General features: G+C 43.1%; 2 protein-coding genes across 3 annotated transcripts; one reads left to right on the top strand and one right to left on the bottom strand.

Annotated features, from left to right (window-relative positions):
* Positions 1-15,184: 15,184 nt before the first annotated feature.
* Positions 15,185-29,824, top strand: napbb (N-ethylmaleimide-sensitive factor attachment protein, beta b). Of its 2 annotated transcripts, XM_060917756.1 has the most exons (11): positions 15,185-15,366; positions 20,694-20,773; positions 20,937-21,053; positions 22,551-22,597; positions 22,798-22,875; positions 26,267-26,322; positions 26,433-26,517; positions 26,590-26,694; positions 26,789-26,857; positions 26,945-26,995; positions 28,837-29,824. In XM_060917756.1, exons 1-11 carry the CDS (start codon positions 15,212-15,214, stop codon positions 28,936-28,938), a joined length of 945 nt encoding a protein of 314 aa, XP_060773739.1. In that variant the 5' UTR covers positions 15,185-15,211; the 3' UTR covers positions 28,939-29,824. The 2 variants fall into 2 exon arrangements, with proteins under 2 accessions (XP_060773739.1, XP_060773740.1); XM_060917757.1 differs by lacking the exons at positions 15,185-15,366; positions 22,551-22,597.
* Positions 29,825-31,671: 1,847 nt separating this feature from the next.
* On the bottom strand, positions 31,672-51,859 carry gzf1 (GDNF-inducible zinc finger protein 1). Its single transcript, XM_060917755.1, has 6 exons — positions 51,771-51,859; positions 49,441-50,733; positions 49,259-49,353; positions 49,009-49,176; positions 42,884-43,041; positions 31,672-32,715 (listed from the first exon to the last, which is right to left on the bottom strand). The coding sequence occupies exons 2-6, from the start codon at positions 50,712-50,714 to the stop codon at positions 32,071-32,073; spliced, it is 2,340 nt and encodes a 779-aa protein (XP_060773738.1). The 5' UTR covers positions 50,715-50,733; positions 51,771-51,859; the 3' UTR covers positions 31,672-32,070.
* Between the last annotated feature and the right edge of the window lie 17,101 nt (positions 51,860-68,960).

Raw genomic sequence — 68,960 nt, 5'->3', positions numbered from 1 at the left:
GCACCAGTATTGTAGTCGAGTCACTAAACCTCGAGTCCGAATCCAGTTTCAAGTCCCCAGTGCTCAAGTCTGAGTCAAGTCCAAGTCATTTAAAAAAAATTGAGTCGAGTCCGAGAACAAGACTCCAACCGCACCATTTAACAGTGGCTGTTTCAGAACCATTAACATTAGTTTATTTCTGAACATGACGTATGAACAGGTGAATGTGCATTCTCTTAATCAGGGAGTGTGAAGTATTCTGTCAGAGATGGTTGGGAGACAGATGTAAGTGCAGAAAATGTGTTCATTAATACAAGTGAAGATGGTAAACAATCCAGAACGGCAGGTAAAATGGTGAAACAGGCAATAGGTCGAGCGAGGCACAAGCAGGCTATCGTAGACTCAGCAGAATCAAAGACAAGAAACAGGAAATCAGGGATCAGGAAATGAAATAAGGCACAGTAATGTGTCAACAACGCAACTCAATACTTCGCAAAGTGAGTGTGTTTTCACAGTTTTTATATAGGTGTGGTGATTGTGCCTTAATCCCGTGCAGGTGCGAGTTGTTTAGGGCATGCATGTCAGAGAGTCCGCTTAGCGTGCACACTGTTTGGAGCACACACAAGAATCTGATGCACACGCCAAGGCATGCAGGTGTGACACCCTTGCATGAAATTAGTACAAAATTGATGTAGATATAAATATCTTATGCCATATTATGATGGCCCCCTCCTTGAACTGCCACCTTATTGTGGTGGAGGGGTTTGTGTGCTTGAATGATCCTAGGAGATACAGTGGTGCTTGAAAGTTTGTGAACCCTTTAGAATTTTCTATATTTCTGCATAAATATGACCGAAAACATCAGATTTTCACACAAGTCCTAAAAGTAGATAAAGAGAACCCAGTTAAAAAATGAGACAAAAATATTATACTTGGTCATTTATTTATTGAGGAAAATGATCCAATATTACATATCTGTGAGTGGCAAAAGTATGTGAACCTCTAGGATTAGCAGTTAATTTGGGGGGGGGCACCAGATACTGAAAGCAAAGGTTCACATACTTTTGCCACTCACAGATATGTAATATTGGATTATTTTCCTCAATAAATAAATGACCAAGTATAATAATTGTCTCATTTGTTTAACTGGGTTCTCTTTATCTACTTTTAGGATTTGTGTGGAAACCTGATGATGTTTTAGGTCATATTTATGCAGAAATATAGAAAATTCTAAAGGGTTCACAAACTTTCAAGCACCACTGTATGTTGTCAGGGGCATTATGCCCCTGTTAGGGTTTCCCAAGGCAGACAGGTCCTAGGTGACAGGCCAGACCAAGAGCAGTTCACCAAACCCCCTTATGGAAATGAAAATATCAAGGACCGTGACATTGCCCAGTATGGCGCAGCCAGGGCCCTACCCTGGAGCCAGGCCCAGGGTTGGGGCTCGTATGCGAGCGCCTGGTGGCCGGGCCTTTGCCCACGGGGCCCAGCCGGGCTCAGCCCAAAGTGGTGACGTGGGCCCGACCTCCTGTGGGTTCACCACCCACAGAGGAAGCCGTAGGGGGCCGGTGCAGTGTGGACTGGGCAGCAGTCGAAGACAGGGGCCTCAATGACCTGATCCCCGAACACAGCAGCTAGCTATTGGGACATGGAATGTCACTTCGCTGGGGGGGAAAGAGCCTGAGCTTGTGTGGGAGGTTGAGAGGTACCGGCTAGAGATAGTTGGGCTCACCTCCACGCACAGCTTGGGCTCCGGAACCCAGCTCCTCGAGAGGGGCTGGACTCTCCACTTCTCTGGAGTCACCCACGGTGAGTGGTGGCGGGCTGGTGTGGGCTTGCTTATAGCTCCCCAGCTCAGCCGCCATGTGTTGGAGTTTACCCCAGTGAATGGGAGGCTCGCCTCTCTGTGCCTTCGGGTCGGGGAGAGGGCTCTTGCTGTTGTTTGTGCCTATGAGCCGAATAGCAGTAGAGTATCCAGCCTTCTTGGAGTCCCTGGGAGAGGTACTGAGAGGTGCTCAGACTGGGGACTCCATTGTTCTACTGGGGGACTTTAATGCTCATGTGGGCGACAACAGTGACACCTGGAGGGGCGTGATTGGGAGGAACGGCCTTCCCGATCTGAACCCGAGTGGTGCTTTGTTATTGGACTTCTGTGCTAGTCAGGGTTTGTCCATAACAAACACCATGTTCGAGCATAGGGGTGTCCATGAGTGCACGTGGCACCAGGACACCTTAGGTCGGAAGTCGATGATCGACTTTGTTGTCATTTCATCTGATCTCTGGCCCCATGTCTTGGACACTCGGGTGAAGAGAGGGGCTGAGCTGTCAACTGATCACCACCTGGTGGTGTGTTGGATCCGCTGGCAGAGGAGGAAGCCGGACAGACTTAGCAGGCCCAAACGTATGGCAAGGGTCTGCAGGGAACGTCTGGCCAAGCACTCTGTCGGGGAGGTCTTTAACTCCCACCTCCAGGACAGCTTCTCCCAGCTTCCGAGGGAGGCGGGGGACATTGAGTCTAAGTGGACCATGTTCTCTGCCTCCATTGTCGACGCGGCTGTTCGGAGCTGTGGCCGCAAGATCTCCAGTGCCTGTCGTGGCAGCAATCCCTGAACCCTGTGGTGGACACCGGAAGTAAGGGATGCCATCAAGCTGAAGAAGGAGTCCTATCGGGCCATGTTGGCCTCCGGGACTCCTGAGGCAGCTGACGGGTATCGGCAGGCCAGGCGTGCCGCAGCTCGGGCAGTTGCGGAGGCAAAAACTCGGAACTGGGAGGAGTTCGGTGAGGCCATGGAGGAGGACTATCGGTCGGCCTCGAGGAAATTCTGGCAAACCGTCCAGCGCCTCAGGAGGGGGAAGCAGTACTCTGCCAACACTGTTTACAGTGCGGGTGGGGAGCTGTTGACCTTGACTGGGGCTATTGTCAGGCAGTGGAAGGAATACTTTGAGGATCTCCTCAATCCTACCATCACGTCTTCCATTGAGGAAGCGGAGGCTGATGACTCAGAGGTGGACTCATCCATTACACAAGCCGAAGTCACTGCGGTGGTTTGCAAGCTCCTCAGTGGCAAGGCACCGGGGGTGGATGAGATCCGCCCTGAGTATTTCAAGTCTCTGGATGTTGTGGGGCTGTCTTGGCTGACATGCCTCTGCAACATCGTGTGGCGGTTGGGGACGGTGCCTCTGGAGTGGCAGACCGGGGTGGTGGTCCCTCTTTTTAAGAAAAGGGACCGGAGAGTGTGCTCCAATTATAGGGGAAATCACACTTCTCAGCCTCCCCGGGAAAGTTTACTCCAGGGTACTGGAGAGGAGAATTTGGCCGATACTCAAACCTCGGATCCAGGAGGAACAATGCGGTTTTCGTCCTGGTCGTGGAACACTGGACCAGCTCTATACCCTTCATAGGGTGCTTGAGGGGTTCATGGGTTTGCCCAACCAGTCCGCATGTGCTTTGTGGATCTGGAGAAGGCATTTGACCGTATCCTGTGGGGGGTGCTTCGGGAGTATGGGGTTCGGGGCTCTTTGCTAAGGGCTGTCCGGTCCCTGTACGAACGGAGCAGGAGTCTGGTTTGCATTGCTGGCAGTAAGTCAGACCTGTTCCCAGTGCATGTTGGACTCTGGCAGGGCTGCCCTTTGTCACCGGTTCTGTTCATAATTTTTATGGACAGAATTTCTAGGTGCAGCCAGGGGCCGGAGGGAATCCTGTTTGGGAACCACAGGATTTCATCTCTGCTTTTTGTGGATGATGATGTCCTGTTGGCTTCTTCAAACCAGGACCTTCAGCATGCACTGGGGCGGTTTGCAGTCGAGTGTGAAGCGGCTGGGATGAGAATCAGCACCTCCAAGTCCGAGGCCATGGTTCTAGACTGGAAAAGGGTGATTTGCCCTCTTCAGGTTGGTGGAGAAGTCCTGCCTCAAGTGGAGGAGTTTAAGTATCTCGGGATCTTGTTCACGAGTGAGGGAAGGATGGAGTGTGAGATTGACAGGCGGATCGGTGCAGCCTCCGCAGTGATGCGGTCACTTTACCGGTCCATCGTGGTGAAGAAGGAGCTGAGCCAAAAGGCGAAGCTCTCGATTTACCGGTCGATCTATGTTCCGACTCTCACCTATGGTCATGAGCTTTGGGTAATGACCGAAAGAACAAGATCGCGGATACAAGCGGCTGAAATGAGTTTCCTTTGCAGGGTGGCTGGGTGCTCCCTTAGAGATAGGGTGAGAAGCACAGTCACTCGGGAGGAGCTCAGAGTAGAGCCGCTGCTCCTTTATATTGAAAGGAATCAGCTGAGGTGGCTCGGGCATCTCTTTCGGATGCCTCCTGGACGCCTCCCTGGGGAGGTGTTCCAGGCATGCCCCCCCGGGAGGAGGCCCCGGGGAAGACCCAGGACACGCTGGAGGGACTATGTCTCTCGGCTGGCCTGGGAACACCTCGGTGTTCTTCCCGAGGAGCTGGCTGAGGTGTCTGGGGAGAGGGAAGTTTGGGCTTCCATGCTCAGACTGCTGCCTCCGCGACCCGACCCCAGATAAGCAGAAGAAAATGAGATGAGATGAGACATATGATGGCATGTTACAAAAAATAAAGAAAAAATCAGAGTCCTCATCTCCAATTTATGAGTCCTAATGTAGTTAATCCACAAGTCCGAGTCCAAGTCTGAGTCAAGTCCCGAGTCCTTAAAATTAGGGCACGAGTCGGACTCGAGTTAGAGTCCTGGACTCAAGTACTACAAGCCTGATCTGCACACAGGAGAGACTCCAAAGTGGATGACAACTGGAAGAGCAGCACTGCTCATGAAGGATTCTACAAAAGGAAACCAACCTGGAAACTACAGACCAATCACGTGCCTACCACTCATGGAAGATGCTGACTGGTGTTGTATCCAGCAAGCTCTGTGATCACTTGGAGAACCAGGAGATCATTGGAGATGAGCAGAAGGGCTGTCAAAGGAGAACAAGGGGAACCAAAGACCATCTCATGCTGGATAGGACCATACTAAAAAACTAAGACAAGGAAGACAAATTTAGCGATTGGGATAGGTTGATTATCAGAAAAATAGAGACTATGGAATGGCCAACAATGTAGTGAGACTGATGAGCAACAGTATGGGAGCTTGGAACACTAGACTTGAATACTTGGGGGATCATTTGGCAGATGTTGACATTAAAGGAAGTATATTTCAGGGTGATTCCTTGTCCCTGCTCCTCTTCATTACCACAGGAAGCTCTAATTCCAGTGTCAGTAATCCTCAGGGACACGGTCCAGGGTTACAAGTTCCAGCAAGTTCAACCATCTCCTGTTGATTAGATTAGATAAAACTTTATTGATCCCTTTGGGAGGGATCCCTCAGGGAAATTAAGATTCCAGTAGCATCATTACAGATAAACAGAGCAAAGAAATAGAGAAAAAATTCTAGATAAATTAAAATAAATATTTACATATACAAATATAAAATAATAAGATATGGGGAAGAGAGGAAGGGGGGAGAAGTGGGGTTAGGGTAAGTGTGGGGGGGGAGAGCAGGAAAGGTATTGCTTATTTTGTTAGGCTAGGCTACTGCTCCTTCCCATCCTCTGTCCTCCTGTTACCCCTCCTCCCCCCCAAAGAGTCTGTTCATCCTGCACTTGGGAAGGAGTATTCAGTCACTGAACAGGCTCCTCTGGTTGCTGATGACGGTGTGCAGAGGGTGACTGGCCTCATCCATGATGTTCAATAGTTTGTCCATAGACCTCTTCTCTGCCACTATCACCAGAGAGTCCAGCTTCATGCCAACCACAGAGCTGGCCCGCCGGATCAGTTTGTCCAGCCTGGATGTGTCCTCCTTGGATGTGCTGTCCCCCAGCACACCATGGTGTAAAACAGGACACTGGCAACCACAGACTGATAGAACATCCACAGGAGTTTCCTGCAGATGTTAAAGGACCGTAGCCTCCTAAGGAAGTATAGCCTGCTCTGTCCCTTCCTGTATAAGTGATTGGTGTTGCAAGTCCAGTCCAGCTTGCTGTCCAGCCACAGCCCGAGGTACTTGTAGGAATCCACAGCCTCCACCTCGACCAGAACTGGTCGTGACCTTGGTCTGGACTTCCCAAAGTCAATGACCAGCTCCTTGGTCTTCGAGGTGTTGAGCTGCAGATGGTTCCTGTTGCACCACACAGCAAAGTCCCTCACCAGGCTCCTATACTCCTCCTCTCTGTCATCACTGATACACCCAATGATGGCTGTGTCATCGGCAAACTTCTGAATGTGACACAGCTCCGAGTTGTAGCAGAAGTCCGCGGTGTACAGGGTGAAGAGAAGAGGGGCCAGCACCGTGCCCTGGGGTGCTCCGGTGCTGCTAATTACAGTGTCAGACATGATGTCCTTCAGCCTGACGTATTGTGGCCTGTCAGTGAGGTAGCTGGAGATCCAGGTGACCAGGCAGGGGTCCACTCGCATCCTGTTCGGTTTGTCCTGAAGCAATAGGGGCTGGATGGTGTTGAAGGCACTTGAAAAGTCCAAGAAGAGGATCCTCACTGTGCCATTTCCCTTATCCAGATGCAAGTGGGCTCGGTGTAGCAGGTAGAGGATGGTGTCTTCCACACCAACACTTGCCTGGTACGCAAACTGCAGACAGTCCTGGGCATGTTGTACCTGGGGTCTGAGGAGGCTGAGGAAGAGCCGCTCCAACGTCTTCATCAGATGTGAAGTGAGTGCCACCGGTCGGAAGTCGTTCAGCTCGCTGGGCTGATTCTTTTTGGGAACTGGAACGATACATGATGTCTTCCAGAGGGTTGGCACTCTTTCCAGCTGCAGGCTGAGGTTGAAGATGCATTGGAGTGGTTCACCCAGTTCAGCAGTGCAGGTCTTCAGTAGTCGTGGACACGCCTTGTCCGGGCCTGCTGCTTTCCTGGGGTGAAGCTTCCTCAGTTGACCTCTGACCTGGTCTGCAGTAACGCATAGAGGAGTCTGTGGGGAGGAGGGGGCTGCTGTGATGACTGGGGGGAGGTGTGTTGAAGGAAGAAGGAAAGATGGCTGCAGTGAGGGAGAGGGTGGGGGGACGTGGGCTGATTGAACCGATTGAAGAAGTCATTCAACTCGTTTGCCCTCTCCACTGTCCCCTCAATGACTCTGGTCTTTGTATTGTGGCCTGTGATGGTTTTCACACCTTCCCAGACCTCCCTCATACTGTTCTCCTTCAGCTTCTGCTCCACCTTTCTCCTGTAGCTGTCCTTAGCTTCCCTCACGCAGCATTTCACCTCCTGCTGTGCTTTCATTGCCTCCCTATCCCTGCTCCTGAAAGCGGCCTTCTTCCTGTTGAGGACAACTTTGACTTCCTGTGTTACCCATGGCTTGTTATTAGGGTAACACCATACAGTCTTAGCGGGGGAGACCACATCTGCACAGAAGTTGAGGTAATCTGTCAGACAATGTGTCAGCCCCTCTATGTCCTCACAGTGTGGGCTAAGCAGCACATCCCAGTCCGTGATGTCATAGCAGTCTCTGAGGGCATCTTCCATTTCAGGGGACCACCTCCTGATGGAGCTAGTTGTTGCAGGCTGCCTTTGAACCAGGGGGGTGTACTTCGGCTGTAGAAGAACCAAGTTGTGGTCAGACTTCCCTAGTGGGGGGAGGGGTGTGACTCTGTATGCATCCCTCACGTTAGCATACAGCAAGTCAGTTGTCCTGTTGTTCCTTGTTGGACAATCCACAGCCTGGTAAAAAGCAGCCAAAGTAGAGTCCAAAGTAGCGTGATTAAAGTCCCCAGAAATGATGATAAATGCCTCAGGGTGCTGTGTCTGCAGCCTTGCTGTGACAGGGTGAATCCTCTCACATGCAGCAGCTGCGTCTGCCCTCGGAGGGATGTAAACACAGATGGTGATCACGTGACTGAACTCCCTCGGCAGATAATATGGCCGCAGGCTAATGGCTAGCAGCTCCAAGTCCAGGCAACATAAAACTGTCTTTACGGAGATATGTCCCGGTGTTCTGTAAAGTTATCCTGCCTCTTGGATTTGTCCTACCAAGCCTGCTGCGCATGCGCAGAACACATGACGTCATATCTTGGAATTTGGACCGAGTTTTGTCCTACCGATCAGCTGGGCTGATTTCACGCATTTGCCGATTTTTATGTTTTGTGCGTATTGGCCGAGTCTTTGGCTGAGTCAAATAATTTGTAATGACTTGTTTTGAATAATAAAACGGTCTGTATGAGAACTTGCTAATTCTGTGACGCAGTGGGCACTGTGCAGTCAAAGTTATGACGGGGCATCATTTCGTTTGTTTATAAATACTGTATTTTATACGTTTCTGAACTGCAAATATGCCTACATTGTAATTATTGAATATAGCTTATTTCTTGAGGTAGGATTTTCCTGACAAGCAGCACGGCTCAGCAGACGAGTCTGTTGAATTTTCCTACCCTCCTGGATTTTGCGCATGCGCAGTAGGCTTGGTAGGACAAATCCAAGAGGTAGGATAACTTTACAGAACACCGGGTTAAACCAGCGGTTGTTAACATAAATGATGAGTCCCCCACCTTTGCTTTTCCCGCATGTTAGTGTCTCTGTTGGCTCTCACAGCAGATGATCTGAAGCTTTATGGAAAGAAAAAAGCTGATTTAGAAGCACTGGTAAACACTGTCAGGATATTTAGTGATGAATTATGGATGGATTAAAATGGATTACAAAAGTATGCAATATTGGTAATGAAACATGGGAAGAAAGTAGAGGACGAAAGAATCAGGATGCCAGATGGGCAAATAATAGAACATCTAGAAAATGAAGCCTACAAATACAGTGGTGCTTGAAAGTTTGTGAACCCTTTAGAATTTTCTATATTTCTGCATAAATATGGCCTGAAACATCATCAGATTTTCACACAACTCCTAAAAGTAGATATAGAGAACCCAGTTAAACAAATGAGACAAAAATATTTTACTTGGTCATTTATTTATTGAGGTAAATGATCCAATATTACATATCTGTGAGTGGCAAAAGTATGTGAACCTTTGCTTTCAGTATCTGGCGTGACCCTTTGTGCAGCAATAACTGCAACTAAATGTTTCCGGTAACTGTTGATCAGTCCTGCACACTGGCTTGGAGGAATTTTAGCCCATTCCTCCGAACAGAACAGCTTCAACTCTGGGATGTTGGTGGGTTTCCTCACATGAACTGCTCGCTTCAGGTCCTTCCACAACATTTCGATTGGATTAAGGTCAGGACTTTGACTTGGCCATTCCAAAACATTTAACTTTTATTCTTCTTTAACCATTCTTTGGTAGAATGACTTGTGTGCTTAGAGTTGTTGTCTTGCTGCATGACCCACCTTCTCTTGAGATTCAGTTCATGGACAGATGTCCTGACATTTTCCTTTAGAATTCGCTGGTATAATTCAGTATTCATTGTTCCATCAATGATGGCAAGCCGTCCTGGCCCAGATGCAGTGAAACAGGCCCAAACCATGATACTACCACCACGTTTCACAGATGGGATAAGGTTCTTATGCTGGAATGCAGTGTTTTCCTTTCCTCGAACATAACACTTCTCATTTAAACCGAAAAGTTCTATTTTGGTCTCATCCATCCACAAAACATTTTTCCAATAGCCTTCTGGCTTGTCCACGTGATCTTTAGTGAACTGCAGATGAGCAGCCCTTCTTTTTGGAGAGCAGTGGCTTTCTCCTTGCAACCCTGCCATGCACACCATTGTTGTTCAGTGTTCTCCTGATGGTGGACTCATGAACATTTAGCCAATGTGAGAGAGGCCTTCAGTTGCTTAGAAGTTACCCTGGGGGGGGCGTCGTGGCTCGGGTGGATGGGGCGCCATGCCGTGGGTCCGGGGACCCGGGTTCGATTCCGGCCCGGGGTCATTTCCCGGTCCCTCCCCGTCTCTCTCTCTCTCCCGCTCGTTTCCTGTCTCTACACTGTCCTATCCAATAAAGGTGCAAAAAGCCCCAAAAAATATCTTAAAAAAAAAAAAAAGTTACCCTGGGGTCCTTTGTGACCTCGCCAACTATTACATGCCTTGCTTTTGGAGTTTATCTCTGTTGGTCGACCACTTCTGGGGAGGGTAACAATGGTCTTGAATTTCCTCCATTTGTACACAATCTGTCTGACTGTAGATTGGTGGAGTCCAAACTCTTTAGAGATGGTTTTGTAACCTTTTCCAGCCTGATGAGCATCAACAATGCTTTTTTTTTTGAGGTCCTCAGAAATCTCCTTTGTTCGTGCCATGATACACTTCCACAAACCTGTGTTATGAAGATCAGACTTTGATAGATCCCTGTTCTTTAAATAAAGCAGGGTGCCCACTCACACCTGATTGTCATCCCATTGATTGAAAACACCTGACTCTAATTTCACCTTCAAATTAACTGCTAATCCTAGAGGTTCATATACTTTTGCCACTCACAGATATGTAATATTGGATCATTTTCCTCACTAAATAAATAACCAAGTATAATATTTTTGTCTCATTTGTTTAATGGGGTTCTCTTTATCTACTTTTAGGACTTGTGTGAAAATCTAATGTTGTTTTAGGTCATATTTATGCAGAAATATAGAAAATTCTAAAGGGTTCACAAACTTTCAAGCACCACTGTACCTTGGTGTCCTAGAAGCTGATAAGATCAAGATGGAGGAAATGAAAAATAAAGTGAGAACAGATTACTACAGAAGAATCCGGAAAGTTCTAGAATCAAGTCTAAATGGAGGAATATGTGGGCGATGGCAGTTTGAGATATGCTGCTGGTATGCTGCTGGAATTCTTAACTGAACTGTTGACGAGCTGAAAGAGATGGATGGAAAGACAAGGAAGATTATGACTGAATTGTGCATTACACCCAAAGGCAGGTGTGGATAGACTCTATCTCCCAAGAGAGGAAGGTGGCAGAGGTATGAGGTCAATTGAAGAGGTAGTTAGGTTGGAGGAGTGCGGTCTGTCGGATTATCTTAAACGATCAAAATGCAATGAAGATGGAGTGATGGACGTATTTCTGAAGGACAACAATCAGAAAGATTTAAGAGCAGACCAGGAAAGGAAAAGGGTGGAAAGAGAAAGTTCTGCATGGACAGTACCCGACAAAGACAGAGGAGATAAACATCAGCTCTTAGAGATTGGCTGAAAACAGGATTTATGAAGAAAGAGACAGAAGGATTGTTCATGGCTGCACAAGACCAGGTATTACCTACAGGTAACAACAAAGTAACAATAATGAAAGGAGGAACAAAGAAATGTAGAATGTGTGGTGAAAGAGATGAGACAATTATGTATATTCTCGGTAAATGCAGCGAGTTGGCGCAGACAGAGTATAAAAAGAGACATGACAAAGTGGCCACTATGATTCACTGGGAATTATGTGAGAAGTATGGATTCGATCACAGAGCAGAACTGGTATTGGAGAATGAAGATACAAAGATACGATGGGATTTCAACATCAGAACTGACAAAATGATGGAAGCTAGGAGGCCTGATGATGTAGTAGATAAGAGGAACAGGGAAACTATTTTTATCAATGTGGCAGTGCCTGGAAATTTTAGAGTGAAGGTTAAAGAGACTGAGAAGATAGCTAAATACCAAGATCTGGCAACTGAGATTAAGAAAATGTGGCAAACTCAAGCAAAACTGATCCCAATAGTGATCAGTGCTCTTGGTGCAAAGTATCTGCTTACTGAAAGGCTAGCTTTCACTTTAACATCCAAAGAGGACAGACAACATCCAACAAGCAGCTCTGTTAGGATCAGCGCACATCCTGAGGAAAGTACTGCCCATCCCAGTCTAGTGGTACTAGACAGATGGCAGAGACCAACTACCAACATGATAGTAGTAGTAGTAATAATAATAATAATTAGAAAGACGATATCCAGCCTGACTGAGTGAAAATATTTAAGTTTCGCACATGGCTACCAAGGGCAGCATGGTGGTGTCGTGGTTAGCACGGTCACCTCACAGCAAGAAGATTCTGGGTTTGAGCCCAGCGGCAGACGGGGGCCTTTCTGTGTGGAGTTTGCGGAGTTTGCATGTTTTCCCCATGTCTGCGTGGGTTTCCTCCGGGTGCTCCGGTTTCCCCCCCAGTCCAAAGACATGCATGTTAGGCTAATTGGTGGCTGTAAATAGTCTCCAAGCATAACTTCATCACTTGTTTACTGTAATGCATTGTGGGGGATAGCCAGAGTCGGTAGTTGAGTGATATGACAGAGGTCAGATTAATTTTACGTGAGAGCGATGTGAGAGGAGTGATTTTGCCATGCTCTGTTGTGGAAGACAATGAAATTGGTGATTTAAAGAGGTTGATAACGTCGAAGGTTTACAGCAGGAAAATCTGAATCCAAATCAAGCTTGGTGAGAAAGTAAGAGTCTAGACTGAGTCCACCACACTGTGGAACGACACCACCAAATCGCAGAATGTCTTATTTCTGAGGACGTATATTGGATCACGAAGCAATCTTAGACTTAAGTCTAAATTTTTTTCTTTTAATCTTCAGTTATTCCTTACCATTTTCTAAGAAGCTTTGTTCTAATGAAATCTTAGCCTTGTACTTCATCTTGATCCAGCACAATTAAAGTTACAGATGCAGTAAGGGAAACTATTATGAAAAATCAACTGTTGATTTAAGTCTAAGATTGCTTCATGAGCCCGGGCCAAAATGAACAGCATCAAAACATTGATAAATGAGTGATTAGTTAAATAAAACTTGATATCAGGAAACATTTACAAAAAAATTTTTTCGGAAACCTGCTGATCTGCCGTGTCATGTTCAGTATAAATGCATTTTCTTCAATAAATGCCGCTAGTGAGGTACACTGAACATTATACATACCCGCAAGAGAACCCTTCGTGGTTTTGGAGTTTTATCAGTCAGACAGGCTCATTCTGCTGCCGAGTGTTTTGGCACGTTGAGAGGCAAAGGCCGAAGAACGCTTCTTTGTTTTACAGGCTTTGGAATATCGCTAGTTTCAGACGATGAACAGTGCCTATTGTTATAATCTTCTATAACCGAAGACCATTCTGCAGATCATGGAAATATTGCTGGGTCACAGCTTAAGTGTATAACTGACCACAAGTTGGCCTAGTGGTTAGCGTGTCTGCCTCTCGATCAGGAGATCGCAAGTTCTACTCATGGTCGGGTCATACCAAAGACCATCATAAAAATGGTACCTACTGCCATCTGGCAAGGCACGCTGCAATACAGATGTGAGTGCGGAGTCAAACTCCCATGGTTACCAGAGGACCAGCCCCCCCCGTAACCCTAGCTATGTAATAGGTGAGAGGCCGAGGGCTACAGAAACGGAGCTCGGTGCCGCCTAATGTGCCATACAGTGCGGGAAGGACAGTTTAAGTACGTCTTTTTCCCACCAGGAAAATGAAAGCTACAAATACTTGTCCATTTTGATTCAGTTTGAAGGTTGTCGTTGCGGATTAAACTTTTCCATTTCGTTCTTCTCGACTGGCAGCTGATAAAAGCTCAAATTAGGTGTTCCCCTTGTTGTGGAGACACAGTAAGGCACACAGCAGTTCACTTTAGGCATGGTTAAAACCCAGTTAGACAGAACAATGCAGTGGTGAAAGTAAACAACACGGTTGAGCTGATCCCAGGTATCGCCCATAATGCATTGCGGGAAACAAGTGATGACATAGTTATGGGTTAGGTCTATTGACTGTAGGTGTGAATGTGAGTGTGAATGGTTGTTGGTTTCCGCAGATAGGTTAATGTGGGGCGGCCTTGGGCTGAAGTGCCCTTGAGCAAGGTACCGAACCCCTGACTGCTCCCCGGGCGCTCTGGTGTGGCTGCCCACTGCTCTGGGTGTGTGTGTTCACTGCTTCAGATGGGTTAAATGCAGAGGATGAATTTCACTGTGCTTGAAGTGTGCATGTGACAAATAAAGGTTTCTTCTTTCTTCTTCTATGTGTTAGCCCTGCCATGACCTGGTGACTTGTCCAGGGTGTACCCCGCCTCTCACCTATAGTCAGCTGGGATAGGATCCAGCGTGCCCGTAACCATGCACAGGATAAGCACTTTTACGGATAATGTAACCACTGGATGGATGGACGGACATGGCTACCAAATCTTGTTAGCCATTAGCTTTTCCCTAAATTTCCAAATTATCCCCCCCCCCCCGGGGTGGCATGGTGGTGTAGTGGTTAGCACTGTTGCCTCACAGCAAGAAGGTCCTGAGTTCGAGCCCAGTGGCCAGCGAGGGCCTTTTTGTGTTGAGTTTGCATGTTCTCCCCGTGTCTGTGTGGGTTTCCTCCGGGTGCTCCAGTTTCCCCCACAGTCCAAAGGCATGCAGGTTAGGCTAATTGGTGACTCTAAATTGACCATAGGTGTGAATGAAAGTGTGAATGGTTGTCTGTGTCTGTGTGTCAGCCCTGCAATGACCTGGTGACTTGTCCAGGGTGTACCCCGCCTCTCGCCCATAGTCAGCTGGGATAGGCTCCAGCTTGCCCGTGACCCTGCACAGAATAAAAGCTTACGGATAAGGTAAATGATTGATTGATGGATGGATGGTTGGATGGATGGACATGGCTACCAAATCTTGTTAGCCATTAGCCTTTCCCTAAATTTCAAAATTATCCCCCAGGGCGGCACAGTGGTGGTGTAGTGGTTTGCACCGTCGCCTCACAGCAAGAAGGTCCTGAGTTCGAGGCCAGCGAGGGTCTTTTTATGTCGAGTTTGCATGTTCTCCCCGTGTCTGCGTGGGTTTCCTCCGGGTGCTCCGGTTTCCCCCACAGTCCAAAGACATGCAGGTTAGGCTAATTGGTGGCTCTAACCTGGCGACTTGTTCAGGGTGTACCCCGCCTCTCGCCCGTAGTCAGCTGGGATAGGCTCCAGCTTGCCGAAAATGGATGGATGGATTCCCCCCCCCCCTTTTTTTTCTTCTTCTTCGGGAAAGAGCATTGGCCAAATAAACAATAGTTTTGTATACCCTAGATTGTATTTTTATTTTGATCTTTAGTATTACTATTGTACAGTTGGTTAATAATAATAATAATAATAATAAAAACGCTCCTGCACCTCTGGCGCTCGGGCCCTAAAAAAAAAAAACGGAATAAAACACGAGCTATTCACACGCTCAAACACTAATTACGTAATGTTCTTTAGTGTATATATGGGAGTTGTAGTTCATTTCGTTTCGTGGAATACTCGTGGCTTGATGGCGCGTGCCGTTTTACAGAACTACAAATCCCATGATGCCTTTCAGTTTGGGATTTTACTCAGCCGCAAAAAAAAAAAAAAAAACTAATCCTCTGCTACTGTAGTGGTACATGGTGGGTTGGGTTAAGAAGGGCAACAGGGAAAAAAATTATATTTATTCACACAAAATGGATAATTCCGGCAAGGAAAAAGAGGCAATTCAGCTCATGGCTGAAGCTGACAAGAAAGTAAAGTCGTCCGGCTCCTTTTTAGGAGGAATGTTCGGGTAAGATTAACGTTAGCTAACGAGACCCAAGCTGATTAAATGCAGTACTTTTCCAGAATAGGTTATATTAGATATAACTTGTGTATATGTTCAGTATTTATACTTTATTCTGTGGCTTTCATATGATGTGTAGCTGTTTATCTTCAGGTGGACGTGTGTAGTGTTTTTGCGACAGTTGGCGACACTGGATGCGCTGCTAGTTAATGATAGTCAGCATTATAATAAGTTAAAGGTTTGGTTTCAGTGCTAGTTGGACTCTCTAACAGGACATCATTAGCACTGGGTGTTTAATACTGTATTTGTATTCTCTGTGAATTAATATGATTTTATTACATGCGGTTGCTTAGCGACACTGTTCTTATTTTCCGCTCGCGCGCTGTCTCCGGTTTCCGCAGTGCTGGCGCAGTTGTGCTGTTAGTGCATGTTGACACTGTACACACACACACACACACACACGGCAGCAAATGGAGGATGCAAGAGTCGATATTTTATATCCTGACTTGTACGAAAAAAACAACCTGGAAGATATGTAGAAAATTTTTAAATTAATTATTATTTTTTATAAAGTCATGCTTTGTGTCCAAAATCACTCACTATACAGGGAACTACTATATAGAGGACTATAAAGTGTGCTCATTCAGGGAAACCATGGCCTAAAGGTGAGAGACCAAAAGGTTGCTAGTTTGAATCCCTGGACCAGCAGGAATGGCTGAAGTGCCCTTGAGCAATGCACCTAAACCCCCCCGTACAGTGGTGCTTGAAAGTGTGTGTGAACCCTTTAGAATTTTCTATATTCCTGCATAAATATGACCGAAAACATAATCAGATTTTCACACAAGTCCTAAAAGTAGATAAAGAGAACCCAGGTAAACAAATCAGACAAAAATATTATACTTGGTCATTTATTTATTACATATCTGTGAGTGGCAAAAGTATGTGAACCTCTAGGATTAGCAGTTAATTTGAAGGTGAAATTAGTGTCAATCAGGTGTGAGTGGGCACCCTGTGTTATTTAAAGAACAGGGATCTATCAAAGTCTAATCTTCACAACATATGTTTGTGGAAGTGTATCATGGCACAAACAAAGGAGATTTCTGAGGACCTCAGAAAAAGCATTGTTGATGCTCGTCAGGCTGGAAAAGGTTACAAAACCAGCTCTAAATAGTTTGGACTCCACCAATCCACAGTCAGACAGATTATGTACAAATGAAGGAAATTCAAGATCATTGTTACCTTCAGCAGGAGTGGTCGACCAACAAAGATCACTCCAAGAGCAAGGCGTGTAATAGTCGGCAAGGTCACAAAGGACCCCAGGGTAACTTCTAAGCAACTGAAGGCCTCTCTCACATTAGCCAATGTTCATGAGTCCACCATCAGGAGAACACTGAACAACAATGGTGTGCATGGCAGGGTTGCAAGGAGAAAGCCACTGCTCTCCAAAAAGAACGTTGCTGCTCATCTGCAGTTTGCTAAAGATCACGTGGACAAGCCAGAAGGCTATTGGAAAAATGTTTTGTGGACGGATAAGACCAAAATAGAACTTTTTGGTTTAAACAAGAAGCGTTATGTTTGGAGAAAGGAAAACGCTGCATTCCAGCTTAAGAGCCTTATCCCATCTGTGAAACGTGGTGGTGGTGGTAGTATCATGGTTTGGGCCTGTTTTGCTGCATCTGGGCCAGGACGGCTCGCCATCATTGATGGAACAATGAATTCTGAATTATACCAGCGAATTCTAAAGGAAAATGTCAGGGCATCTGTCCATGAACTGAATCTCAAGAGAAGGTGGGTCATGCAGCAAGACAACGACCCTAAGCACACAAGTCGTTCTACCAAAGAACGGTTAAAGAAGAATAAAGGTAATGTTTTGGAATGGCCAAGTCAAAGTCCTGACCTTAATCCAATCGAAATGTTGTGGAAGGACCTGAAGTGAGCAGTTCATGTGAGGAAACCCACCAACATCCCAGAGTTGAAGCTGTTCTGTATGGAGGAACGGGCTAAAATTCCTCCAAGCCGGTGTGCAGGACTGATCAACAGTTACCGAAAACGTTTAGTTGCAGTTATTGCTGCACAAGGGGGTCACACCAGATACTGAAAGCAAAGGTTCACATACTTTTGCCACTCACAGATATGTAATATTGGATAATTTTTCTCAATAAATAAATGACCAAGTATAATATTTTTGTCTCATTTGTTTAACTGGGTTCTCTTTATCTACTTTTAGGACTTGTGTGAAAATCTGATGATATTTTAGGTCATATTTATGCAGAAATATAGAAAATTCTAAATGGTTCACAAACTTTCAAGCACCACTGTACCTTGCGTTGTATAAGAGTGTCTGCTAAATGCCAGTAATGTACTACTCTACGGAAGCAAAACCTGGCCGGCATTCGCCAAGCGGCTCCACGTTTTAGAGGCGTTCCATCAACAGTCTTTACGTTGCTTGCTCAGAATCACGAACACTGAGGTCCTCAGACGTGCAAAATTAACCACTGTAGAGACAATCATCCGAGGCAATAGGCTCCACTGGTTGGGCCATGTCTGCAGAATGGACGACACCCGGATGCCGAAGCAACTTCGGTGAGTTAGCGCAGGGTTCAAAGCCAAGGGGTCGACCGAAGAAACGCTGGAAAGACTGCGTAAAAGAAAAGACAGCTTGAAGGCTTTCGGCTTCGACAAAGATGGACAAATATTGCCCTCGACAGAAAGTTGGATGGTTCTCCTGTCAGTGATTTTATACATGCTGTATGGGTAGTTGCTATAGGAACTGTGTAAATGCAAATCATTTTATTTGAATGTCAATGTTTTTAATTATATAGATATATACTTTGAAATCAATTAAAAATGGCCAACCCCCAGCCTGCAGAAATAAAATAAAAAATTTCTACAGGAAAACCACGGCCCTCACAAGACTGACTGACTGCAGTGAAACTACTGACCAGTTTTCTCCCACCTGACCCCTCTCTCACTGCTTTGACAATCTAAATACAAGCCTGAATTGAAAAACCAGATCTATTACATGATCGTAACTTCAAGTGAGACGACCTTTTCGATTTCATAAAATCGGTGAAATTTAGTTCCCTCTGAAATTTGGTCATTGTGATGTATGTTTATTTCTATCTCAGAAAATATCAGGTCATTCTGTGGCTGGGAAGTTATTTAATTTGAGGGGATTAAAGCAGATAACGTGCATGAAATCGCTCACTTTGCACAGTCAAGGCCTAGAGGTCTGTGCGGGTCGGATTTTTCAGTCCCGCTCCCGCCCGCATTGTGCAGTCCCACTCCCGCCCGCAAAGAATTATGATTTTCAGTCCTGCTCCCGCCCGCGCCCACAAAAAAATTATGATTTTCAGTCCCGCCCGCGCCTACCATATTTTGTCTCGCTCCCGCCCGCAAATCCCGCATGATGCAGACGTTTGCGTTATTTCTCAGGAAAGTTCTTGTCTTGACACAGCGTGATGGTGCCCCGCCCCCCACTTTCAGTGGACTTGAGCATAAATATCTACAGCTCACGTTCACGTTTGTTATTATTTACCTTGTTTCTGAATTCAGCATGTAGTGTCTCTAATAATAATAATTATTATTATTAGTGCTGTCAAGCGAATCGCACATTTTTATCACATGAGAAACCATTGTAATTCTCTGATCAGCATAAAAAAGTGAATGGGCTTGCTTTGTACCAATGTTTTTTTTTATTGCAAAGCAGAGCTAGTAAGAGAAGTGAATTGATTTACTGCTTGAGTTAGTCTACAACTTTAATCAGACAGACAGGTTACACAGTGATGGTAGGCTTGACTCAATGCTATCCCAGAAATCCTTCCTGTAATATGCAAATTTGGCCGCCTCTGATTGGACAGCCAAATTTGCATATTACAGGAAGGATTTCTGGGATAGCATTGAGTCAAGCCTACGTCACTGTGTAACCTGTCTCTCTGATTAAAGTTGTAGACTAACGCAAGCAGTAAATCTCTTCACTCATGGTTCTCTTGCTAGCTGGGTGTGAACTGCGAGTCATTAGAGTGATCAAAGGATTTCCTGTTAGGGTGATCAATGGCAAACTTAAGATACCATTCCTCACTCAATCTGGCAATCTGACTCTCTCTGCAAATTTAGGCATCTTAAAATGTTTTTATTAATGCCAAATAAAATATCCAGCACAAATTATATATGATAGACATAAATTAATAATTTATACATTTTATTTCAAACACATTTTTAGTTAGCGGGACTGCAGCTTATCACCGCTCCTGCCCGCGCCGCATATGTGCACTCCCGCTCCCGCCCATGCGCGCATATGTGCACTTCCGGTCCCGCCCGCGCCCGCAATGAGCTTTCAAAATTTGTCCCGCGCCGCACTGCTTTGCGGTGGGTCCCGCGAGTCCCGCGGGAGTGCAGGGCTCCAAGTCAAGCAGACAGAGGAAGTCCATGTGCGCATGCGCAGGTTTACCTTCTTTTGGGTTTTATGGCAGCTGGCATCCACAGTGTTGCATTACTGCCATCTACAGGTTTACCTTGACCGTGCACTGACAGTTACATCATTCTGTCGCTAAACAAAAACAGCTGATCACACCGAGGTGCTCGCTGACCGCCGATATTTATTAGTTTGGTCCTGTGTTTCCTTTCCTTCGCAACATAACGTCTTCTCGCTTTCCGTGACTGTACTCAGTCTTTCACGTTTCATTCGCACACTCGCGTCCTCCATTTTTCTCTCCTGTTTCAAATTTGTATCCCACAATGCCTTGCATGAACGGGGAAAGCCCACCATGTGATGCATGACATAATATCTTGAATTGGGTCATGGTGAAGCAGAAAAAAATAGCGGAGAATTTAGGGCCATGTGGAGATAAATTCATTAATTGTTCCATTTAAAAAAAAACCTAATAAAATTGGAAGTCTGAGATTTGAATTCAGTAGCTTTCAGTCCACTCAACAAAAATAATTGGATGTCGGGGAAAATTCTTTTTATGACCTAAACTTGAACAATCTAAAAGGCAGTCTGGCTTTCAAACTGCTATTTTTACTAACTTCAAAAGTATTTAATTATTATAGACCAGGAATCATTTTAAACTGTACAAACAGCATGTTTAAAACGCACATAGAGAAAAGCTGTTGGACTAGTAAAGCTTGTGATGGTCTTGAAAATTGCCTTGTTTGAGATTTCCCAGGCGTATACTCGGCCTCGTATCAGGCAGCTGACAGTCACGCCAAAAAATCCACACAGTTCTCAGAATATTTATCTTCACTGGGTGTGTTGTGACGTTGAATAAAACGCAAACATGACAGTTTATTTGGTTAAAATTAGAAATAATAATAATTTGCAATCTTTCCAGAGGGAATCACAAATTAGAGGAGGCTTGTGAGATGTACGCCAGAGCAGCCAACATGTTCAAGATGGCAAAAAACTGGACCGGTAGGTACTTGGTACACAGGATGATTATGGATTATAGTAAGATCCTGCATGTGACAGCAACACAGGTTAAAATTCAGTAATAAGAAATTTTTAATTGCTTGTAGTATTTGTAACATTACTCAAACATGGTGTTGCACATAATGTCGTCTCTGTTGGTGTGCAGCTGCAGGAAACGCGTTCTGCCAGGCAGCCAGACTACACATGCAGCTCCAGAACAAACATGATTCAGCCACCAGCTTTGTTGATGCCGGAAATGCTTTCAAGAAAGCTGATCCACAGGGTGAGGACTGATGAGCTGTCTTTCATCTTAATTTCATTATACATTTACTTAAAGCCCTAAATGTTTGCTGTCTCCTTTAGAAAAATATTCTATCTAATCTATCGCACATCCATAACATCTATAGACACAGGTGTGCTTTACGGTCTCTATTCTTTAGTATTATACATACAGGACACGTTTTCGATGGACTAAAAACGTGTTCTATTCCCTTCGAGCGGGTTTCATTCATTTGGTTCGATAGCATGCAATATTGTTAGCATATCTCTTAGCCTACGTGTATTACGTCACTCCTGTCCAATGAAGAATGAGCGTTGAATATGGTTTACAATATTGCATGGTTGTCAAGACAACACAACGTCATACATCAGAGCTGATGCGAATATTCAACGAGGGAGTTTTCTGCTGCACATGCGCAGAAGCATTTCTTTGTTCACCGACGACGCCCACAGTAAACCGTCGCAGTGAATTAAAAATGCCGTAAGATACTGTGGCAGCGGGGGCGTGGTCAAGCGTCGGTCTGTGAACGGGGGGCGGAGTCAGGGAAGGTAAGTGGCAGAATCACTACACCTGATGTTAGTTAACCTGTGTTTGTGCGTCTTCCCCAGTGACCGCGCCCTATAAAAGGAGAGAGAGAGCAGAGGAAGGGAGCTCTCTCCCCAACCAGACAACTGATGCGTGGCTGGGAGTTTGTGGACGACTGAAAAGTGTCACAATAAAGAGTTTTTGTAACTCAGTTCTGGCCTGCCATACTTCTGTGCCCCACCCACCCGCTCTAAGTACTACAGTGGGGTTGGGGAGAGAGCTCCCTTCCTCTGCTCTCTCTTTTTATATGGCGCGGTCACTGGGGAAGAGACACAAACACAGGTTAACTAACATCAGGTGTAGTGATTCTGCCACTTACCTTCCCTGACTCCGCCCTCCGTTCACAGACCGACGCTTGACCACGCCCCCGCTGCCACAGATACATATTACATGTAAAAGTCGCGCACTGGGGGCGTCGTGGCTCAGGTGGATAAGGCGCCATACCATAAATCCGGGGACCCGGGTTCGATTCCGACCCGAGGTCATTTCCCGATCCCTCCCCATCTCTCTCTCCCGCTCATTTCCTGTCTCTACACTGTCCTGTCCAATAAAGGTGAAAAAAAGCCCAAAAAATTCTTTAAAAAAAAAGTCATGCACTAGCGAGCGACTGACAGTTTGTCAAGGATGGAGATACTATCCACTCAGAAATGTACTTGAAAATAAAGGTTCTGCATATCTCCTTTAAATATAAAATGACTACAACAGTAAGGGCAATGGGGGTCAGTAGTTATGCAAGACAGTGTAATAAGGACTACATTAATTGTGCAGATGTATTTTTTTTTTTAATAAAAATGTCCCATTTGTCTTGTTCTAATTGATTAGTGAAGTGTGTTATATATTGGCTCCCCACTGTGAACTCAAATTTCCTGCAATTAAATCCTTCTTCCCTTTTTTCCCCTTTACTGCCTTCGATAGAGGCTATCAACTGCTTAAATGCAGCCATCGATATTTACACAGATATGGTAAGGTGAAGTTAGACTTGCTTGTGCTAATGAATAGCTGTTTTGTATTAATGTGTACAGTTAGCCATGACGGTGTTTATTGACCGCAGTCTGCACTTACTACTGTAGAAAGGTTAATTTTGAAGCCTTGTAGATCTAAATGGTAGATCTAAAGGAACCGAGTGTTTGCTTACATGTTGCTTTTTCTATTCCCTCCTCAGGGGCGATTCACGATTGCAGCCAAACATCATATCACAATTGCTGAGGTGTACGAGTCAGAGCTGGTGGACATTGAGAAGGTAGGATACAAAGTGTAGAGAACAAATGGTGCATTTCAGTGTCAGTCTGCAGTTCACTAAAATTACATGAAACGCACCAGAATTTACTTCCTAACATTGAAGAAGAGCGGAGAAACAGTGCGAGCGCCGTGTTTCACCATACGAACAATAAACAGGAAACGATGTTTTGAAACAATTTTGCTGGGGGAAAAGAAACCTCTTGTGATTAATTATAAACCAAGCGAGTTCTCATTGAAAGCTTTTCTGCCGTGTTTTAACTTGTTTGTATTCCGCAGTATGAGCAGCTTCAGTGTAACTAGTGTTTAAATCAACAAATCACTGATTGACCGACGCTTTATTTTTAATCGAGTTGTGATCATTTACACCACTAATGCTGCTTTTCCACTACAAACGCGGCTGAGTCGGGCTGAGCCGTGCCGTGCTGAGTTGGGCTGAGCGGGGCTGTTGGAGTTGCATTTCGACTACAACCGCGCTGAACCGTGCTGGCTGGAAGTGGGTGGACACATTGGGTGGAGTTAGCGAAAGTGGGTGGACGTCAGGTGATGTCGTTAAGCAGCACAAACAGTGACATCAGTGAGCTTTTAAGCGGTAGTCTCACGACCCGAATAGTAAACAATAAACATGGAGGACATGGAGTCGTTAGTGTGGCTGGTCTTGGTGCTGTGGCTTGTTGTCACCGACAACGCGGACAGATACTGGCAAGAGCGTATAGATGAGGCGAGGCGCATAAGGCTTCAGAAATTCTCGTAATTCGTAATTATTCTCCTTCCGGGTTTGCGGTGTTTACAGATCCCAGCGCGCTCGCGGGGCGTGTGTGGGCATGTGAGGACACTCCTCCTCACCAATCAGTGCACGGGGAGTGTCTGCTCACGCCCCTAGCCTCACTCGGCACGGCTTGGCTCGCTTCAGCCCCACTCCAAAACGGTGCGAGTTTTAGGGGCTAAGCAGGGCTGAAACGAGCTGAGTCGTGCTGGTTTTTGGTAGTCGAAACGCGAGCCGTGTCGGGCTGAAGTGAGCTGAAAAAGGGTAGTGGAAAAGGGCCATAACACTGTCCCTGTGTCTGAAATCACTTACTATAGAGAGAGTTCACCATTTTGTAGTGCTGTCCGAATGTAGGGTGAAAATTATTACACCCTATATAGCGGACTCATAGTATCCCACAATGCACCATGAAAAGTAGTGTATAACCGATGGTCACTAGCCAAGCAATATATACCATCGTGCATTGCGGTCGCGCTGAAAGAGGGGGAAAAGGGGGAAAAAAAAAAGTGTTGGTGTGAACGGACAGAGGAAGAAACACATTATAAACAGGCATCCAAGTACAATTAAAATGGTAAGAGAATAGAAAAAAGCTAAAATAGAATAAGACATAAAATACAAGAATAAAAGTTAGATTGCAGAGCGAGGAATTAATCAAAAGCCTCAAATTTGATTTAATAAAAGGCAGCGGCAAAGAAGAAAGAAAGTATTCAGCCTTGATTTAAAAGAACTGAAAGATGCAGCAGATACAAAGTACTTGGTATTTATTAATGTAGGAAATACGTTCAGTATAATATGGATTTATCACAAAAATACATGCATGTATTTATTAATTTGAAAACCCACCAGCCGACTGATCTGGCACGTTTTAATTGTGCAACAGTAATGATGTAAATAACGGCACGGCGGCGTAGTGTCCGAAAGTGTGTGTTTTGGTTTCTTTTGTCTCTCCCCCCCCCCCCATTTTATCAATGAGCTCACTATATAGTCCTCTATATAGAATTCCCTAGATAGTGAGTAGGGAGTAGTGAACGAGTGAATGATTTCGGACACAGCCAGTATCTTTAGTGGGAGTCTGTTCGAAGGAAAAGATAGAAAAGTGTGTGATCCTGCAGGATTCAACTGGCTGTTATAATGAACAACTGTTAGAGGGTCTCGTACTTTATAGTGCCAGTGAAAAATTTACACACGCCTTCTAATTCAATGTTTTTTTTTCCTTTCTTTTTATTAATTAAAGACACTTCATTGACTTAGCAATGATGGATGTTTCTCTTTACTTATTTGAGTGGCTTTTGACAAAATAAATATATATATATATATATATATATATATATATATATATATATATATATATATTATATATATATAAATAAATATATAAAAAAAAAAAGCTCCTCCAGCACCAGGATCTGGTCTTCCCAGGCAGTCTCCTGTCCCCAGTACTAACCTGCTCTTGAGGCACATGGGTGTGGCGCCGATCTCCTTTTCACTAGCCCTCGGCCGCTCCCCTATTATGTAGCTAGGGTTACAGTGGGGAGCTGGTTTTCTGGTAACCGCGAGAATTTGACTCCCTACTCGCATCTGTATTGCAGCGTGCCTTGCCAGATGGCAGTAGGTACTATTTTTATGATGGTCTTTGGTATGACCCGACCATGAGTAGAACTCACTATCTCCTGGTCAAGAGGTGGACACGCTAACCACTCAACCAGATCGCAGTAATAGGGTTATTTACTGTTGTTTTTTTTTATTATTATTTACTGTTTGATCTCAAACACATTAAGAAGGCAAGAAATTGCACGAATTAACTTTTGACGAGGCACCTGTTAATTGAAAAGCATTCCAGGTGACTACCTCATGAAGCTGGTTAAGATGATGCCGATAGTGTACGAGGCATCATCAAGGTAAACACTGGCTACTTTGAAGAATCTAAAATATGAAACACATTAACACTTTTTTTTTTTTCCTTTACCACATAATTCCCTGTGTGTTCCATATATTATTTCATAGTTTTGATGTCTTCCGTATTGTTCTACAATGTAGAAACTAGTCCCAATACAGAAAAACCTATGAACGAGTAGGGGTGTCCAAACTTTTCACTGGTACTGTATATTCATGCAATATCATTATAGTCCATTTCCGAATTTCATGGAGATAATGAGCAGCCAGAAATGCGATGCTACTAAGTGGACCAATCACAGTTGTTGCAGTCTGCATCTCCGCAACGTGCAATTACAATTCTAGAGAGGTGCACGTCAGGCTGCAGCGTACGGTATGCCATACCTATGGCATAGTTTCTACACAGAAATATAAATAGGCCTTTACTCTAATTGATCAGAGAGCGAGCGTATACCACCCCTCCCTGAGAGCACGGCCAATTTTGCTCTCTTGGGCTTCTGGCCACTGATTGCTGTGGCATCACTGGGATTCAAACTCATGATCTCTGGATGATAGGGCGAACACTAAATTAGCTAATAGCTGCAGTGGAAAAATGGATAATGTATAGAAGCAGAATTTAAAATTTTCCCCCACTAAAGTGCTACAATAAAATTTGTACCAATGTTCAGTACAAAGAATTGTACTAATAATGATATTATGATCCTTTAATGGACAAATTTTATTTTATTTTTTTAAGGCAATTGCCCATTATGAACAAGCTGCAGACTATTACAAGGGAGAGGAGTCAAACAGGTTAGTTGTTGCAGCAGACCGTTTTAAAGTATGAAATGTTTGGCTACAAGTTAATTCCATTTAATTAAGTTTCTTGCTGATCATTTTGTTATTGTGATTTTATTTGGTAGCTCTGCAAACAAGTGTCTCCTGAAGGTTGCGTCATACAGTGCACAGCTGGAACAGTATCAGAAGGCCATTGAGATCTATGAACAGGTAGCAAATTTATAATTATTGAGGTTTACGGTGACAGTCCAAATCCCATGATCTTACCTGAAATGTTTTTAGGTTGGAACAAACACCATGGACAACCCCTTACTGAAATACAGTGCCAAAGAGTATTTCTTCAAAGCTTCGTTATGCCACTTCATTGTAGATGAACTGAATGCAAAGGTCAGTCTTCGCAAAAAGTCAGAAACCTTCCAAATATGGACATTTTATTCTCGTTATTATTGCCCACTGAATCCTTTCTGTTTAAACTTTATAGCTTGCTGTTGAGAAGTACGAGGAAATGTTCCCAGCATTCTCGGATTCAAGAGAGTGCAAACTTCTGAAGGTCTGTAAGCCCTGTGTTTTTAAAAGATAGCGTTTTCAATAAAAGAACCATTTTGCTCATATCTCCTATGAACATGGCTCCTGACAGAAACTTCTGGAAGCCCATGAAGAGCAGAATGCAGAGGCTTTCACAGAAGCGGTAAGATTTCTACAACTTTCTGAATAGACTGACTTTAAGCTGCAAGTTGAATCAATTCAGATAGAGAGTATGGCCGGATATGTCCTGATTTCACAGTCCAGTCCAACTCTCCCTATGTTATGCTGAAGGGCTGAACAAATCACCAGCCTGGGCCAATCAGGTTTCATGTCTGGGCTTTTAGGTTTCTAAATAAGAAATAAATAACCCCAAATCCTTCTTGATCTTTACCAACAAAAGTTTTCATTTGGTTTGTAGACGGTTTTGTAGAATGTTTAAATGTCATGCTTCATGGTGGTGTCTTTAGAATCGGGTAAAACTGATGAAACTGTTTGCCCTGTTACACAATCACCTCACATTAAAGGAGAACTGAAGGCAATTTTTTTTAATCAAAATTCTATTTCTCATTTTATTAAATATAGGAATGCATTTTTGATCGCTATTTTGTCACTGCTATAGCAAGTTATGAGTGTTTGAAATATGCTCTGTAATATATCAGTCCATATGTCAAAAGCAATGGCCGTAAACGAGCTTTGTTGAGACCTGTGCGAGACATCGTAGGATGGAAGTAAAACGTACAGCGGAAATCAAAGTGACCGATGTCTGCCAACGTTGTCAAAAGACGTGCGCGCCCTCTTTGGAATGCTGATGTAATCGAGCTGGAAGTTGTGTTTGTTTTGATAGCAATCAGGAAATTTTGAAAAAAGTAGGCAGTAATCGTCATTTAAACTCGTTTTTGTGCAATATTTTGTTTGGAAAACAGTTTTCAAAATGGCAGCGCTGACACTTCATGTTTCGAAGTCTCGCACAAGTCTCGAAGATCGCGCGGATGAGCGACGCCTGCCGTGGACCAAACGAACTAAATTTAACACGGCTAAAAACCGAACAGGCCGATAAGTATAATATTGAATTGCAATTAGTTGCCAATACGAGTCACGATATAAAGTTACTAAAACCAAAAACGTAATTGAATAACACGTTAATTAAGAAATAAAGCAAGTTTAAAAATGACTTCAGTTCTCCTTTAAACACTTGCCAGACTTAAATGATGTCTTTTCCATCTGTTATGAGGATAAAACAGTCTCAGTGATATGTTGGCCAAATGGCCCTAAATTCTCCGCTATTTTTTTCCTGCTTCACCATGACCCAATTCAAGATACATCATGCATCACATGGTGGGCTTTCCCCGTTCACGCAAGGCATTATGGGATACAAATTTGAAACAGGAGAGAAAAATGGAGGACGCGAGTGTGCGAATGAAATGTGAAAGACTGACTACAGTAACGGAAAGCGAGAAAACGCGTTATATTGCGAAGGAAAGGAAACGCAGGACCAAACTAATAAATATCGGCGGTCAGCGAGCACCTCGGTGTGATCAGCTGTTCGTTTAGCGACAGAATGATGGAACTGTCAGTGCACGGTCAAGGTAAACCTGTAGATGGCAGTCATGCAACACTGTGGATGCCAGCTGCCGTAAAACCCAAAAGGAGGTGGTAAACTTGCGCATGCGCACACGAACTTCCTCTGTCTGCTTGACTGCGCGAATAGAGTGATTTCATGCACATTATTTGCTCGGGAATCCACTCAAATTAAATAACTTCCCAGCCACAGAATGGCCCGTTTTATTTTTGAGATATTACAGAAATAAACGCATCATAATGACCACATTTCAGAGGAAACTAAATTTTATGAAATCGAAAGGCCGTCTAGCTTTAACTAGCAATTTTTAGCCTCACCAGTAAGGTTTCCAGGCAACCAGAATAGAGCTGGGCAGCACACTGGAACACTAACATTTTCTGGCCAATAAAACTTTTTTTTTCCCCCCTCCCTCTTCCCTTTATTAGGTGAAGGAGTTTGATTCTATCTCACGTCTGGACCAGTGGCTGACCACTATGCTTCTGCGCATCAAGAAAACCATCCAAGGTGATGAAGGGGACCTGAAGTGAGATGATGATTTGTGGGGAACCCATCTAAGGCATGCCACCCCCTCCCCAATGCGAAATTCATTTCATTTCTGTGCAGTGGCCAAGCCCAGGTTTCTGACTACAGTACAGTATGTCCAGTTTATTGCTGCACCATTTATAGAGAATGTACAAACCTACACACTGAGAAATCTTATTTTTAATATATTTACCTGTTTGGACGGCTGCATCTAAGGAATCCTGTTTTCATAACACAATGGTTATGTAGTTCAGTATAGGGAACACCATGGATAAAAGAAGGATGGCTAGTGCTGCATGATGTGTAGAGGTAATTCTCGTGAATATGAAGAGAAGACTTATTATTCTCTCTTACAAGGCAATTATTTTCTTCTTTTCCAAGTTGATTGATTGATAGAAAGAGGAATTGTTTCCAGATGTGCTAAGATACCAGGGATCCAAGATTTGACTACGATTGGATGATAATATAACCTACTTTATTTACATTCCTGTTTTTTTTTAATTACTTTTCTTGATGTGGTAGTCTCTATTTGCATTGTATTCCACTCCAACCACTGTTTTTGCTCTTTATCATATTCAATTTATGAAAAGTTTGAAACCCCAGTAGCCTGTCAGTACCGCTCTGTGTGTCGTGTTGTTAAACCATAGCTCATGCAGCACTTCTGCTAGTGCACTCTATACTGAAGGTATTTACCAGCGCATGTCACTCACTGTGTATTAGTGTTCTTGATGTTCAGTATCTCACTGTGTGTACAATTTTCAAAAAAGGCCATCAGAAGAAGCAACCTCCACGCTTATCTCGGTTCTTTCTGACAGAGTTGTTGATGTTCACGTGCTGAATGGGTCTATGGATGTACAGAAATAAATAAAAAGATCAATATTATACACAAAATTTGACCTGCCAGAAGTTTGTGAGTACAGTGCTTTAAGGGTTGTTTTACAATCAGGGTACAAAGTGTGCGTCACAGGGGTCCAAAATTCAAATTGATTCAAACTGGTTCTTGTACCAGTTTTTAAGGGCGTATTCACACCTGCATTGTTTGGTCCGGACCAAACAAGCGGACCGAGACCGAGCTGCAAGGTCGGACTCGGTCCGGACCAAAGGAACCCTGGTGCAGATCTTTTGGAGGTGTGAAAGCAGACCGGACCTAATCCGACAGTTTTGCTTTTTTGTACCTCGGGAGCTTCCGTCGTTTGTCGAGCATTATGGGAAACAGAGTCTTGACACTCCACCGCGAAGTGCAAACACTGTTTTGGTTGTCAAGGGTCGTTCAGTCACCAGTGGTAGACGAGTACAAAAAATGAGTAGGGGCAAACGTGGGCCGAGGAAGAACCGCGTACCCTTGTGGATATATGGGCAGATGTCCACATATCTGAGCTTTTGGAGAGAACACACAAAAATGCCGACGTGTTTGCTGTATTCAGTGAGAAAATGAAGAAGGGGTTCACGCGCTCCCCAGAACAATGTCGGCTAAAAGTGAAGAAACTCCGTCAGACCTACATTAAAATCAGGGACATTCTTTCAAAAAGTGGCGGTACTAGCGATGCAAAAAAGAAATTCCTCTGTTGCGTGAAGAGCCAGAACTGTCACAACATGATGTGCGCTCATCAGCCGCCTTGCCCTTTGTCGTCGTCGTTGATAAATTACTTGTACAACAGCATAGTAATCGCACAATTGTGAAAACAGTAAAAACTGGAAAAAACATAGCTTTGATGACATTAAAAAGAATAACAGCACGGAAAGCCTCCATGACTACTTTTGAACTTAACGCTTTGTGCGCGTGTCGTCTCTGACCAATAGCTGAACGACCTCAGGGCGCGTGGCTTTGTTGACAGATTTTGGTCTGCTTACTAAAATGTACAGTGTGAAAGCGAACCGCACCAAAATTTAAAAAAAAAAACACACACATTTGGTTCGGACCAAAGCAAGTGAACTATCGAACTATCCTGGTCTGAATACACCCTAAGTGAAGGACAAGTTAAAGAACTGATTTCAGGTAATTTTTTGACGTGTATGGTAGTTTTGTGTAATCTGCTATAAGATAAAGAAGATTAAGTGTAGCTTTAAGCAGGGCTGGGAGAAACAAATGAAGTGATTCTCGGAGAGGACTTTTTTTTTTTGACAATTCAGAATCCACTACTTCCATAGTGCTTTTAAATATAAGGCTGTAAGCTTTGTGTTAGTTGTCTCTAATATTTATGTCCCAATGTATCTTAACCACATTTTAGGATGAAAATAATCATTTTAGATATGTTATTTTATATTGAAAAATTAGCTGTCTCGGAGAGGACTTTTTTTGACACAATTACATACTAATTTGATCAAAATAGTCTGAAAACTTACTGGCATTCAACATTAAAACTTAACTATGTTTCCAATGATATGGAACCAAATATTTGTTTTATGGTATAAAGAATGATTTAAGTGCATCCCTTTTGGAGCTACCTATGGTCAAAAAAAAGCACTTTTTCTAAATGACACGAGTAATTTTGCTAAATATGACACACACTGCCATACATTCACCAAAAATAACGTTATCACCAATTTTTTTTTTTTTTTGCATGGTAAATAGAGCGATCACAGGGCTACAATAAACAACCAAGTTTATTTAGTCAAGCCTTTTGATATGGAAGATAAGTGTTAAATATGATTTTTAGCTTGTGTACCCTGATTGTAAAACAACCCTTATATGAAACATTGTGGCCAAGCAAAATATAGAAAATACTAGAATTCAGAGGTTTCATTAACTTCCAATTTATTGATCTGTTTGTGCAATGGATATACAATATGATCGACTGCCAGCCACATGAAACATTATCACATGACATTATTTTAAAAACCCACTGGTAGTGTCTTCAAGATCTTTAAGCCACACAACATAAAGCCCAAACAATTATTTTAGGGCGTGTCTGATAGCCCCAGTCTTACTGTACCATTTAATTGGTTCTACTGAAAAACTGATCGGTCAAAGAAACAGCTTAATTGTCCCATTAAGAGAAAAGGAATGTTGTTTCTGAACAACATAATTTTCTATACAATTAGGCATTACTATATTAGAAGAAAACCATTAAACACCTAATTGATAGTGTAGAGATCATGTACGCTGAAAGCCTTAAACTACTGTTTTCTGTACGTGCTCAACTGTTCCCTCCTGTAAGTTTTGACTGCCGTGCCTCCTGAACCTGCTCCACCTCTGACGGTGCGGTTACACATTCACGCGGTGTAGATAAACGGACTTCGACTGGAGAGAGAATGCTTTCTGGGACTGCTGCTACAGGTGCTTCTGAAGTTGCTGAAGCCAAGATGGTATTAGAAACAGTGGCTGGTTCACTGAGCGCGACCGTGCCGGTCAGCGAGGCTGAGCCAGAGATGGAATGTGCAACCGAGAGAGGAATGGAGAAAGGCAGAGCAACAGGAATGCTGACAGTGGAGCTCTCCAGCGAAATGACACTGGCTCCGTCTGCAGTGACGATGGGCTGTAGTTGTGTACCAGGCGCCACCTCGGTCTGGATCACAGTCAGGTTGCCCAGTGTTCCATGACTGACCACAGTGATGGTGCCAGGGTCAGGCCATTCTCCAGAGATGGTCACTGGCTCCTCTGGCACAGACACAGTCTCCTGGTTTTTAGTGTCTGTTTGATCCTCCGTTGCCTGATGTTCATCTGCATTCACTTTTGCCTTCTCCTTCCTTACAGACGAACCTTTTTGCTTCTTAACACGTTCCTCTACATTACCCTCCAACACAACAAGGTAATTCTTCCAAGGTGTGTCTTTGTCGTGGGTCTTCATTTCACAAAATATACACAGATAAGAGATTAAATTAATGAACAAACATAACTTCAAGCAGTTTATCCCTTGCTCATTTTTATAAAAAGTACAGCTACCTTCTACAGTGCATTACAGAATTGACACCTTCATAAAATTCCACCAAAAAAAAAATAATTTTTGAACTCAAATGCAAATGGTTTAGTGCATTGGTTTCTACAAAACCCTGGTTTCAAAATTACTGGCACCCTTGTAATTACTATTTTGTGGCACTTAACTTGAAAATAATAGCACCGAGTATCTTCCTGTAATAGCCAACAAAGTAATACTTTATATGGGACATTCCACCGAATGGGTGCCATTTGCTTGTTGTACCACTCCCAAATTAAACTTAAATTTGTTATATCTTTTCAACACTGATTATAATAACATATTTAACTATTCAAAATGTGTATTGGTCAACCTCAGGCTACGTTACAAGGTTTGGAAGTCAAAGATGGCTGCATTTTTTTCAGTCCTGTTCCCAAAACTCTGAAAGTAACAGGACTGAGTTTTTACCCTAGGATTAGCTAATACATGGAATTAAGCTACATGGTGTCATCACTAATAGCATGACCACACTTAGCACATTCTAGTGATTTACCAAAAATCTGTATTTTTAAAATAAACAAATATCTAAGAAATAATTTAAGTAACAGTATGTTACCTAGTATGTTGACATTGACCTTATCAGTCAAAGTTAAAAAATCAAATATACAGAAAAGTAAATGAGAGAACTAACTTTTGGTCTTCCCATGGCCTTCAGAAGACACAACTGATGCAACTTCCTGTTGAGCATGTGATTTATGGAATGTTCAAAATTTGTCAGATGGGGTAATATGTTTGGGTAACAGGACTGAGTGAAAACCCAGGGACAAGACTAAAATGTGTATTTTAAGATATCGTGGATTTCTTATGAAAAATATATTTAAACCATGGATAGGATATGGAGTCACACAACAGTGCAAAAGAAATACCGTTTCTGAAGGATTTTAATCATAATATTTCATAGTTAAGTATAGAGTGCGGGGACAGGTAACACATGCTATTTTTCAGTGTTTTAGGTAGTTTTTATTAATCCTTACAATTATATACACATCTTAAATTTGCAATCAGATCAATGTGCAGGACATTCTGCATAATAAGGAAATGTATTTTAAAGTACATTTTTATGTGCATTTATACATATAATTTTCTAGGGATGTAAATGGCACCGATTTGGTGGAATGGCTCCTATATGTACAGGCTTTAAATTCGGTACAATCCCATGGCCTTAATAAATCAGTCGTGTGTGTGTGTATATATATATATATATATATATATATATATATATATATATATATATACACACATACACACACACACACATATATATACACACACACACACCCAAGTGTACATCTATCCACTCCTTGAACACCATCATGAAGTTTGCTGACGACACCACTATAGTGGGACTAATATCAGAAAATGATGAGAAGCCCTACAGAGAGGAGGTTCAATACCTGGTCCAGTGGTGTTTGGACAGGAGGGCTGAACGATTTTAAGAAAAAAATTGAATTGCGATTTTTCTGGCAGATATTGCGATTTCAACCACGATTTTTTTTCTTTAAATCAAGTTTCAGTGCAAATTAATTAATACAATGAATTCCATAAAGCTAATGCAAGAATGAAAACTGAGGTCAACAGATCTCAAATGTAGGCCTGTTTATTAACATTGAGTGCCTGAGGAACAAGTTATAATAAAATAAAAAGAGAGCCATCTTTAAGTAAACTTTTGCTTCTTTTACTTTTCCCATCTACAACATATCAGACATAAAAAAAAGGTTGATCAATGGCTCAGCAGCATCAAAATATTGCACTTTTGTAAAAGAATGTACATAAGCATTATAAATTATAACTAGAGCCAACAATTCCCCTGTGGGAAATAAGAGTGATGCAGTGGCTGTAGCAGTCGCTACTGCAGGGCCCCTCCCTCCTGTGAGTGAGTGAGAGAGAGAGAGAGAGAGAGAGAGAGAGCGCGAGCAGCCCCTCTCCCACCCGCGCGCTCAGACACAGAGACAGCGCAGTTTCTCCTCACAGTGCTCCCTCCAAACAACGGGGATTTACACGAAAACGGAAGGAGATATTCACAAAATTCTTTCACACTGAGTGCCACAAGGCTTTCCTGAACGTAATTTTTTTGTCTGTAGTGTAAAAAATGAGGACAATTTATTGACGAAACAAAACATGGGTCAGTTTAGGAGCACTGAGAAAAACCGCGGCTTTGACGATCCCAAAATCGTGTTGTCTGAGATCGCGATTTTCGGTCGAAAACGATAGATCGTTCAGCCCTATTGGACAGTAACCTGGTACTGAACACATCCAAAACAAAGGAGGTTGTTGTGGACTTCAGGAGATCCAGAAAAACAACACCTCCCTTACATAAATGGTAAAGAGGTGGAAAGGGTCAACGACGACAAATTCCTGGGACTCCACATCATAAAGGATCTGACGTGGATCCTAAACATCTCTCACCTGGTGAAGAAAGCTCAGCAGAGGCTTTTCTTCTTGAGAAAGCTTTAAAAAAGCCAAACTCCCCTCTCGGCTCTTAGTAAACTTCTACAGGAGCACAACAGAGAGCTTGCTCTGTTACTGTGTCACAGTTTACAACCCCGATTCCAAAAGAGTTGGGACAAAGTACAAATTGTAAATAAAAACGGAGTGCAATAATTTACAAATCTCAAAAACTGATATTGTATTCACAATAGAACATAGACAACATATCAAATGTCGAAAGTGAGACATTTTGAAATTTCATGCCAAATATTGGCTCATTTGAAATTTCATGACAGCAACACATCTCAAAAAAGTTGGGACAGGGGCAATAAGAGGCTGGAAAAGTCAAAGGTACAAAAAAGGAACAGCTGGAGGACCAAATTGCAACTCATTAGGTCAACTGGCAATAGGTCATTAACATGACTGGGTATAAAAAAGAGCATCTTGGAGTGGTAGCGGCTCTCAGAAGTAAAGATGGGAAGAGGATCACCAATCCCCCCCAATTCTGCGCGACAAATAGTGGAGCAATATCAGAAAGGAGTTCGACAGTGTAAAATTGCAAAGAGATTGAACATATCATCATCTACAGTGCATAATATCGTCAAAAGATTCAGAGAATCTGGAAGAATCTCTGTGCGTAAGGGTCAAGGCCGGAAAACCATACTGGGTGCCCGTGATCTTCGGGCCCTTAGACGGCACTGCATCACATACAGGCATGCTTCTGTATTGGAAATCACAAAATGGGCTCAGGAATATTTCCAGAGAACATTATCTGTGAACACAAATCACCGTGCCATCCGCCGTTGCCAGCTAAAACTCTATAGTTCAAAGAAGCCGCCGCATCTAAACATGATCCAGAAGCGCAGACGTCTTCTCTGGGCCAAGGCTCATTTAAAATGGACTGTGGCAAAGTGGAAAACTGTTCTGTGGTCAGACAAATCAAAATTTGAAGTCCTTTATGGAAATCAGGGACGCCGTGTCATTCGGACTAAAGAGGAGAAGGACGACCCAAGTTGTTATCAGCGCTCAGTTCAGAAGCCTGCATCTCTGATGGTATGGGGTTGCATTAGAGCATGTGGCATGGGCAGCTTACACATCTGGAAAGACACCATCAATGCTGAAAGGTATATCCAGGTTCTAGAGCAACATATGCTCCCATCCAGACGACGTCTCTTTCAGGGAAGACCTTGCATTTTCCAACATGACAATGCCAAACCACATACTGCATCAATTACAGCATCATGGCTGTGTAGAAGAAGGGTCCGGGTACTGAACTGGCCAGCCTGCAGTCCAGATCTTTCACCCATAGAAAACATTTGGCGCATCATAAAACGGAAGATACGACAAAAAAGACCCAAGACAGTTGAGCAACTAGAATCCTACATTAGACAAGAATGGGTTAACATTCCTATCCCTAAACTTGAGCAACTTGTCTCCTCAGTCCCCAGACGTTTACAGACTGTTGTAAAGAGAAAAGGGGATGTCTCACAGTGGTAAACATGGCCTGTCCCAACTTTTTTGAGATGTGTTGTTGTCATGAAATTTAAAATCACCTAATTTTTCTCTTTAAATGATACATTTTCTCAGTTTAAACATTTGATATGTCATCTATGTTCTATTCTGAATAAAATATGGAATTTTGAAACTTCCACATCATTGCATTCCGTTTTTATTTACAATTTGTACTTTGTCCCAACTTTTTTGGAATCGGGGTTGTAGTACACCAGCTATACTGCAGAGAACCGGAGAGATTTGGAATGTATAGTTAAGACTGCACAGAGGATTGTGGGGACGAAGTTACCAAATCTGGACATGGTTTATGTAAGAGGGCTAACAACATTATCAAGAACTCAACACACCCAGGTCATAAACTGTTTGTCCCGCTCCCATCAGGCAAAAGATATTGCTGGGTTTCAGTCACGTGACTTCTTAGTGGTTTTACCAGAAGTGAAATAGCTGGTGGTCTAAACAGCTGCCACAGTGCAAACAACTAGCGATAAGTTATCACAGAGTAAGCTCATAATCTAGAAGCCACTGCTCGCTTTAGATATATTCAGAAGATTGCTATGTGCAATGGAATCGACCCCTACAGTCTGGGAAAGAAGGATGTCATACGATCTCGAAAACTACCCTTCAGTCAGGTTCCCCAACATCTCGAACTATCTGGTGTTGCAGACGTCCTTCTACACCGCAAAACAGATGAAAGTGTGGAAGAGTATGGAGGCTTACAACTTTTTTGTAACTTTTTTTTGCTGGGTAAAGGACCTCGGTATCAAATCGCTGCTGAAAGAATCCTGGATTGTTTTTGCCCGTGTAAGCATTTTTTTTTAAGCTTTTCGTTCGCATCTTTACAACGAAGCGCTGCAAGTTGAAGTGTAAACAAACGACAGTTCGCTTGATTCTCACTTGTGTTGGCTCTTATCTCTCAGCTAAATCATTCACAAAGATAATCAGAAACCCCTTTAAAGACCTGGATCTTAGTTAAACAAGATGGAGAAGTGATCACGGCGCATTGTAACTGTACGGCTGGGGAAGAATTTTGTCGCAACCTTCATGCATATGGACCTCATGAGGAGTAAACAAAGAAACAGCAGGGGACTTTAGCGCTTCGTGTCTTTAAAAAAAAAAAAGGTACCGCAAAATAACATGGAGCAAGAAAAGTATTTGGAAAACACTAAGGACAGAGCTGAGAGGGAAATACAAACTTTTCACCAAGTGATCACTGCAAACTCGACCATGCTTCGACTCGGGTGTCTTCGATTTCAGCGAGACGTTCAAAAGCCACCTTTCTCGACGTCTTTTTATGAAATCCTGTGTTCATTCACCCTTTATTAGTTCACAGGGAACCCTGAAGAAACTTTTTAGTTTCATGGTTTGATCGATTTGAACAACCAAAAACAATGCAAGTGTAAGGCATTTTTCATGTGATCAATGAACCTTCTCCGTACAAACGCTTTGTCAACTGAGCTTTGGTAGACCACCAGCTAAAGTTTTGAATAACTAATGAGGCGGTTGTGACATCACCTGAAACCCAGCAATAGGAGCAGAGCATGCACAAGTAGACTGAGGAACAGCTTCTTGCCTAGAGCTGTAGCCTCCATTGCACCCTCCAAGTTGCTGCTAACGCACTGAGCACTTTACATTCAGGACTGTAAATACAATTATTACAATATGCTTGCAGTGCACTTTATTTTACTGACTTGATCACTTTACACATAGGATCAGTTTACACATAGGAACGTAAATACACCTAGTACAACTGTGCAATATCTGTCTACACCGCAATTCCCCCACTTACTTTACCTTGTATTTTATTTATTTTTCATCTCTGCTATTTTCTCCGAGTCCTACCAAACTAAGTTTCGTTGTATAACTACAATGACAAAGTCTTATCTCATCTACTGTGACGCTAACCATTTCCATATTTTGGTTTACATTTGCGATTCTGTTCTGGTTGCCCACATTTGGCTCAAGCTACATGCTCGTGTAAAAACATGGGATATATGTGACCTAACACAGTAGGTATGAAGAAGTATTATATGTACAACCCCAATTCCAAAAAAGTTGGGACAAAGTACAAATTGTCAATAAAAACGGAATGCAATAATTTACAAATCTCAAAAACTGATATTGTTTTCACAATAGAACATAGACAACATATCAAATGTCGAAAGTGAGACATTTTGAAATTTCATGCCAAATATTGGCTCATTTGAAATTTCATGACGACACATCTCAAAAAAGTTGGGACAGGGGCAATAAGAGGCTGGAAAAGTTAAAGGTACAAAAAAGGAACAGCTGGAGGACCAAATTGCAACTCATTAGGTCAATTGGCAATAGGTCATTAACATGACTGGGTATAAAAAGAGCATCTTGGAGTGGCAGCGGCTCTCAGAAGTAAAGATGGGAAGAGGATCATCAGTCCCCCTAATTCTGCGCCGACAAATAGTGGAGCAATATCAGAAAGGAGTTCGACAGTGTAAAACTGCAAAGAATTTGAACATAAATCATCTACAGTGCACAATATCATCAAAAGATTCAGAGAATCTGGAAGAATCTCTGTGCGTAAGGGTCAAGGCCAGAAAACCATACTGGGTGCCCGTGATCTTTGGGCCCTTAGACGGCACTGCATCACATACAGGCATGCTTCTGTATTGGAAATCACAAAATGGAACCAGGAATATTTCCAGAGAACATTATCTGTGAACACAATTCACCGTGCCATCCGCCGTTGCCAGCTAAAACTCTATAGTTCAAAGAAGCCGCCGCATCTAAACATGATCCAGAAGCGCAGACGTCTTCTCTGGGCCAAGGCTCATTTAAAATGGACTGTGGCAAAGTGGAAAACTGTTCTGTGGTCAGACGAATCAAAATTTGAAGTTCTTTATGGAAATCAGGGACGCCGTGTCATTCGGACTAAAGAGGAGAAGGACGACCCGAGTTGTTATCAGCGCTCAGTTCAGAAGCCTGCATCTCTGATGGTATGGGGTTGCATTAGTGCGTGTGGCATGGGCAGCTTACACATCTGGAAAGACACCATCAATGCTGAAAGGTATATCCAGGTTCTAGAGCAACATATGCTCCCATCCAGACGACGTCTCTTTCAGGGAAGACCTTGCATTTTCCAACATGACAATGCCAAACCACATACTGCATCAATTACAGCATCATGGCTGCGTAGAAGAAGGGTCCGGGTACTGAACTGGCCAGCCTGCAGTCCAGATCTTTCACCCATAGAAAACATTTGGCGCGTCATAAAACGGAAGATATGACAAAAAAGACCTAAGACAGTTGAGCAACTAGAATCCTACATTAGACAAGAATGGGTTAACATTCCTATCCCTAAACTTGAGCAACTTGTCTCCTCAGTCCCCAGACATTTACAGACTGTTGTAAAGAGAAAAGGGGATGTCTCACAGTGGTAAACATGGCCTTGTCCCAACTTTAAGATGTGTTGTTGTCATGAAATTTAAAATCACCTAATTTTTCTCTTTAAATGATACATTTTCTCAGTTTAAACATCTGATATGTCATCTATGTTCTATTCTGAATAAAATATGGAATTTTGAAACTTCCACATCATTGCATTCCGTTTTTATTTACAATTTGTACTTTGTCCCAACTTTTTTGGAATCGGGGTTGTATTATATGAAGGAATACTGGCACGCAATATTATTTTGTGAATAGCAAGAAAGCAACACTTCTTTGTGACACACCTAAGCGTAAAAGTTCTATCATTCTGTTGTTAAAACCCATACGCCATTGCAAAATTACTGCAACCGGCAAACCTGATCCCGTCATAACAGTTTGAAGGGCACGGTGTCATTTATTCTCGAGGATGTAACATTCCATCCTAATCAGAAGCGGTTCACTGGACCTTCAACTGCGTATTAACCATCAACGTCAGACCAAAACCCCCTAGCCCATTCTAAAGTCTGATGTGTTTGGACACCTCCCCTTCATTATATAAGTAGCGAGGGGATTAATAAAATAGAAAATAAAACAACTAAACAAACTCAATTCAATAAACTAGGAAAAGTGAGAAATTAAGCAATAAAACAGGAGTAAATGATAAGACTGCATAAAGCCAAGCTATTTTAAGTGATTTTTGTTGTTTAAAATAATGAAATTGCATTTTTAAATTTTTTTTTTTATAAACTGGCTGTAATTTTTGTCTTCAGTTATATTTTAATGCATTAGAACAGACAGAAATGACTTAACATTTTGTGCATTTCATATTTTGGGGATTGAGAGCCAATTAAAAATATAGAGGTTTATCAAGAATGAAAGCAGTTCTAATGAGTGAGTTTTTTGTTAGACGAAGATATTTAGTTTTTCTTTGGGACATCTGAAAAATTGTGTGTGTGTAACGTTTATTTCATCGAATCATTTATGAAGGTTACCAATGATTCTACAGGGCACTGTAGGTGCACTTTTTAGAGATATACATTTATATTAGAGGATATTACACGGTTGCATGAAGATATTAAGTTTATTTTTTTGTGTTGAAAAATATCACGACTGAGCGAAACGTGATCTCTACATTCGCCACTCAAAGATAAACTTCATATCTTCGTGCCACCATGTAACGTTCTTTATTCTGTCCACGTTCACTGGATATGAGCAATCATGCACTGATTGGCTCCTCTACAACTAGGATATCAGCTCATATACCGTGAGTAGAGAAAAACAAAATGGCAGAGCGTGTTGCTGAACCAACAGAGGACGAAACAAGATCAACTGTGAGTTATTGCTCACTTGCGTATCCCCCCTGTTCTCGCTTATATCAGAACGCAAGCGATCGAAGGAATAGAACACTTATTATGAATGTTGACGTCAACAAATAATGAACCCTGAAACAAGTAAGTAAAGAGCAGTGTCTCTCCCCAGGGATTTCAAATAGCATCCTGGTAAACTGTCATTATGAAATAGCATTTTGCTTCTTGAAACAGCGTCAAAATCCACCCTGAAGGTTTCGTAAATGCACTCAGTCGGTAAACAGGAAGTTGATGTGCGACAGAACTGAAAATGGTAAATGCGGTATAGAACCCAAAGCTGAAGCTCGGTACCAAATATCAAGCAGTTGTGAATTGTAGTTGCTGAGAAAAATGTTACAAAAATTTTGTAAATCCACCGTATACATGTTTTGTAAATACATTCAGTCGGTAAACAGGAAGTTAATGTGCGACAGACCTGAAAACGGTATAGACGGTATCGAACCCCAAGCTGAAGTTTGATTCCAAGTGGCTATGATTTATGGTTGCTGAGAAGAAGGGTGTTTTGGACGGATGGACAGCAGTAAACCAGTATATCCCCCCTCCTTTGGAGAAGAGAACTCTACTCAACACCCCCCCCCCCAAAAAAATGGAATAAAAGTATTTGATGGTAAGAACGTATTTTTTCCCCCCCAAGAACTATTATCGCATTTTTCACAAATTGCTACCATCATTTTGCCAGTTTGCTTAAATTCTCAGCAGAAATGATTTTGTTGGACGTTCTGTATAAAGTTTTTATTTATCGAATTTGAAAAAAATAAAAATGCTGTTTCTCAAAATCCAGTGAATGTGGATAGAATAAGTTATTGCACTCAATCTTGTCATACATGGCTTAAAGCCGACTCGGCACTATCGTCAGCTATCAGCTCATGTACGACTCAGTTTTGTGAAATAACTTGTATAGACAGATCCACAAAAAAAAAAAAAAAACCTCGTTAATCAAAAGAATTTCAATTTTGAATCGGTCCACCATTTTAACAACATGTGTCAAGTCAGCAGGAAAACACTGGGAGTGATGTCATTAGAGTGAAATATGTCACTCAGATCTGCAATGTATTTCGTATGAAAAATGCAAATTTTTCAACACGAGAAGATAAACTTCATATCTTCAAGCCAGCATGTGATGATATATAGACACACGCAAAAATAAAAAAAAAGTACTCAAATTTATCAAAAACAAGTCATTGATTTCCTCACGAGCAACAAACAGAGACTTATGTCTCATTTTTGGATCGCCATGTCCCGGCTGTAGCTCGTATGAAAAATACACTCATGTCCGTATAAGTAAAAGTGCTTATGTAATGTCTGATTTCTGTATTACATCATCAGCTTACCAAAGTGTGTCGGCGGACAGTAGATTTGTCTGTAAACGTTCGGCCACACATGCTGCACATGTACGGTTTCTCTCCTGTATGGATCCTCTGATGCCTCTGAAGAGCATTGAGCTGGGTGAACTGCTTATTACAGTCTTGACAGTGATAAGGCCTCTCACCTGAACAGAGCATATCAGGAAAGCAGAGCTCATTAAAATTTCTCTCATGTGTTGCCTGAGGTAGATGAAAAGTTTCTTAGAAATCAGCTGTTATTAAAGGAATACTTTACATTGAACTATTATTCCTGGGAGAAGTTAGTGGTTGTCTCCCGCTTTGACGTCGCGGGAGAAATTACTAGCACAGTCATAAGAGCGTTTAAAAACCTTAAACATAAGGGATAACTGTCGGTTTCACTCTTGGCTTCTAAAAACAAAAATAGACTGGTACCAAAATTCAAAAAAAAAAAAAAAAGTGCTTATTTAAGGAGTTAAAGGCATTTTTGAGACAAAGTCGGCAAACAGTCTTATTTTGTCAATTTGGGTGTGCCGAATTCAAATCTGCAATATGCCGAGCTCTATCTGACCTCTGTTGACCTCTAGAGGTCATTGAACTTTGGGCCTGTAAACGTCTCAGCTGAACCCAGTTTCTCAGCTTTCTAAGGAATGAAATGTACCAAAATGATTAATGAAGTTAGCAAATGGCCTTGTTTGTTAAATGTTTGGGTGCTGAATTCATTTTTCATTTGTAAAATGACATATGACCTCTGATAACCTCAAGGTCATTAAACTTGGCCTATAGGCCTATGCATTTAACGGCATTTTTAAACTGACTTTACTCCCCCAAAAAGAATATGAACAGACAAAAAACAAATAGAAAGGAACAAATACAACATTAAATGCCAGTCCATGTACAACCCCGATTCCAAAAAAGTTGGGACAAAGTACAAATTGTAAATAAAAATGGAATGCAATAATTTACAAATCTCAAAAACTGATATTGTATTCACAATAGAACATAGACAACATATCAAATGTCAAAAGTGAGACATTTTGAAATTTCATGCCAAATATTGGCTCATTTGAAATTTCATAACAGCAACACATCTCAAAAGTTGGGACAGGGGCAATAAGAGGCTGGAAAAGTTAAAGGTACAAAAAAGGAACAGCTGGAGGACCAAATTGCAACTCATTAGGTCAACTGGCAATAAGTCATTAACATGACTGGGTATAAAAAAGAGCATCTTGGAGTGGCAGCGGCTCTCAGAAGTAAAGATGGGAAGAGGATCACCGATCCCCCTAATTCTGCGCCGACAAATAGTGGAGCAATATCAGAAAAAAAGAGTTCGACAGTGTAAAATTGCAGAGAGTTTGAACATGATCATCATCTACAGTGCATAATATCATCAAAAGATTCAGAGAATCTGGAAGAATCTCTGTGCGTAAGGGTCAAGGCCGGAAAACCATACCGGGTGCCCGTGATCTTCGGGCCCTTAGACAGCACTGCATCACATACAGGCATGCTTCTGTACTGGAAATCACAAAATGGGCTCAGGAATATTTCCAGAGAACATTATCTGTGAACACAATTCACCGTGCCATCCGCCGTCGCCAGCTAAAACTCTATAGTTCAAAGAAGAAGCCGTATCTAAACATGATCCAGAAGCGCAGACGTCTTCTCTGGGCCAAGGCTCATTTAAAATGGACTGTGGCAAAGTGGAAAACTGTTCTGTGGTCGGACGAATCAAAATTTGAAGTTCTTTATGGAAATCAGGGACGCCGTGTCATTCGGACTAAAGAGGAGAAGGACGACCCGAGTTGTTATCAGCGCTCAGTTCAGAAGCCTGCATCTCTGATGGTATGGGGTTGCATTAGTGCGTGTGGCATGGGCAGCTTACACATCTGGAAAGACGCCATCAATGCTGAAAGGTATATCCAGGTTCTAGAGCAACATATGCTCCCATCCAGACGACGTCTCTTTCAGGGAAGACCTTGCATTTTCCAACATGACAATGCCAAACCACATACTGCATCAATTACAGCATCATGGCTGCGTAGAAGAAGGGTCCGGGTACTGAACTGGCCAGCCTGCAGTCCAGATCTTTCACCCATAGAAAACATTTGGCGCTTCATAAAACGGAAGATACGACAAAAAAGACCTAAGACAGTTGAGCAACTAGAATCCTACATTAGACAAGAATGGGTTAACATTCCTATCCCTAAACTTGAGCAACTTGTCTCCTCAGTCCCCAGACGTTTACAGACTGTTGTAAAGAGAAAAGGGGATGTCTCACAGTGGGAAACATGGCCTTGTCCCAACTTTTTTGAGATGTGTTGTTGTCAATGAAATTTAAAATCACCTAATTTTTTTTAAACGATACATTTTCTCAGTTTAAACATTTGATATGTCATCTACGTTCTATTCTGAATAAAATACTGAATTTTGAAACTTCCACATCACTGCATACCGTTTTTATTTACAATTTGTACTTTGTCCCAACTTTTTTGGAATCGGGGTTGTACATGTGACTTACTTTTCACAATGAGAATGCCTAGGCGATCACCTTACATAACATTGCATTACATTTAGCGGTTATTGTTTATACAAAGCTACTGAAAAAAGGACAGATTCAGCAGCATACAAAATGTGGGGGCATACAGGTTAATCAGGGTTAGTATATATGAGTTTTTTTCTTTGTTGTTTGTTTTTTGTAAAGGCTTTACCCCGTTTAAAACAAAACAAAAAACAAACAGCAAAGAAAAAAACCTCTCATATATACTAACCCTGATTAACCTGTATACCCCCACATTTTGTATGCTGCTGAATCTGTCCTTTTTTCAGTAGCTTTGTATAAACAATAACCGCTAAATGTAATGCAATGTTATGTAAGGTGATCGCCTAGGCATTCTCATTGTGAAAAGTAAGTCACATGTACATGGACTGGCATTTAATGTTGTATTTGTTCCTTTCTATTTGTTTTTTGTCTGTTCATATTCTTTTTGGGGGAGTAAAGTCAGTTTAAAAATGCCGTTAAATGCATAGGCCTATAGGCCAAGTTTAATGACCTTGAGGTTATCAGAGGTCATATGTCGTTTTACAAATGGAAAATGAATTCAGCACCCAAACATTTAACAAACAAGGCCATTTGCTAACTTCATTAATCATTTTAGTACATTTCATTCCTTAGAAAGCTGAGAAACTGGGTTCAGCTGAGACGTTTACAGGCCCAAAGTTCAATGACCTCTAGAGGTCAACAGAGGTCAGATAGAGCTCGGTATATTGCAGATTTGAATTCGGCACACCCAAATTGACAAAATAAGACTGTTTGCCGACTTTGTCTCAAAAATGCCTTTGGGTGTCACAATTCTGGATTTTGGTACCAGTCTAAAAAGCAAGAGCTTCTTTATTTTTTCCCCCAATATACATGTAACAGAGACAGCAAACACTGGACACACAGTTTCAGAACGCAATGCAGCTATATGCCACAAGTTGCACCAAGTTACAGCATAGACTAGACCAGGCTCAGCTAGTTAGCAATCTAGGAGATAATAAGCAGGCTTGTCGTACTCAAGTACAGGACTCGTGCCTTAATGTTAAGGACTTGTGACTTGACGATGACTTGGACTCATAAACTGGAGACGAGGGCTTTGATTTTTTTCCTTTATTGTTTTGTAACATGCCATAATAATTTGGCACAAGATATTTATATCTACATTAAAATTTTATACTACTTTTGTGCATTAAAACGCACATTCGCCTGTTCATAAGTCATGTTCAGGAACAAACTAACATTAATGGCACTAAAATGCCTGGAGAGAACGCCCCGAGGATTGCCTGCTTTGCTAAAACAGACTTCTCGTGCAGTGGGGGGGAAAAAATGCATTGCTACGTGTTCCATATGTAGAAGAACTATCGAGGAGACAACGGGGACAACCTCGAACTTCAATCGTCATTTGGTAAGACTCCACCCAGAGAAGGAAGTGACACGCTATGTTCATTGCTTTGTTGATAGCGGGGCTTGCTTGCTGAGCGATGAACTAGCTAGTGTTAATCCTCTCATGTTATTTGCCCTGTTGATAGTGGGCGGGGCTTGCTGAGCGATGAACAAGCTTTTTATCTGTAGCCTGTTAACTAAAATGGGGGAGTCGAGCAGTAACATTAGTCCAATACAGCAGCAGAGACGCTTTCACATCAAGGCAGCAACAGCCACCGTCAAATGGTGCGATTGGAGGCTGGTTCTCAGACTTGAAATTTATTTTAATGACTTGACTCAGACTTGAACAATGAGGACTCAATTGTGCAGTTATTGCTGCACAAGGGGGTCACACCAGATACTGAAAGCAAAGGTTCACATACTTTTGCCACTCACAGATATGTAATATTGGATCATTTTCCTCAATAAATAAATGACCAGGTATAATATTTTTGTCTCATTTGTTTAACTGGGTTCTCTTTATCTACTTTTAGGACTTGTGTGAAAATCTGATGTTGTTTTAGGTCATATTTATGCAAAAATATAGAAAATTCTAAAGGGTTCACAAACTTTCAAGCACCACTGTAGTTAAATGACATTAACAGTTTCCTACATTACCCATAAACAATGTGAAAATTAGACCAACATGATGTTGAAAAATGTTGAAACTAAAAAAAAGCAGACTTGCATTACAAAATTATTAGATGCGACTGAAGATATGTTTTTTACCAGCAGGGAGGTCCGTATCGTGAAATATCATGACCAAGGTCTTGAAAGTACTGACCGAGGCTAAGGTCACGGTATTTCACCACACGGACCGACCTTAAGCTGGTAAATAATATATTTTTTTTCTTTACCAAATTCTAACAGAAAACGAGAGCGCCCGAAAGGGAAAACCGAGCTGAGCCGAGCTGCCATTTTGAATCCTCATTCACGGCTGTAATGTAAATGGCTTCCTCCTCGGTATACAAGTGCACTTCCATGGCAGGAAAAAAAAAAAACTAAAATTTTGCCACCTATGTAGTCCCCTACTTATACAAATAGGAGTCATTCAGGATTCAGCCATGTTTTTGCTCGGTGTTAGCAAATTACAGGTTTTAGCTTTCTCCTGAAATGTTTTATTTTATTTCTTCTTCCTCAGGGTAGTAAAACTCGCTTTCGCTGTGAACACGGTCATTATCTCTATCCATGCTGTAAAATTAATGCTATTCTCCTGAGAAATGCTGGCAAAAATTTATAAGATTTTTGATAATCTTATAAATAAATCTTATAAAAAAAAAATGTTGATAAAAAATGCGACTATGTTTGCTGTTGTTGTGAACGAGCGAGTCGCCAGAGGTCCGTAACTGGGGCCCGTACCGTAGGATACAGACCTGCTCACCAGCCAATCAGAGCACAGGATTTGGACCGCGAAAAAAAAAAAAAAATGTTATTTACCAGCTGGGAGGTCCGTATTGTGAAATACCGTGACCGAGGTCTTGAAAGTACTGAGCGAGGCCCTCTGGGTCGAGGTCAGTATTCAAGGCTGAGGTCACGGTATTTCACCATACGGACTGACCTTAAGCTGGTAAATAATATATTTTTTCCTTTACCAAATTCTAACAGAAAACGAGAGCGCCCGAAAGGGAAAACCGAGCCGAGCCACCATTTTGAATCCTCATTCACGGCTGTAATGCAAATTGCTTCCTCCTCGGTATACAAGTGCACTTCCATGGCAGGAAAAAAAAAAAAAAAAAAAAACCTACATTTTGCCGCCTATGTAGTCCCCTACTTATACAAAATTGAGTCATTCAGGATTCAGCCATGTTTTTGCTCGGCGTTAGCAAATTACAGGTTTTTAGCTTTCTCCTGAAATGTTTTCTTTTATTTCTTCTTCCTCAGGGTAGTAAAACTCGCTTTCGCTGTGAACACTGTCGTTATCGCTATCCATGCTGTAAAATTAACGCTATTCTCCTGAGAAATGCAAAAATAAATGTTGACAAAAATTGCTACTATGTTTGTTGTTGTGGTGAACGAACAAGTCACCAGAGGTCCGTAACCGGGGTCCCCGCTCACCAGCCAATCAGAGCGCAGGATTTGATGGAAACCGGACCACGAAAAAAATAACACGTTAATTATAAAGACTAACGTGCACTAGGTGCACAGGGTGGATTTTCCCTTTAAAAGAAAGGAATACCTGTGTGAATTTTCATATGTTGATGAAGTGAGTTGCGCTGTGCAAATGCTCTTCCACAGTTTTCACACTTGTATGGCTTCAAGCCTGAATGGATTCTTGCATGATGTTTCAGGTATTCTTTAGAGGCAAAGCTTTTCCCACAGTTTTCACACATATAGGGCTTCTCCCCTGTAAAGATAAATATCATACATAAATAACTTGCCTCTCTAAAATTATTCTCTCGGACAGTGCAGATTATTAATGCAAGCACCTGTGTGGGATCGCTTATGGTAAGCCAGCATGTGGTTCTGTGTAAACCTGGCATTACACAGATCACAAGCAAAAGGCTTCTCTCCAGTGTGGATTCTGAAGAACATAAAGCAAGATGTTGAAGCGTTACAAAATTGGCGTCCCAAAAAGGAAATTCAAAACCATTTCAAATAGCTTAACTACCTCTGGTGTGTCTTGAGTGCTGAGCTCTGGGAGAAGCGGGCTCCACACTGATCGCAGTTGTATGGTTTGTCTCCCGTGTGTGTCCTCTCGTGCAGAGTCAGAGCCGTCCTTGAACTCAGAGATTTGCCACAAATCAGACAGTAGTGTCGCTCGGTTCCGCCCTCATGCACCTGCCTCATGTGTCTCGTCACATCTTTTTTGCGTTTGAAGGCCTTACCACACATGCCACAAAGAAAGAGCCTCTCATCATTGTGCACGTGCCGCTCATGAATCTTCAGGTTGCAGCGGTTGGCAAAGGTCTGCTGGCAGATGCCGCAGCGGTACGTCGTGTCAGTGTGGATCCCATGACTAACCTTAACATGCTTTAAATAGCTCTTTTCATAGCGAAACGAACGGATACACCGGTCACAATTATACTTGGTGCTAACTGGTTTGCATTCCTTTTCGTCTGCAGCAGTGGGTATGAAGTCAGATTCTTGAAACTCTTCTTCTGACATGTCACGGTTCAAAGTGCATGGCGATTCAGAGCCACTGTCAGCGACAGCCTCCTTCTGGGTTAAATCTGGATCAGTAGTAACATCTGACTCGGCTTCTCCGATCTCTACTGAGATCTCATGTGGTGCCTCGGATTTGTTTTGATTTAAGGAGTCAGAAGCCTCAGGTGGAAATACTGCTTTGTGGTACGGCTTCTTCTTGTTGAAGTCTACAACAACTCTGCGGCCTGCTAACCTGCTGCTCCTCCTGCCCTGGAGTACTATTTTTTCCCCTCTCTCAGTGCTTATGGTTTTCAGTGTAATTTGAAGTTTTTTCCTTTTATCTAACGCTCTCTTGACAGCCTTTTTTGACCTCTCCTTCAGTAGTTTTCCTTTGCAGGCACTGGCACTTTCAGATTTATGATTAAGTTTGGTATTACAGGCTTCCACTAGGTCTTGGCAGTCCAGTAGCTTTGCCATGTTTAAAATGCGGTCAAGACAGCTCTCCTCAACTTCTATTTTCCCAGAATACACATACTCTAAGAATTTGGTAAAGCTGTCAGGTGAAATAGTATTTAGGAATAATTTTTCCACTCGCTCCTGGGTTAACAGGAGGGTCTTAAAATAGCCACTGGATGCAGCAAGTACTATTTGGTGGGCCACAAATTCTTCCAGTTCCCCGTGAAAATCCACTTGCACTGTGATATCACACAGGTTCCCCGTGACTCTTAATTTCCACATCGCCCCAAGTAAATGCTCAGGGTATGAGCTGGATAGGAGCTGAACCACTTGATCTTTCATTTTCCTCAGCTGTCCTTTCCTGAAAAAGGGACAGGTACAGGGAAAGGTGAATACATGCAACTAAGCTCTTTCACGTCCCCGTGCTGTTTTCTGTTTCGGTCTTTATCTTAACTGAAACGGACAAAGTAAAATACATCATTTAAACATGAACCTTAAATACTTTTCAAGTACTAAAAATGTTAAATCTTATATAGATTAGATTAAATAGAACTTTATTGATGCCTTTGGGAGGGTTCCCTCAGGGAAATAAAAACTCCAGCAGCATCATTACAGGATAAATAGAGAATAGAAAAAATAGAGAAAACTTCTAGATAAATTAAATTATTTACATATACAAATATTAAAAAAAAAAGAATAAGATATGGGAAAAGAAGAAAAAAAAACAGGTTAATAAGATTAAGAGGCCCTGACTAAAATGTTTTGCTAGCTCAGTGAATTTTCTATTTTCTGAAGAATACAATTTTATCTCATTTCTATCAGTAAGTCAGCTAATCTCTAGCTTGGCTACCTACACATAAAATGTAGCTAGCTGGTGAGTTAGCTAGCTAGCTAGCTAGCTGGTGAGTTAGCTAGCTAGCTGGTGAGTTAGTTAGCTAGCTAGCTAGCTGGTGAGTTAGCTAGCTAGCTAGCTGGTGAGTTAGCTAGCTAGCTAAGGCTACATAAGCTAGCGCATCAGCTAATTAAGACACTCTTCAATAAAACCGTTTTAATATTTGGTTTTCAGTTATTGAATGTATGAAGGAATAATAGCCTTTAGGCAAATATAAACCCTTGTAACTATAACGCATTTCGTCCTGCTAGCTAGCTACAAACTTTGGCATAAATAACAAACCCAACGTTAATCAAGTACTATCGGCTAACTAGTGAGGCAAATTGTTATTAGCTTAGCTTTAGCAAGCTACGAGTTTGGGAGAAGCTAAGAGCATAAACTTTACACATGAAACTGAAGCAACTAGCTGCACAAAAGTGCTTTCGGTGAGCTCGACTTGTTTAGTGCAGTCTATGCGCAAAGGACTGAATGGAGAGTTTACATAGCTGTTACTGGAAATGTCTTACCGTAAGCTCGGTAAAATGGCAGCCCTTTACAAACAAACGGCCGTCTGTGAAAGTATTTCCTGTAGAAATCGCACCCAGCTCTCAGTCCGCCATGTTGGAAACGAAACATGGGAATTGTAGTTTTATAGTCTCACCGCTCAGGACTTCCCTTACTGTATCTACACAGGAGGATTTCAAAACTAGAGCGGTGGCTATAATTATCGACACCTTAAAGCAGTGGTTTTCAAAGTGGGGGCCGCCAGGGGGCGCTGGGGGGCCTCAGAAAGTTGGAGGGACGATAACAAAAAAATTGCGAAAAAAATTATACTTTTTTAAAAATAATTATTATTAAATATATTGTAATTAGGCGGCACGGTGGTGTAGTGGTTAGCGCTGTCGCCTCACAGCAAGAAGGTCCTGGGTTCGAGCCCCGGGGCCGGCGAGGGCCTTTCTGTGCGGAGTTTGCATGTTCTCCCCGTGTCCGCGTGGGTTTCCTCCGGGTCCTCCGGTTTCCCCCACAGTCCAAAGACATGCAGGTTAGGTTAACTGGTGACTCTAAATTGACCGTAGGTGTGAATGTGAGTGTGAATGGTTGTCTGTGTCTATGTGTCAGCCCTGTGATGACCTGGCGACTTGTCCAGGGTGTACCCCGCCTTTTGCCCGTAGTCAGCTGGGATAGGCTCCAGCTTGCCTGCGACCCTGTAGAAGGATAAAGCGGCTAGAGATAATGAGATGAGATGAGATATTTTGTACTAGGGCGGCACGGTGGTGTAGTAGTTAGCACTGTCGCCTCACAGCAAGAAAGTCCTGGGTTCGAGCCCAGCAGCCAGTGAGGGCCTTTCTGTGTGGAGTTTGCATGTTCTCCCTGTGTCTGCATGGGTTTCCTCCGGGTGCTCCGGTTTCCCCCACAGTCCAAAGACATGCAGGTTAGGTTAACTGGTGACTCTAAATTGACCGTAGGTGTGAATGTGAGTGTGAATGGTTGTCTGTGTCTATGTGTCAGCCCTGTGATGACCTGGCGACTTGTCCAGGGTGTACCCCGCCTTTCGCCCGTAGTCAGCTGGGATAGGCTCCAGCTTGCCTGCGACCCTGTAGAAGGATAAAGCGGCTAGAGATAATGAGATGAGATGAGATATTTTGTACTAGGGCGGCACGGTGGTGTAGTAGTTAGCACTGTCGCCTCACAGCAAGAAAGTCCTGGGTTCGAGCCCAGCAGCCAGTGAGGGCCTTTCTGTGTGGAGTTTGCATGTTCTCCCTGTGTCTGCATGGGTTTCCTCCGGGTGCTCCGGTTTCCCCCACAGTCCAAAGACATGCAGGTTAGGTTAACTGGTGGCTCTAAATTGACCGTAGGTGTGAATGTGAGTGTGAATGGTTGTCTGTGTCTGTGTCAGCCCTGTGATGACCTGGCGACTTGTCCAGGGTGTACCCCACCTCTCACCCATAGTCAGCTGGGATAGGCTCCAGCGTGCCTGTGACCCTGTACAGTGCCTTGAAAAAGTATTCATACCCCTTGAACTTTTTCACATTTTTCCACCTTACAACCATGAACTTGAAAGTTTTTTATTGAGATTTTATGTGATAGACCAACACAGAGTAGCACATAATTTTGAAGTGAAATGAAAATGATAAATGGTCTACAAAATTTTAAACAAATAAAAATCTGAAAAATGTGGTGTGCATTAGTATTCAGCCCTCTGTACTCTGATACCTCTAAATACAATCCAGTGCAATCAATTGCCTTCAGAAGTCATCTAATTAGTTAATAGAGTCCTACTGTGTGTAATTTACTCTCAGCATAAATACACTTGTTCTGTGAAGGCCTCAGTTGTTTGTTAGAGAACAATGAAGAACAAACAGCATCATGAAGACCAAAGAACTCACCAGACAGGTCAGGGATAAAGTTCTGGAGAAGTTTAAAGCAGGGTTAGGTTATAAAAAAATATCCCAAGCTCTGAACATCTCAAGAAGCACTGTTCAATCCATCATTCAAAAATGGAAAAAGTATGGCACAACTGCAAACCTACCAAGACATGGCCGTCCACCTAAACTGACAGAGCGAGCAAGGAGAGCACTGGTCGGAGAAGCAGCCAAGAGGCCCATGATCACTCTGGAGGAGCTGCAGAAATCCACAGCTCAGGTGGGAGAATCTGTGCACAGGACAACTATAAGTCATACACTCCACAAATCTGGCCTTTTTGGAAGAGTGGCAAGAAGAAAGCCATTGTTGAAAGACAGGGATAAGAAGTCCCGTTTGCAGTTTGCCAGAAGCCATGTAGGGGACACAGCAAACATGTGGAAGAAGGTGCTTTGGTCAGATTAGACCAAAGTTGAACTTTTTGGCCTAAATGCAAAGCGCTATGTGTGGCGGAAAACTAACACTGCTCATCACCCTGCACACACCATCCCCACTGTGAAACATGGTGGTGGCAGCATCATGCTATGGGGATGCTTTTCTTCAGCAGGGACAGGGAAGCTGGTCAGAGTTGATGGGAAGATGGATGGAGCTAAATACAGGGCAATCCTGGAAGAAAACCTGTTGGAGGCTACAAAAGACTTGAGACTGGGAAGGAGAGTCACCTTCCAGCAAGACAATAACCCTAAACATACAGCCAGAGCTACAATGGAATGGTTTAGATCAAAGAATATTCATGTATTAGAATGGCCCAGTCAAAGTGCAGACCTAAATCCCATTGAGCATCTGTGGCAAGACTTGAAAATTGCTGTTCACAGACGCTCTCCATCCAATCTGGCTGAGCTTGAGCTATTTTGCAAAGAAGAATGGGCAAAAATTTCATTGTCTAGATGTGCAAAGCTGGTAGAGACATACCACAAAAGACTTGCAGCTGTAATTGCAGCAAAAGGTGGCTCTACAAAGTATTGACGCAGGGGGGCTGAATACTAATGCACACCACATTTTTCAGATTTTTATTTGTTTAAAATTTTGAAGACCATTTATCATTTTTGTTTCACTTCACAATTATGTGCTACTCTGTGTTGGTCTATCACATAAAATCTCAATAAAAAACTTTTAAGTTCGTGGTTGTAAGGTGGAAAAATGTGAAAAAGTTCAAGGGGTATGAATACTTTTGCAAGGCACTGTAGAACAGGATAAGCGGCTACAGATAATGGATGGATAAATATATGGATGTCGGTGCTTTACGTAAATGAGGAAGTAATTCTAATGTTTGTAAACAAATGAACTGTTAATGTTTAACCTGTGTCAGAAAATCTTTTTGTTCCACTTACTAAGTATTTTTGTAGATCACATTTTGTTAATCATTCGTTGTTGTTTGTATTCATTTGTAGTTTACCAATAAATGTCAACAGGCAATTGACCTTGTAACCACATAAAAATCCAGGAACCAAAATATAAAATGTCTACAGGTATTGTAATATGTGGTAGATATTTACAACAAACTGAAAAAAAAATCTGAATGGAATAGAAAAATCTGAATATTTCAAGCATGTAATTTTTTATATGCTAGGAATTTAATTCTGGTCTAATTCTATTTATTGCAACAGGATTCCAAATACTCTATAAACATTCCATTCTGTTATGAATCAGAAAAAAAACATTATAAATAACAGCACTTTTATTGTTTTAAAATACTTCATCTACTTCAACAATGTTACACACAGATCGATCCATAACAGTTGTAAATGTCCCTTAATTCCACAGGGTGTCGATAATGGTGGAGACCGGTGAAAGTGATCACTATTATCAACACCTCACATGACTTCTCAAACGTGTTTAGATACAATATGGCGAGTGTCAAATGAACGAGTAAGAAACAAAGTAGGTTTCGACAAGGAGATCATGAAATATCGGTGAATTTGATAAGTAAAAACATGTCCATGATCTTTCCACCATGCTTACCTGCGATGATAACGTCCAGGTTTTCCTCAAATTGCTGATCGTGCTAGGGGGCGTCGTGGCTCGGGTGGTTGGGGCGCCGTGCCGTGGATGCGGGCGACCCGGGTTCGGTTCCGGCCCGGGGTCGTTTCCCGATCCCTTCCCGTCTCTCTCTCTCCCACTCGTTTCCTGTCTCTGCACTGTCCTATCCAATAGAGGTGCCAAAAGCCCAAAAAAATATCTTTTAAAAAAAATTTGCTGATCGTGCTAAAAAAGAATCCATCTCAGGTAACAAGCTGCGTCATCAGACGACAAGATCCAAGGGCGACTGTTGCAACTGAAACTCACCTTTGTAAAATTGCTTTATATCGGTAAATCTGAAAAGGTGTCAATAATTATGGACTGTCGATAATTGTAACTGCCACTCTAGTCATTTTTACAAGTGACTAATTGTCTTTTCCATAGTTGAAGGGGAAAATATGATTCAGGAAATCAGTATTTGCTCTTAGTACCTTTAAAGGCTGGTAACTGCTTCATCCTGAGCAGGGCTGCAGTGGATCCAGGCCTTATCCTGGGCAGGAGGCAGGATTACCCTGGATAGGAAAGATGTCAATCCATCACACATACACACATTCATACACACTCATTCACACTTATACAACCCCGATTCCAAAAAAGTTGGGACAAAGTACAAATTGTAAATAAAAACGGAATGCAATGATGTGGAAGTTTCAAAATTCCATATTTTATTCAGAACAGAACATAGATGACATATCAAATGTTTAAACTGAGAAAATGTATCATTTAAAGAGAAAAATTAGGTGATTTTAAATTTCATGACAACAAATCTCAAAAAAGTTGGGACAAGGCCATGTTTACCACTGTGAGACATCCCCTTTTCTCTTTACAACAGTCTGTAAACGTCTGGGGACTGAGGAGACAAGTTGCTCAAGTTTAGGGATAGGAATGTTAACCCATTCTTGTCTAATGTAGGATTCTAGTTGCTCAACTGTCTTGGGTCTTTTTTGTTGTATCTTCCGTTTTATGATGCGCCAAATGTTTTCTATGGGTGAAAGATCTGGACTGCAGGCTGGCCGGTTCAGTACCCGGACCCTTCTTCTACGCGGCCATGATGCTGTAATTGATGCAGTATGTAGTTTGGCATTGTCATGTTGGAACATGCAAGGTCTTCCCTGAAAGAGACGTTGTCTGGATGGGAGCATACAGTACGTTGCTCTAGAATCTGGATATACCTTTCAGCATTGATGGTGTCTTTCCAGATGTGTAAGCTGCCCATGCCACACGCACTAATGCAACCCCATACCATCAGAGATGCAGGCTTCTGAACTGAGCGCTGATAACAACTTGGGTCGTCTTTCTCCTCTTTAGTCCGAATGACACAGCGTCCCTGATTTCCATAAAGAACTTCAAATTTTGATTCGTCTGACCACAGAACAGTTTTCCACTTTGCCACAGTCCATTTTAAATGAGCCTTGGCCCAGAGAAGACGTCTGCGCTTCTGGATCATGTTTAGATACGGCTTCTTCTTTGAACTATAGAGTTTTAGCTGACAACGGCGGATGGCACAGTGAATTGTGTTCACAGAATGTTCTCTGGAAATATCCCTGAGCCCATTTTGTGATTTCCAATACAGAAGCATGCCTGTACGTGATGCAGTGCCGTCTAAGGGCCCGAAGATCATGGGCACCCAGTATGGCTTTCCGGCCTTTACCCTTACGCACAAAGATTCTTCCAGATTCTCTGAATCTTTTGATGATATTATGCACTGTAGATGATGATATGTTCAAACTCTTTGCAATTTTACACTGTCAAACTCCTTTCTGATATTGCTCCACTATTTGTCGGCGCAGAATTAGGGGGATTGGTGATCCTCTTCCCATCTTTACTTCTGAGAGCCGCTGCCACTCCAAGATGCTCTTTTTATACCCAGTCATGTTAATGACCTATTGCCAATTGACCTAATGAGTTGCAGTTTGGTCCTCCAGCTGTTCCTTGTTTGTACCTTTAACTTTTCCAGCCTCTTATTGCCCCTGTCCCAACTTTTTTGAGATGTGTTGCTATCATGAAATTTCAAATGAGCCAATATTTGGCATGAAATTTCAAAATGTCTCACTGTCGACATTTGATATGTTGTCTATGTTCTATTGTGAATACAATATCAGTTTTTGAGATTTGTAAATTATTGCATTCCGTTTTTATTTACAATTAGTACTTTGTCCCAACTTTTTTGGAATCGGGGTTGTACCACGATCAGACGACATGATATTTTTGTCTTTCACGATGGTCACCATGTCAGATTCATGCCTTAAATTCTTGCTGTGTCTTAGTTGGGAGACTGGCAACACTAAAAGTTTGGCCCCAATCAATCATCTTTCAGGTCCTTGTGTGTCATCAGGGAGGAAGGTCAAGAAATTGTCAATCATGGCTATCAAGGAATGTGTCATAGAATTTGCCAAGAAAATGCAAAAAATTCTGAAATGTTAGATTTTTTTTTTTTGGCTGGGTGTTGTGGGGCGTCCCAGACACCACATCGCTATTCTTCGATTATGTTCCACTACAAGGCCCATTTGTCATTCCCACCATTCATATTTGGGCCTGACGCTGGGAATTTGTCTGCCATGGTGCAATTATGTATGTCAAAACTGGACTGAATTATAGACAATTTATCTTAGCCAACAGTCCTCCTACTAGCATGCTTTTAGGAGGTGGAAGGAAACTGGAGAGCCCAGCACTGAAATAGAAAATGCACATTAAGGGCAAATAAAATGTATTATTTTACTGTTTTATTAGCAGAAAAATGTCAACAGTAGGAGAGAGCGGGGAGACTTGGGACAAGTTTTCAGCTTTTGTAGATTGCGTGAAATTCTTTGCAGGTAGCATCACATTCATGTTGCATTAGAGAGTACCCTCTTACCACAACATTAGTTTCTCAGCTTGTCACATATACTGGACTTCAGGCCTCACTTTTTCTGTTATTATTTTTTGCAGGGAGACATGAGACATTGAGGGGAGACATGGAACATTATGTTGGGCGACATGGGACATAGTGGGGAGACATGGAACAAAAACAAAATACCTAGGCCTATGTGTTTAAATTTTATTTATTATCAAAACTTGTAACATGGCAGCACAGTGGTGTAGTGGTTAGCACTGTTGCCTCATAGCAAGAAGGTCCTGGGTTCGAGCCCAGTGGCTGATGAGGGCCTTTCTGTGTGGAGTTTGCATGTTCTCCCTGTGTCTGTGTGGGTTTCTTCCGGGTGCTCCGGTTTCCCCCGCAGTTCAAAGACATGCAGATTAGGTTAACTGGTGACTCTAAATTGACCGTAGGTGTGAATGTGAGTGTGAATGGTTGTTTGTGTCTATGGTGGGGTTTACATTAGACCGTATCAGCGGATCATCAGATTAACGTTTTTAAAACGATTAGCGTGCACACAGCAACGCCAATACACGATTTGCGTGCACACAGCAACGCCAATACACGGATACGCTCGGCTCCGCAGGCATCCTGCGCTCCAAATCACTCCGCCCTGAACAGCGAGTGCCCTCTGGAGGGTGCGCACTCCGGCCCTGCGCAGCTCACAGAGCATGCGAGTATAGCGCACGAGCAGTGATTTGGGACTGAGCCGCTGTGTGTGTTATCTCAGTGCATGTCGGGCATGCGCGTCACTTACCACTTGCAAGTGGAAGGATGGCAAGCCTAAAGACAATCATAACTACACAATGGGCAGTATTTGCATCAGTATTTGCAGTATTTTCATACTTTTATACTCTTTAATGAAAGGTGATACAAGGCGGAAGTCCGCGCCGTTTTTCAGCAGTCGCGTCACATGACCAACGCCAGCGAATCAGGAAGGTGGATGTCACAGTGACGTTGTCCAATGACGACGCCAGCTAGAGCTCAGCACAGCGTATCCGCGTATTCTCAATGTTTACACAGCACCGGACCAGACACGATTTGGATTGAATACGTGGACCCTGGCGGATTCCCGTTTCCCGGCGTTTCCAGGCGTTTTAATGTAAACGGACAGTGCATCCGCGAAGAAAACGAGACAGATACGGTCTAATGTAAACTTGGCCTATGTGTCAGCCCTGCGATGACCTGGCGACTTGTCCAGGGTGTACCCCGCCTCTCGCCCATCGTCAGCTGAGATAGGCGCCAACTTGCCTGCGACCCTGTAGAACAGGATAAGGCTACAGAGAATGGATGGATAGCTCGATCAAAACTTGTAACATATGGACTGTTTGAACACACAATGCAAGGTCAAGACTTTCTTATTGTCATATCAACCATATACAGTTGGTACAGTACATAGTTAAAATGTTGTTTCGTTCTCCAGGACCATGGTGCTACATAAAACATCACAGGACTACAAATGTATATATAACAACATAAAGTGCATGAGTGCAGCGAGTGCAAACATTGCAGACTAGAAGGTGAAAATATGATGCTATCAATGTATCAGTACTGGTACAACAATAGAAAAATGTCAGTTTATCCAAAACCTGATGCCCACATTAAAAAAAAAAAAAATTAAACAATTTTATATTTGTAAACCACAAGAAAAAACCTGTAACATGAACTGTCCCAACTCTCCCATCTGGCTATTTTAAAAAAAAAATCTTTAAATATTTTTCCCCCAGAAGTTTAATAAATAATACTGTATATGGTAATGCTAGGCTACATCCTTTAATTCCTAATAAACTCCGAATTCACCAGCCTACATTACACCATAGAATGGAGGTGGACTGAAGTAGAAAATACAAGTTTTGGTTGAAGAAGATATTTAACTGCACAAACCTTACTGCAGTGTCCAGTTTCATGACTCCAAAGGAAGTAGGTTACTCTAATGGGCAACATTTAACTTCTGTTGTCATCTAAAACCTCATTGGTCGAAACTAATTTATGGGAATATAAACTGTCCCAAGTCTCCCTGCTCTCCCTGCTGGAATACTTTAGTGTACAGACTACTAGGGTTTAGCATTTAGTATATTTATTGTTTGAATGTATGTTTATATTCTTAAACATACAGTGGGTTCAGAAACCCCTTCAGTTTTGTTTTAGATTTTAATTTAATAATGTATTTTATTGATCTTTTTATTATATTGATTTTTTGCACACACTAAAGGCAACATATTTATGACAACATTATTATAACAAATTTATTAAAATTCAAACACTAAAATATCTAAATTAGATAAGTATACAGACCCATATTTCAGGCACTCCACACTGAACTCAGATGTTTTGATTATCTGGAGATGTTTCTCGAGCTCAGCTAGAGTCCACTTGTGGCAAATTCAGTTGATTGGACATGATTTAGAAAAGCACAGATGTGTGTGTGTATGAGGTCAGACAAAAAAAGTCAAGCCATAAAATCCAAGGAACTCTCTGTGTGCTTCTATCACAGGCCACAACACAAAGACCAGAGTCGTAGGGGGGACAGTGGAGAGGGTGAACAAGCTGAATGACTTTTTTGACCAGTTCAACCAGTCCACGTCCCCCCCTCACTGCAGCCATCTCTCCTTCTTCCCTCAAAACACCTCCTCCAGTCATTGCAGCAGCCCCCTCTTCCTCCTCCCCTACCTCAACACAGACTCCTCCATGCATCACTGCAGACCAGGTCAGAGGTCAACTAAGGAAGCTTCACCCCAGGAAAGCAGCAGGCCCGGATAAGGTGTGTCCACGACTACTGAAGACCTGCGCTGCTGAACTGGTTGAATGTATCTTCAACCTCAGCCTGCAGCTGGGGAGAGTGCCAACCCTCTGGAAGACATCATGCATTGTTCCAGTTCCTAAGAAGAACCGGCCCAGAGAGCTGAACGACTTCCGACCGGTGGCACTCACTTCACATCTGATGAAGACATTGGAGCGGCTCTTCCTCAGCCTCCTCAGACCCCAGATGCAACATGCCCAGGACTGTCTGCAGTTTGTGTACCGGGCAGGTGTTGGTGTGGAAGACGCCATCCTCTACCTGCTACACCGAGCCCACTTGCATCTAGATAAGGGAAATGGCACAGTGAGGATCCTCTTTTTGGACTTCTCGAGTGCCTTCAACACCATCCAGCCCCTTATGCTTCAGGACAAACTGAACAGGATGCGAGTGGACCCCTGCCTGGTCACCTGGATCTCCAGTTACCTCACCGACAGGCTGCAGTATGTCAGGCTGAAGGACATCACGTCTGACACTGTGATTAGCAGCACCGGAGCACCCCAGGGCACGGTGCTGGCCCCTCTTCTCTTCACCCTGTACACCATGGACTTCTGCTACAACTCGGAGCTGTGTCACATTCAGAAGTTCACCGATGACACAGCCATAGTGGGGTGTATCAGGGACGACAGAGAGGACGAGTATAGGAGCCTGGTGAGGGACTTTGCCATTTGGTGCAATAGGAACCATCTGCAGCTCAACACCTCGAAGACCAAGGAGCTGGTCATTGACTTTGGGAGGTCCAGACCAAGGTCACGACCAGTTCTGATCGAAGGAGTTGAGGTGGAGGCTGTGGATTCCTACAAGTACCTCGGGCTGTGGCTGGACAGCAAGCTGGACTGGACTTGCAACACCAACCACCTGTACAGGAAGGTACAGAGCAAGCTGTACTTCCTGAGGAGGCTGCGGTCCTTTAACATCTACAGGAAACTCCTGTGGATGTTCTATCAGTCTGTGGTCACCAGTGTCCTGTTTTACACCGTGATGTGCTGTGGGGGGCAGCACATCCAAGAAGGACGCAGGCTGGACAAACTGATCAGGCAGGCCAGCTCTGTGCTCGGCATGAAGCTGGACTCTATGGTGATGGTGGCAGAGAAGAGGACTATGGACAAACTACTGAACATCATGGACGATGCTAGTCACCCTCTGCACACCATCAGCAGCAGCCAGAGGAGTCTGTTCAGTGACAGAATGCTCCTTTCCAAGTGCAGGATGAACAGACTTAAAAACTCCTTTGTCCCTCATGCCATCAGACTGTACAACTCCTCTCTGGGGGGGGGGGGGGGGGGGGTAACAGGAGGACAGAGGATGGGAAAGAGCAGTAGCCTAGCCTGACAATAAGCAATACTGGACAATGTGCAATATAAATATGCAATACCTCTCCTGCTGGACTTTTTTCATATATATATATATATATATATATATATATATATTTTTTTTTTTAATATTTGTGTATGTTAATACTTAATTTATCTAGAAGTTGGGGTGGCATGGTGGTGTAGTGGTTAGTGCTGTCGCCTCACAGCAAGAAGGTCCGGGTTCAAGCCCCGTGGCTGGCGAGGGCGTTTCTGTGCGGAGTTTGCATGTTCTCCCCATGTCCGCGTGGGTTTCCTCCGGGTGCTCCGGTTTCCCCCACAGTCCAAAGACATGCAGGTTATGCTAACTGGTGACTCTGAATTGACCGTAGGTGTGAATGGTTGTCTGTGTCTATGTTTCAGCCCTGTGATGACCTGGCAACTTGTCCAGGGTGTACCCTGCCTTTCGCCCATAGTCAGCTGGGATAGGCTCCAGCTTGCCTGCAGAACAGGATAAAGCGGCTAGAAATAATGAGATCTAGAATTTTTTTTTTCTATTCTCTGTTTATCCTGTAATGATGCTGCTGGAATTTTAATTTCCCTGAGGGAACCCTCCCAAAGGGATCTATCTATCTATCTATCTATCTATCTATCTATCTATCTATCTATCTATCTATCTATCTATCTATCTATCTATCTATCTATCTATCTATCATCAAATTGTGTTAATACATAGATTTGGGCAAGGGTATAAAAGCATTACTAAAGTTTTGAATGTTCCCTGGAGTTCACTGGGCTTCAATATTTTGAAATAGAAGAATTTTATAACCACCTGGACTCTTCCTAGAGCTGGTCTTCTGGTCAAACTCAGTAATCAGGTTAGAAGGGCATATGGGAGGCACTTAAAGGACTCTGAGAACACAAGGGAAAATATTCTCCAGTCTGATGAGACAAAAAAATGTCTTTGGGCTGAACTCTGCTTATCTACTGGCTCATACCAGTACACCTATAGAGATCTTGCATGTGACGTCACAGCCGATCCAGATTGTAACAGGCGCCATCTTGTCGGTCAAACGCCATATTTCCGCCTTCTACTTCTGCTTCTATTTCTACCTTTTCTTCTGGAAAACCCTACTATATACAATTCTACTACAACGGCTTCGGCTACAAGCTCTCCCTACCTGTGCACGTTTTTTATGTTTTTTGTGTGTATTTTTGCGTGTTGTTCGTCTGTACCGGACTTCAATATCCACTACAACTGTATGGACTTACTGGACATTGGTTTCCAGCAGAAAATGACGGTTTGTAGCGATTTCCATCGCATGCACAACATTCCGGACGAGATAGTGAGACCAGCGGGGTCTCCGTGGATTGTTATCGGGTCTGGCAGGCGAAGGAGGCAGCATCGGGAGAGGAAGCAAAAGCGAGGCTGCAGAGCCGGCCTGTTGACTAAGCTCAGAAAACAGCCACTCAAACCTCCACTGCCAAGCCTCTATCTCTCCAACGTCAGATCCATGGTAAACAAGACGGACGATTTGGAATAACAGCTGGAATTACCTTATTCTATTCTATAATCGGCTGGTCAGTGCTATACTAGATACTACTGATATATCTAGTATCAGTACTAGTAATACTTAAGTGACTTACCCGTCCAATGAGGATTGTTATTTTCTTGTTTACAAGATGCCACATCTGAGTCGCTGACAAATCCTGAATTTCTGTAAAGATAACTGTCCAGAGATTTATAAGCACGCAGTGCTTCACCACTGAACAGCGAGGGAAAGTTAATGAGGTAATTATACACATCTGGGTATTCCACCTCTGGCAGTTCCATATCCACTGACACGGTCGTGAAAACTACGTCCGGTAATCGATAAGGGTCACTAATCTGTAGGTCGTTTATTTTAGACATATATCTAGTTATCTGTTCATTAGAAAAATGAGCCGTGTAGTCCGTCGGTTTAAATTTATCCATTTTGTACACGAGTGCAGCAGTATTCAGTGGTGTTTTTTACCGACAAGATGGCGGCTGTGTACTTTCCGGTCACGTGACTGCAAGATCTCTATGGTGTAGCATGATGGTGGTAACATCATACGATGGGGGTGCTTCTCAGTAGCAGGGATAGGGAGACTGGCCAGAATTGAGAGAAGAATGAATGCAGTCATATACTGAGATGTCCTTGAAGAAAATCTGATCCAGCGTGCACATGACTGCAGATTGGGGTAAAAGTGCACCTGTCAGCACAACAACAACCTGAAACATAGAGCCAAGATAGCGCTGGAGTGGCTTTGGTACAAGTCTCTGAATGTCCTTGAGTGGCCCAGACTTGAACCTGATAGAACATCTGTGAAGACGACATTTTACAGATCCAATCTAATTGAGCTTGAGAGGATCTGCAAAGAAGAATGGGAGGAATTGCTTAAACGCTGGTGTGTATAGCTTGTAGAACTCAACAAAGTTGTACAATTTGAAGCACCAGAGTTTTTTGGTCTTATTCTTTTCCAAAGAGAGAGAAAATAGAGTAGCTGGTGAAGGAACAATTGTTTTTTGTGCCTATGGGCCCTGTCACACTATAGCGTTTTGTTCGACGTTTGGTTGCGTTTTTAAAAATTTGCGAAACGCCGGGGAACGTCGACGTTCTTCAAATTAAGTTTCTAGGTCAACGATGTTGTAACGTTCTTGTAACGCTTGGGTAACGCTCAGCCAACGTTCCCTCAGTGTCAGGCGACGTTTGTGGTCCAACATAGCAGCAAAACCTAGCGTTCTCATAGCGTCCACAGCGCTTTGATAGCGTTATCATAGCGTTTGGGTAGCGTCTGCCTTGCGTCCAGGTAACGTTCTCAACGTTTGTCCAGCGTCTAGCTGACGTTCTCGACGTTTCCACAGCGTCTGCCTAGCGTTCCTGTAGCGTTCGAGTAACGCGTGGAGCGTTTGTGTGACGTTCCTGTGACGTTTCGCCAACCTGCGGCTGGACGCGCAGTATAAAAGGGGGGGCTTTTGGCCAGAGTGCATCACTTCCATTTCAACCACCGCGCAGTCAACATCGCAAAACGAAGAAGAACGAACGAAAGAAAAAGAAAAGAAGTATGCCTCCCAAGAGCAAGAGGGCCAGCAGCAGAGGTCGGGGCAGCAGCAGGGGCCGACGAGCAGCATCCTCTCCCAGCCAGGAGGTTGTTTCCATCACTGCAGAGGTCCATCCCCCTCCTGTTGAAAGCGAGGCTGACAGCCAGCCAGCAGGCAGCCAGCAGCAGAAGCAGCCGAAGAACAAGAGGGCAACAGTCACCCCCTCCAGGTCCCAGTCGCCATCTCCAGCCTCTCCAGGGTCTCCAGGGTCTAGCTGCTCCTCCTCCTCCTCCAGAAGCTTGTCAGCAGCCTCCTCACAGGACAGAGGCAAGAGGAAGAAGAGTGACAGGATAAATTACAGCCTCTCTGAATCTGATGAGGCCATCATGGTCGAGTGGTTGCAAGAGAACCGGACATTGTGGGACTCTAAGCTCCAGGCTTACCACAAGATCACAAACAAGGAGAAGTTGTGGGAGGCCCAGGCAGAGAAGATGCAGAAGACGGTGAAGCACTTGAAGGGCTGGTTCCGGTCACTGCGGGATAAGAACACCAGACTCCTGAAACACAAGAGCGGTGACGGTGCCCCAAGAAGAACAGAGAGGGACGAGTGGGTGCTCAACAACTTCAGGTTCCTGCAGGAGGTAGTGCGACACAGACCGGAGCCAGCCAAGCCCATCCTACCCAGCAGAGCCTCAGCTGCAGCAACTGTCCAGGAGGATTTACCGGTATCTGGACCTTCTATCACGGAGTGTGCTGCCATACCTTCCAGATCTTCCACACCTGCCACAGCAGCCTCCAGCAGCAGCAGTTCCAAGAGGCCCGGACGATCTGGACAGGATGAGGATACCACCACTGAGGATGACGTGTTGGCTACCCTGCAGGAGAAGGTCAAGGAGTCAGAGGCTATACTCAGGGGTTTGTTCCAGCCTCCAGCAGTGACCCCTGAGTCAACCTTTGCGAACTACGTGAGGGACAGCCTTCTCACAATGTCGAGCCGGAAGTTCAAGAAGGCCAGGGCCAGTATCAACATGATCCTCACGCGGCTGATGGATGAAGACAGTGAAGAGGAAGAGGAGGACCTGCCGACCTTCTCAGCTACATGTCGGTCGGCCCCCCCTCCTGGCATCACAACCACCAGGCAAGCCCAGAGCGACATGTTTCAGCCGGACCCTAGCCAGTGGCATGACAACCCGCCCACTGGCACTCCTTGGCAGTCACAGACCAGGGAGTGGATGGCCAGATACCACCAGCAGCAGCCTCACTCGTCCTTCCAGCAGCCTCACTCGTCCTTCCAGCAGCCTCACGCGTCCTTCCAGCAGCCTCACTCGTCCTTCCAGCAGCCTCACTCGTCCTTCCAGCAGCCTCACTCGTCCTTCCAGCAGCCTCACTCCTACTACCAGCCACAGAGGTTCTTCCAGCCACAGAGTAGGAACTCTCCCGTCTTCCACACGCTGACAGCACCAGCCACCACCCATGCCTCCGTCTCTACGGCCATCAGCTCTGCCAGACACACCATGGACCAGAGCAACCAAGGCAGCAGCTCTCCAGCCCTGGTTGTCACTTGTGCCGCCACGGACGTTACCGTGTTCCCCACCGGAGTGTCTACAGCAGCCAGTGTCAGCGACTTATTCAGCACCCTGGACAGTCCAGGTCCAGTTGCCACCCCGTCCACGGCTACCTCTCTGACTGACACGCTCAACACTCCACAGCCACCAGTGGACCCAGAGACTGACTCGTAGAACTTTTTGTTTAGGAATCTGTAAATAAATGTTGTACATAGTTTGAACTTTGCCTGGTTCTTGCGTGAAACTTTCAATTTCTTGTTTTTAATATTTTCCCCCCCAAAAAAATAATGGAAAAAAAAAAATAAAATAAGTAAAAAAAAATTATAAAATAAAATAAAAGATAAAATAAAAAATAAAAGGTAAAATAAAAAATATACAATAAAATATAAAATAAAAGATAAAATAAAAAATAAAATAAAAAGTAAAATATATTTTTTATTTTATATTTTTCTTTTATTTTATCTGTTTTATTTTATATTTTTCTTTTATTGTATATGTTTTATTTTATTTTATGTTATTTTTTATTTTATTTTTTAGTTTACTTTTTATTTTAAAATAAAAAAAAAAAGTAAACTCTAAAATAAAATAAAAAATATAATAAAAAAATACAAAATCCCCCCCAAAAAAATAAAGTTAAAAAAATGAAAAAGAATAAAACAATACAAAATAAAACTATGACATTTATTAATACTGTTTTATACGTTTGGTTACGTGAAAAGGGGTCGACCGGGAACTCAGTAAAATAAATAATTGAAAAAGAGATCATGCCTAGAACAGATTGGCTAAAAAAGTAGGGCGATCAGTAAAAATAATTACTTCGAAATGACACACACAATTACTTTTATTATTACTGTTATCGACAAATAAGTCATTGTAATTAAGTTACACATACAATATTTCAGTTTCTACCAAAAAGTATAGTCTATATTAAGTCCATTCTGCATTGCAACACTAGGGTCCAGGTCTACACCATCCTGTCCTGCCAGTCCAGTGCCCCAGCTGAGGAGTTGACCCAGTGCTTGATGAGGTTCCTCTGCTTCTTGGCTTCTTTGGTCGCAGTGTTGGGGCCTGCAACAACCTGTGTGTCTTCCATATTGAAGCCATCTCTCCAGGCACCAGGCACAAAGTCTTCTTCTGGACCTTCTGGCTGGTCCAGCTGTTGGTTCTGCAGTGTTGGATATCTGACCCTCATCAAGTTGTGAAGGACCAAGCAGGTCTTCACTATCAGCTTCACAGTCTCTGGCTTGTGCTGCATAGTGCCAAGAATCACCTGGAACCTGTTGGCAAGGATCCCAAAGGCGTTCTCCACGACCCTCCTGGCTCTCGACAGTCTGTAGTTGAAAATGCGCTCCTCCTGTGATAGACCACGGAGACTGTAGGGCTTCATCATGTAGGCTCTCAGGGCAAAGGCGTCATCTCCAATGAAGAAGTATGGAACATCTGTAGTGTCTTGTGGGAGAGGTATAGGCTGTGGAAACCCAAGCAGGTCTTCTTCAGCTCCATGTTTCAGCTCACTGGAGTTGTAGATCTGGGCATCGGATGCTGATCCCAGGCCTCCAAGATCTGCCCACAGGAACTTGTAGTCAGAATCCACAAGGGCCAGCAACACGATGGAATAGAACCCCTTGTAGTTGTAATACAAGGAGCCACTCTCTGCAGGACACCTAATGGCCACATGCTTGCCATCTAGTGCTCCCAGGACATG

Source organism: Neoarius graeffei, chromosome 3, assembly GCF_027579695.1.
Source record: "Neoarius graeffei isolate fNeoGra1 chromosome 3, fNeoGra1.pri, whole genome shotgun sequence".
In the NCBI taxonomy this organism is placed as follows: Eukaryota; Metazoa; Chordata; class Actinopteri; order Siluriformes; family Ariidae; genus Neoarius; species Neoarius graeffei.
The sequence above is the reverse complement of the archived record's forward strand: the minus strand, read 5'-3'. Positions and strand labels throughout refer to the sequence as shown.

Bases quoted from the DNA above. Each gene is read 5' to 3' on its own strand.
- napbb (XM_060917756.1), top strand. From the start codon at position 15,212: ATGGTGGGTTGGGTTAAGAAGGGCAACAGGGAAAAAAATTATATTTAT. The intron at 26,695-26,788 runs GTCAGTCTTCGC...TAAACTTTATAG, and splicing joins TAGATGAACTGAATGCAAAG to CTTGCTGTTGAGAAGTACGA. The intron at 26,996-28,836 runs GTAAGATTTCTA...TCCCTTTATTAG, and splicing joins CAGAGGCTTTCACAGAAGCG to GTGAAGGAGTTTGATTCTAT.
- gzf1 (XM_060917755.1), bottom strand. From the start codon at position 50,714: ATGAAAGATCAAGTGGTTCAGCTCCTATCCAGCTCATACCCTGAGCAT. The intron at 49,354-49,440 runs GTAGTTAAGCTA...TATGTTCTTCAG, and splicing joins GCACTCAAGACACACCAGAG to AATCCACACTGGAGAGAAGC. The intron at 49,177-49,258 runs GTGCTTGCATTA...TTATCTTTACAG, and splicing joins CCATAAGCGATCCCACACAG to GGGAGAAGCCCTATATGTGT.